The sequence below is a fragment of the Erpetoichthys calabaricus genome, chromosome 16, assembly GCF_900747795.2.
Source record: "Erpetoichthys calabaricus chromosome 16, fErpCal1.3, whole genome shotgun sequence".
Classification (NCBI taxonomy): domain Eukaryota; kingdom Metazoa; phylum Chordata; class Cladistia; order Polypteriformes; family Polypteridae; genus Erpetoichthys; species Erpetoichthys calabaricus.
Window position 1 is genome coordinate 41,923,296 of NC_041409.2, and position 72,089 is coordinate 41,995,384.

The 72,089-nt window shown below is 40.6% G+C and overlaps 1 protein-coding gene across 1 annotated transcript; it reads left to right on the plus strand.

Annotated features, from left to right (window-relative positions):
- The first annotated feature begins 261 nt into the window (after positions 1-261).
- On the plus strand, positions 262-37,349 carry LOC127526057 (tripartite motif-containing protein 16-like). Its single transcript, XM_051920053.1, has 6 exons — positions 262-333; positions 1,724-1,819; positions 5,311-5,544; positions 9,715-9,874; positions 14,171-14,236; positions 36,979-37,349. The coding sequence occupies exons 1-6, from the start codon at positions 262-264 to the stop codon at positions 37,347-37,349; spliced, it is 999 nt and encodes a 332-aa protein (XP_051776013.1).
- Positions 37,350-72,089: the final 34,740 nt, after the last annotated feature.

Below are 72,089 nucleotides of genomic sequence, written 5' to 3' on the forward strand. Positions count from 1 at the left end.
TTTGAACCTGCTCCTGCTGAAGCCAACAGGTATATTATGGGCCTAGATGAGTTCGGTCAGATCAGTTAAAGTTTCTGGAATGCTCTCCTGCTTGTTTTTGGAGGCCCCACACCATTTTTGTTATGGTGAAGACTCCATATCATGACACCATGTTTTATCAGTCCTTCTAGCGTTAGCACAACACAATCTTGGATGTGCGTTAGATGAAGCTCAAGCAAAGAAAGGTCCTTGCTATGGTCATCCTCAATAGAATCTGATCACATGGTCACCTATCAGCGACCAGAGCAGTCTGGTTTTACGCCTAAGGAGTCTACCACCGACTACACCCTGGCAGTGAGGTTTCTCATGGAGCGCAAACGCGAAATATTGACAAAGTTTCTTTGCAGCCATTGTCGATTTTCATAAAGCTTTTGACTCAGTTGATCGAACTGCCCTGTGGGACATCCTGAGACTTCAAGGGGATCTCCTCAAGGTTGCTGGATATCATGGCCGGTCTGTACAGTGGTACTGTGAGTGCTATGCAGAGTGGAGGCACAACCTCTGCATTTCCCAGTTGATTCTGGGGTTTGACAAGGCTGTGTTCTTGTTCCTATTCCTAACTTCAGTTTAGCATACCCTGACAAGAGCTGCTAATGAGCTGTTTTTACTGCAACTTGACTTATTAGTCATTTGTATCAAAATATAAGTTATACAATATTTATTAACCATTACTAACCCTCCTCTATTCTGTTCTTCTTCTCTGTATATTAATGTGGCTCTTGGTGCTGTATGGCCAAGCTGTTACCCTGCCCATGAAGTCATTTCAGATACTGGAAGCATTGGAATCATCAGATAGAAGGGTCCTTTCATCAAATTGTACAGCCCAACACAAACATTGCTATAGAATGACCAGAGTTGGTGGGTGGTTAGTTCTCCAAGGCCTTCAGGACTCTAACTCTGTTTGACTTTGTCTGTGAATTCTTTCTATTACAATTGACCCCAGAGGTTTATTTCCTCCATTGATGCTGCTGTTTGAGTTTATGTTTTCCTCTACTCCATTGTTAATGAACCATAGTTTTACAATTAATTCATGGACGGATATTGTTGGTTTCTATGTATGCTAATCACTTTCTACATTATTTTCTGGGTGTTTTGACAAATCTGTATTTTTATGTGTACTGATTCTGTTTTTAGTAATAAGTATAATCTCTACTTGCATTTAGTACAAAGTTATTGTCTGTTTTTTACCTGCATTATTATCAATCTTTAATTTAATATTGTTTATTGTATCAGTATGCTGCTGCTGGAGAAGGTGAATTTCCCTTTGGGATTAATAAAGTATCTATCTATCTATCTATCTATCTATCTATCTATCTATCTATCTATCTATCTATCTATCTATCTATCTATCTATCTATCTATCTATCTATCTATCTATCTATCTATCTATCTATCATTTTACCTGAAAACTTGTCACAGTGCTTTGTGCCTGCATTCACTGAATGGTGCTATATTGTGAATTTCCCATTGGGATTAATAAAGTATCTATCTATCTATCTATCTATCTATCTATCTATCTATCTATCTATCTATCTATCTATCTATCTATCTATCTATCTATCTATCTATCTATCTATCTATCTATCTATCTATCTATCTATCTATCTATCTATCTATCTATCTATCTATCTAGAGAAGGAAACAGAATTTGAATTGAATTAAATTAAACTGTATTTCTAACCAGAATGAGCTGGGGGCGACACTAAGTGACATCAATGAGAGACTTCAGGAGAATGAAACTACATTGAAGGAGAAGATGAGGGCAATACTGCAGATGAATGTGAGTAGAATTATGACAACATTGCATATAAAAGATAGAAGAAACAATCTGACAATAGAAAAGCCTTAAAAATTTGTACTGGCAATGACATGTGGGAACAAGAAAAGGGGAATGGATAGATGTTTTATTTTCTCCTTATGGCATTTCTCTGTTGGCAGTATTTAATGTTTTACTTATTAGAGACTCAGGCATTATGACCCTAATGTCTTCTGCATTTTCCAGCTTTCTCCTTAAAGGTGAATTTATTCCCTTAACATTAACTTGTACTGCAGGTGGGCTGACATGGCACATCATTCCTTGTTCAGTTTAGGTGTTACAGTCTTATTTAACTCTATAATTTATGGTATTCCTCTGGTTTACTGACAAAATTATTTCATATCAAATGGACATCTTCCTGATGAAGTTAAGCTTTAGTTTTAATATGTTAAGGTGATCCACTAGTTAGTTCTGCTGGCTCAAGGATCATCGTCCTGAATTTGTTATTTCTGAGGAGTTTGCATGTTCTTCCTCCACACCTCCATGGGATGGTAAGGCTTTGGTAACTGATAATGAGTATATGTTGGCCAATTGTTGTAAGTATAGTGTTGTAGGCTAGTGCCTCATCTGCTGTTATCTCCTGCCTTGCACCCCTGGCCCCCATGAGTCTGAATTGGATTTAGCAGATATGAAGATGTTACAGTACATTATCAGAATTTTTTCAGGCAACGCAGAAGCCTTTTGAAATATTTTTTGTGAAAATGGCATTATTATCATTTTGTAACCCACTTATTCATGGAATCTTGCAGGGGTGCAGGGCAGCTTGAGCCTATCCCAACAATCAATGAGCACAAGGCAGGAACAACCCCTGGACATGGCACCAGTCCATCACAGGGTGAACACACATACAACACACCAGAGCCAATTTAGCATCGCCAAATCCCTTAATTTGTATGTCTAAACTCACACAGACACAAGGAGAACATTCAAACACTAGGCAGGGGGCACTTGGGACATGAAGCCCAGTCTCCTTGATGTGAGGCAGCTGCCATGTCCATACTCTTTCAATATATTCAGGCCAGGTATTGTAAAGGTACCATGTACTTCAAAGTGTGTTTGTCTGCTTTCCGGGTCTCCTTAAGTGCTCACTTGATTCTCAGTTCTACCTCAATATTCTGTATAAACGGGGGTCTGCTTGAACTCAGACTCATCTATTAGGTTATGTGTGGTGCTTGTGGTAAAAGATGCACAATAGGAGCATGATATATTACTACTGGTGAATACAAAAGAGTCCTATTTGGGTTGAGCAAATACAAATTACAAAAGGCCTTCATTGAGATGAAGTTGCTAAGAAGACACAAAGTAACAGAATTTATCTTCTTGCATTTGCTCACTTTAGGTGCTCGAGATCACTCTTTATAGCTTCAGGTTTTTCTTTGGGCATTATCAAAGAAAATTTTATTTGTCACATTCAATTATTCACACAGTGCAATATGTAGTGAAATGCTTAGTTGCTAAACTCTAAGACATGTGCATTAAGGAAGCGTGATCCTCCTTAGTAGTGGGTGAAAATTAAGATGCAGCAACATGTCTTCTGAACGATGCAGTACTGATATTGATTTACTTTCTGTTCTTTTTTTTCCTTTCTTTTTTTATTTACTGTGGTGGGGAAAGTGCTTCTGGACTTCTTTTTTTTTACCTCCTTGATGGCATATGCTGCATAGCCTTGAATGGGAAAAGCCTGAACCGAAATACAGCTCTCATCTTCAGAAATCATTGCTGAACTGGGTAGGACAGGTTGTACACACACATATAATGCAAACACTAATTCTTTATTTATTTGTCACATACATAGTTATACAGGACAACACACAGTGGAAATGCATCTTTTCGCATACCCCTTGGGGTCAGAGCGCAGGGTCAGCCATTGTACAGCGTCCCTGGAGCAATTGAAGGATAAGTGCCTTGCTCAAGGGCCCAGCAGAGTAGCATCTCTTTTGGCAATGATGGGGATTCGAACTGGCAACCTTCGGGATGCCAGTGCAGATCCTTAGCCTCAGAGCCACCACTCCGCCCAGTAGAACTAAGAACCAGAAGCAGGCTGCAAATACAATCCCACATAATACAAGAATCAACATTTTCAAGATAAGTAGTTACCCTAAGTTCTTGTCTATAAGCCGGACTCATGTATTAGCCGGAGACCAAAAATCATACGAATTTTTAAAATAAAATCGTATCATAGATAAGCCGGACTCATGGATAAGCCGAACGTACTATAACCTATAACTAATAGAAGGGAGGGAGGTCAGTGGTCTCACTCGCGCCCATTTAATTTCTTTAAGGGGGGAGAGAGTGTGAGATATTGCCATCTCTCTCACTCCCCGCATGGCGCAGTTGGAGCGGCCGGAGCGCGTTCTTTCTGCTCTGGGCGTCGCCGAGTCAACACGAGCGCGTAGCGGTCATTTAAATTGTGATTTTATATGTAAGCATATTTAAATATATATCGCGGATTTCTGCGGACAATGGGTCTTTTAATTTCTGGTACATGCTTCCTCAGTTGGTTTGCCCAGTTGATTTCATACAAGGGACGCTATTGGCAGATGGCTGAGAAGCTACCCGGCTTACTTTTCTGTCTCTCTTGCGCTGACTATCTGTGATCCTGACGTATGGGGATTGAGCAGGGGGGCTGTTTGCACACCTAGACGATACGGACGCTCGTCTAAAAATGCTGAAAGATTATCTTCACGTTGCTATCTTTTGTAAAGCTGATTCCTGAAAAGACATGCTGCACAGTGCTTCGCATACTTAAAAGCTCGAAGGGCACGTATTGATTTTTGACTGAAAAACAAACTCTCCCTCTCTCTCTCTTTGTCTGCTCCTGACGGAGGGGGTGTGAGCTGCCGCCTTCAACAGCTTTGTGCCGCGGTGCTTCGCATACTTAAAAGCCAAACAGACATATTGATTTGTTTGCTTCACTCCTTTGAAGAGGAAGATATGTTTGCATTCTTTTAATTGTGAGACGGAACTGTCATCTCTGTCTTGTCATGGAGCACAGTTTAAACTTTTGAAAAAGAGACAAATGTTTGTTTGCAGTGTTTGAATAACGTTCCTGTCTCTCTACAACCTCCTGTGTTTCTGCGCAAATCTGTGACCCAAGCATGACAATATAAAAATAACCATATAAACATATGGTTTCTACTTCGCGGATATTCTTATTTCGCGGGTGGCTCTGGAACGCAACCCCCGCGATGGATGTATAAGCCGGACTTATGTATAAGCCGATATTCTATTTTTTCATTTTCACAACTTTTTTCCTTAGATAAGCCGCGGCTTATTGACAAGAACTTAGGGTACATTGAGCATTTAATAGAAATCTAAACACAAAATGCTTAAGAAGACAATGTTGTGTGTTATAGTGTGCCAAACTAGCCATTAATGCAAAAATACCACTAGTGCCTCGTGAAAACTGCTTCTCACTAGACAAGTGAATTCAATTTCTTTGTCCATCAATTCAGAGTTCCACAGAAAGGGAAATACAAAAAAATGAGAACAGCTTCACTGATCTGATTCACTGCATTGAGGAAATCAAAAGGAAAGTGACTGAGAGGATCAGAGAACAAGAGAAGAAGGAAATGGAGAAGGCAGAAAGAGTCAGGGAACAACTAGAGAAGGAGATTGAGGAGCAGAAGAAGAGACATGCTGAGCTGAAGGAGCTTTCAGAGATCAAAGACCACATTCACTTCCTGCAGGTGAGAGCAACGCTTCACAGGGAATCTGCTCAGACTAGGGTGTATGGGACCTGAGAAAATTGGGTAGGAAACTCCATAAATCTGCAGAGCTCTTAAAACTTAATGGAAACAGGCCATTCAGCACAAAATAGACAGTTTTTCATATTTATGTAATATTTCCATTATACCACCAAATAAAGATATTGGAGTCTCAGAAGTGCAGCTTTTATCTGCACCACAGGGTATAATGTTTCATGTTTCATTCTATCATTCTCAACGTAAAGAAATATCGTGTGTGCCTGTGGCATCGCCAGTCCCTTAATCTGTAATCTAATGACTTGCCTCTCATGGAATCCTATGTATGAAAGCACAATATATAAAATTAATTTCTAATAAATTGCCAAGAGAAAAATGACCTCCATAGCTAATTGTATCCTTCTTATTAAAACAATATGACTATGACACACACAAGAACCCTTTACCTTAGTAAGGGATGTATATAATAGTTTGGAAAAAGGATAGCCCTGAAGTGATCCCTTGTCGCAAAACTGGTGACTGTAAAAAAGAATCTGAAGGGCATCCAAACCCCAATTCAAAAATAAAGAAAAAAATAGTGCACATATTAGAAAAATACATTATATTTAAGACAACACAAGCATAAATAAAGCAAACAAAAACAAATAAACAATTCAAACAATATTAATTGCCAAGTATATTACAGGTAAAGTAAAAATCAAAAGGTGACAAAGATATTCTAGTGAAACCCACACATCATGTTCACCCACAAGAAAACCAAACCCTAAATCCCTTTATTAACCAAAATCCTTAAAAACGGTCTGTGTAAACCAGGGGTCGGCAACCCGCGGCTCTGGAGCCACATGCGGCTCTTCAGCCTCCTTGCAGTGGCTCCCTTTGGCCTTGACAAAAAAATAAAAACCATGAAAATGAATAATGGCAATTTCTTAATTTAACTTGTATTTATATATATATATATGTTTATTTACTACTACTACTACTGTTATACATTTTAACATCTAATTTAGAGAGTTTAATTCTGCGTGGACAGAAGCATTTGCCTTCACCGCCAACGACGCTGGCTTACCGGTGTGCTTAATATGTGGCTATAAATTATCGAACAACAAAAAATGTAACGTTGAAAGACATTTTCAAAACAAGCTCTCAGCATTCACTGAAAAATACCCAAGTGAAGCGAAAGAGAGCAATTTCGGAACTGCAACGGAAAGCTGAACAGAGCAAACATACTTTCAAAAAGTGTATCACTTCTACACAGTCAACTACAGCCGCTAGTTTTGTGGCAGCTCAACAGATCGTAAGGAGGGGTAAGCCGTTCACAGACGGAGAATACATGAAAGAATCGTTCATAAAAATATCAGAGCATCTATTCTCCGACTTTAAAAACAAACGGGAAATTGTTCAGAAAATGCAAGCTGCATTTAGAGAAAGATTCAGTGAGTTCAGAAAGGAAAAACACACACTCTCTCCTTCCCTGTCACACCCCTGGACATCGACCCATCCCTGCTGAACACATCCGCATTCACAGGAGTAAGCCCGATCTAGAAATTGAACTGGACGACATAGCAGATAAAGATTAATGGGTGTCCAAGTTCAAATGCCTGACAGCGGATCTTGAAGAAGTCACCCGTCAGAAGGCTACTCTCGCTAAAGAGCACAAATGGAGTGATATTTAAAACCTCCCCAAACCCGACAAATTTGTTTTCGACACATGGAGTGCCATTCCCAAAACGTATATGAACATGAAAAAATATGCATTTGGAGTCCTGTCCATCTTTGGCACAACATACTTAAGTGAGCAAGTTTTCTCAAGCATGAACTTCATAAAGTCCAAATATCGCTCCTGCCTCACACATGAGAGCCTGCAGTCCTGTGTGAAGGTCAAAGTCACGTTGTACAGCCCCGACATAGAGATGATCAGCAGCGAACTTCAGAAACAGAAGTCACTTTAAACAGGTGACAACAATAGCATTTAATAGGCTATTATTTTTCAGAAAAACAAAACACATTCATTTCGGACCCGGAGCTGATGTAGGTTTTTTTGTATATTCAGGTGCTTCAGTTGATTCAGCACACTGAAATGGAATTTAATGTTTACTTTTTTAAAGCTGCTAAGCTACAGCTAAATGTTTTATTTATATTAAAGTGGGCTAGTTTTTATTTTAATTTTACACAGGTATAGGAAGGACCCAAATAGGCCTGCATAGTTCAGTTTAATTTATTTCAAAGTAGCCCTACACATGCACACTGCACTTCTGTTTGTTGTATTCCGTGGTTGTAACATGTAAAATCTAAAAAAAGATTAAAACTTTTAAAAGTTTATAAGCTGTGTTATGTTTTGCGGCTCCAGAGTATTTTTCTTTGGAGGAAGAGGGGGCAAAATGGCTCTTTTGATAGTGAAGGTTGCAGACCCCTGGTGTAAACCTACATATATACAGTATAAATGACTAAGTCCATCCAGCATCCACTTTTAATCAGATAATAAAATCTAATGGTACACTTTTTCTGTATATGATATAATAGATGGATCTCACCGGTATGGCAGATGTTTGCTTCAGCTTGTTTCAGCAAGTGGCAGGAGTTTGCTTCAGTTAAAGAAAAGGATGATCTACAGTGTTTCACCAACAGTTGTGCATGCATTAGCAGTTTGATACCGTTAGTTACTCTGTTTTGTTTTCTTTATTCTTGATCCCCCTCTCTGGGTAACTTCTTCCTTCACCATAAGTGTGCCTTTATTTTGAAAAAATACATCCCTTTGTGTCACAGTTCAGCCACCTGATGCAAGGACTGAAAGGCTCAGACTGAACTCCACCACCGCCAGCACGTGAAAAATATTTTAAGGAGATAAGGGTGCAGGAATAGACACAATAACCAAAGTATGCATTCTCAGGAGAGGGATCAAAATAAGGCTTCATTTAAATTACATGCCCATTCCTGTGCCAAATTGAGTACAAGTCTGGGGCAAATTGATCAATGTTAGAGGAGTGAGGGTGAGACCTAAGTCACACCAGGTCAGCGACAGTGTAGTGGGCCGCTTGACTTTGTTCATCATAAGACCTGGCATGACTGGCCTTTGCCTTAACCACTCAACTCTCCACTTGCCTCATTAGATAACCTTGTAAGCTACTGAGCTGTAAGACATGACATTGATGAGATGTTCAAGTGGACCCTTAAGCTGTCTATCTAATGCAAAAAGAGCAGGGGTCCATCTAGTTACTTCATGCAGCACAGTTTTGAGACCAGTCCAAAATGGGCCTTCCCACATTATAGCCAATCATGGTTTTAAGAGTTTTGCTTACCTGCCCTGTCATGTTTGTTTTTGGGTGATAGGCTTTTGTTAGTATCTTCACCGCCCTCCCATCTGGAACACAGACTTTCTATCATCTCACAGGTAAATTGGGACCCTCTATAGGATATCACATACCTTGGTACCTTCCCAGTGGGTAATAATATCTTCGCCTAGACCAGAGCAAATCCTCAATGTCTTAGTATTGGGCAAGGTGAACAATTCCACCCACATAGAGTAGTAATCTATGACCATAAGGGTGGTCTTCTTGTTTTTTGACCTTGAAAAATGGTCCATTCAAATCCACATTTGCCTTGAGTTATTCACCACTGTCGAATGACAAAATCCAACCCATTTTCTAGGTGGGGTCTTGTACTACTGACATATTTTACTCAATAAGGCACCAGACATCCTTACAGATGGTGGGCCACTGCACCACTGCTAAGATTCTCATCATGATCTTGGTTTTCCCCAGGTGCCCTTTAAAAGGACCATTATGAAAGTAGTAGAGGAGCTCAGGAATGAGCTTTTGGGGGACCACTAGCTGGTATTTGTAGCCCCTATATGTAAATTGTACCAGGCAATATAGAGTTCCCTGTAACTTCTCATACCCAATGTGCCCAGCCCTTCCCCCAGGTCCCATCTTGCACCTTTGACAAACTAAAGACGTTCATTGAGCGCTAGTGATTTTATGCGCCACTAGGGTGCCCTCGGGGATCTGTCACAATGTGTCCACAAACCCTTCCAGTGGAGTACTTGGAATGTACATTTATGGAGTCTCAGCAGTCATCTGGTTAACCTTGAACTTCAGAAAGCCCAGGTTTCTACTGTTTCTTTTTATTTTCCTCAATCTCTTTTCTCCCCTGATGCAGACTTTCTCATCTTGCTGTGTCCTTCCTGCTGATGGAGACTCACTCAGCTTCACTGTTACAGCTGATTTCTCTTCTAAGGAACTAAGAAAGGAACTGTCGTGTCTGAAAAAGAGTCTGGAGAAGATCATCCAGTGGGACATTGTGACCTTCACGCCATCAGGTACAGGGTATGGTCATGTTGTGTCTGTTGTTAGAGTGACAATAATACAAAACCATAACGTGAAACACATTATGAAGGCCTGCTCTTTAAAATGTATTTACTACTAATCATTGTTCATTATATATAGTACCTTTTTAAAGAACAAAACCTCTATAAAGTCAAATGATATCACTTATTTTATACAGTTGCTTTTCTTGATATTTTAAGGAAAATAATATGCTTCCTTAAAATTTTCTGCTTCATCTATTAAAGCTACTTTTAAATTGATATTGTGATTAATTTAATTTGTTTTGTATCAGGATCAGTTGAGAAAAACAATGAAGAAATGTTTGGTTTAAAACTGGGCCAAGTGTGCTCAGCCCAGTATTTACAGCTAGCATAAGAAATCTGTGTAAAAGGTCTGATTACTGGTACAGATGAAGAGATGAAAATATAAATATCTCTGGAGTTTTACTTAGAAAAATAGCTGACTAAAAATTAGAAATTGATACTGCCTAACACAGTTTCATTTAAAATAAGTAGCAAGACTTTATTAATAAACTCTATAATATAAAGGAATCAATTTCCAGATCAGATTTCAATGATCAGGTCACTTCTTGACCTTAATAAGTTAATGAATTAAATTATGGAGTTTTTCCATTTAGTTTCTACTATTAAACCCACTGAACGTCTTTCAGGCTCATTTCTATGCATTTTGTTTAAAACACATTTTATTTTCTAATTTGCTTAAGCCAGACCAGGGTCCCAATTGGGGGCTGCAGCCTATCCCATCTACCATAGGCACAGGGCAGGAACAAACCCTGGACAGAGGGCCAGGTGAATACACCAAACATACACTATGCCAGTTTAGCATTGTCAATTCGCCCATCTTGCATGTCTTGGTGATTGGGAGGAAGCCAGAGCACCTGGAGGAAACCCATGCAGACATGGGGGACAGCATGCAAACTCCATGAAGGTAGAATCCAGGAGACAAACCCTGGTCTACTTACTGTGAGGCAGTAATGCCTCCACTGTGCCACTCATCTCAATTTATCGCCCAACTAATATTAGTCATAATTAATAAATATTTATTTAATATTTACTAAAGGTCATTGTGTCTGACTTCTTCAAAGTAGCCATAGTCATACCTCTAGTAAAGAAATCAGTTTGATTTGCAAGGGACTATAAAGGAAAAAAATTCAGATGAATGGGAAATGCATAATTAACAAATGGGTCATTGTCAAAAACAGGAGTCAATTAAACTTTTCATCAAAGTCAAATATGCCATCAAAAATTTGGTGTCAAACAACATGAGCAAATGATTTGTCAACCATAAAGACATACCATCTGTGCTTCAGAACAGCTAATTCATCTGAAGCTAAGCATGTTCAGGCACAGCCAGTACTTGGATGAGATATCAAGTAATCAAGTAGGAAAAAGCTTGGGTTGGTGTTGGACAGGCCAGCAGGAGACACTTAACCTGTGGTCTATGTGCTGATCCCAATGTCCCAGTGCAGTGATGGGGACATTGTGTTGTAAAATGGTGCCATCCTTCGGATATGAGTTTAAACCAAGTTCCTGACTCTTTTTGGTCATAAAAGATCCTTAAGCATCTTCTGAAAAGAGTATGGTGTTTCCCAATGTCCTGGCTAATTTGCCCTTCATGGTCTGGACATTCTGGCTTCCTAATCATCTCCTGTCTTTAATTATCTCTGTCACCCCTTTATCACCTAACAGCTGATATGTGGTGAGCATACTGGCACAAGAATGGCTGCTGTTGCAACATCCAGGTGCATGTTACACATTGGTGGTAATTGAAGTGGTTCCCCAAGTCTACAGTTAGGTCCATAAATATTTGGACGGAGACAACTTTTTTCTAATTTTGGTTCTGCACAATGACTTTTAAATGAAACAACTCAGATGCAGTTGAAGTGCAGACTTTCAGCTTTAATTCAGTGCGGTGAACAAAACGATTGCATAAAAATGTGAGGCAACTAAAGCATTTTTTTAACACAATCCCTTCAGTTTCAGGGGCTCAAAAGTAATTGGACAAATTAAATAACTGGAAATAAAATGTCTGTGGTGGGTTGGCACCCTGCCCAGGATTGTTTCCTGCCTTGTGCCCTGTGTTGGCTGGGATTGGCTCCGGCAGACCCCCGTGACCCTGTGTTCGGATTCAGCGGGTTGGAAAATGGATGGATGGATGGATGAAATAAAATGTTCATTTCTAAAACTTGGTTGAAAACCCTTTGCTGGCAATGACATCCTGAAGTCTTGACCTCATGGACATCAGCAGATGCTGGTTTTCCTCCTTTTTAATGCTCTGCCAGGCCTTTACTGCAGCGGCTTTCAGTTGCTGTTTGTTTGTGGGCCTTTCTGTCTGAAGTTTAGTCTTCAACAAGTGAAATGCATGCTCAATTGGGTTAAGATCAGGTGATTGACTTGGCCATTCAAGAATTTTCCACTTCTTTGCTTTAATAAACTCCTGGGTTGCTTTGGCTGTATGTTTAAAGTCATTGTCCATCTCTATCATGAAACGCCGCCCAATCAGTTTGACTGCATTTAGCAGGATTTGAGCAGACAGTGTTTGTCTCTGAACACCTCAGAATTCATTTGGCTGCTTCTGTCCTGTGTCACATCATCAATAAACACTAGTGTCCCAATTCCACTGGCAGCCAAGCACGCCCACGCCATCACACTGCCTCCACCGTGTTTTACAGATGATGTGGTATGCTTTGGATAATGAGCTGTTCCACGCCTTCTCCATACTTATTTCTTGCCATCATTCTGGTAGAGGTTAATCTTGGTTTCATCTGTCCAAAGAATGTTTTTCCAGAACTGTCCTGGCTTTTTTAGATGTTCTTTAGCAAAGTCCAATCTAGCCTTTCTATTGTTGAGGCTTATGAGTGGTTCGCACCTTGCAGTGTACCCTCTGTATTTACTTTCATGCAGTCTTCTCTTTATGGTAGACATGGATATCGATGCGCCTACCCCCTGGAGAGTGTTGTTCACTTGGTTGGCTGTTGTGAAGGGGTTTCTCTTCACCATGGAAAAATTCTGCGATAATCCACCACTGTTGTCTTCCTTTGATGTCCAGGTCTTTATGCGTTGCTGAGTTCACCAGTGCTTGCTTTCTTTCTCAGGATGTACCAAACTGTACATTTTGCCACTCGTAATATTGTAGCAATTTCTCAGATGGGTTTTTTCTGTTTTCGCAGCTTAAGGATGGCTTCTTTCACCTGCATGGGGAGTTCCTTTGACCGCATGTTGTCTGTTCACAGCAAAATCTTCCACATGCAAGCACCACACCTCAAATCAACTCCAGGCCTTTTATCTGCTTAATTGATAATGACATAATGATGGACTTGCCCACACCTGCCCATGAAATAGCCTTTGAGTCAATTGTCCAATTACTTTTGAGCCCTTGAAATGAAGGGACTATGCTAAAAAAATGCTTTAGTTGCCTCACATTTTTATGCAATCGTTTTGTTCACAGAACTTTTGAAGGTATGTCAGAGTGACCAATGGTTTCTTGGTTACTTCCCTGACCAAGGCTTCTCTTGCCTGGTTGCTCAGTTTGATCTGATGAGCAACTCTAAAAAGTGTCCTGGTGGTTCCAAACTTGTTCCAGTTCACAATTATTCATTCCACCGTGCTCCTTGGAGCACTGAAAGCTTTACAAATGGTTTGATCTCCTTGCTTTGATCTGTGCATTATCAGAATTTGATCATGGAAGTCTACAAAAAGCATTTTGAACTGCATGGCTTGGTTTTTGTTCTGACATGCAGTGTGAATTGTGGGATCTTCTATACACAGGTTCACATGTGCCTTTTTGAATGATGTCCAATCAATTTAGTTTTCCAAAGGAGGGCTCCAATCAACTTCTGGAAACATCTCAAGTAGCAAAGGGAATATTTCTATGAAGGAGAGATTTTAGTTTTTGTTTTTTATTAAATCTGAAAACTTTTCTGAAAACACATTTTGACTTTATGGGTTATTGATTGGAAATTGATGGACAGAAATGACAAATGTATCCATTCAACATTAAATTTACAATACAAATAAAGTGTGCAGAAAGTGAAGGGGTCTGAATACTTTCTGAATCCACTGTATGCTTATTTTTCTTCTTTTTTTTAATACTGTAGATCGGATGGTGTTTTGTACTGATGTTCCAACATTATATTTTCTGTTTTTTGCTTGACATTTGTGTTACATTTTAATTGTAGTGCATTATTATGGATATTTAAAAGATTCAACCAATATCACAGAATGCTGTCTTTACAGTTTCCATTATTTTTCTTTTCTGTTTACACTTAGGTAGTGAAACTCCAATGTTCATCCTTCAGCCTCCAGAACCTCACAGCAGAGACGAGTTTTTACGATGTGAGTTTGTGCTTTTATTGAATTTACTAGCAAAATACCCGCGCTTCGCAGTGGAGAAGTAGTGTGTTAAAGAGGTTATGTAAACATATATATACATATACATATATACATATATATACATATCTACATATACACATATCTACATATACATATATATATACATATACACATCCACATATATATACATATGTATATACACATATCAACATATATATACACATACATATACACACATACATAAACACACACATATACATATATACATACATACATCGTGCGTTGTAACACAGGCTGTGATTGTTACATGGGAGGGAGACGACAAATCACAGCTTCCCGCTTTCTAATCGGGCCTGTGATTGGTGGTTTGACGGATGCCCAGATCCCACAGTACCTCCCCTTAGGAGAGGCGTTAGGCAAGTGTAATTGAATAGCGGTGCTGCAAGTTTAGCTTTACACCTGTTTTTAAGGCTTATTGACTGAAAGGGGCTTTCATGAAAAAACTTGGGGCTTTGCTACAGGATACACCCTCCACACGTTAAGGAAGTAACAATAAAGGTATATATTTCTGTTTTATTTAAAGCTTTTAAGTTTGTATGCGGGCAGTATGGTGGTGCAGTGAAAGGTGCCAGTTAGGAGACCCGGGTTCGCTTCCCTGCGTGGAGTTTGAATGTTCTCCCCGTGTCTGTCTGGGTTTCCTCCGGGTACTCCGGTTTCCTCCCACAGTCCAAAGACATGCAGGTTAGGTGCATTGGCGATTCTAAATTGTCCCTGGTGTGTGGGTGTGTGCGCCCTGCAGTGGGCTGGCACCTTGCCCGAGGTTTGTTTCCTGCCTTGTGCCCTGTATTTAGGATATAGCGGGTTGGATAATGGATGGATGGATGGACATTTGTATGCATAGCCCCATTTGCCCGTTTTCGTTTTTTTTCATTCTTCAGTAATATTTCAGCAAACCCGGAGCTTGTCAGTTCAAATCCTGGTACTGACACCACTGTGTGACCCTGAGGAAGTCACTTCACCTGCCTGTGCTGCAAAAAACCAAAGTAATGTAACAAATTGTACCTTAGATGTTGCAAGTTGCTGGAGTAAAGGCATAAGTCAAATAGATAAATATGTATTATACACTTAGGAACTATTCATTTATTTTCAGTTAAGTCATCTGCAGCAAACCTTTATAAATGAGGGTTTCTCCTTTTTAGATAATGCAAACTGTTTCTTCTTCATCAAGGTTTTCTCTTGGAGAGCTTTTTTCATTTCATTGAAAATTAAAGCAGCAGCTGCCAAAATATGTAGCTTTCTTATTAATTTTTCAACATTGTGTAAAATAACTATAAAGTAACATAAAAGGTTTAAATACTCGTTATCCTTTTAAACTAAAATATTACTAAAGAGGTACAAAAAAAGTAAAATGCATATGTTGTTTTTCTTTAAGGAGATTAAATATTACTGAAGAAAAAAAAAAACCTAAAACAGCCAAATGGGGCTTTGCATACGAACTTAAAAGGTTTAAATAAACAGAAATATATACCTTTTATTTTTACTTCCTTAACTTGTGGAGGGTGTATCTTGTAGCAAAGCCCTGTTTTTCATGAAAGCCCGTTTCAGTCAATAAGTCTTAAAAAGAGGTGTAAAGATATTGACAATAAGCTATGCAAACCCACCAAGACATGCAATCGTTTAAATCAAGGCGCGAGTCGAAAAACACCATCTGATACTATTAGTTAACGATTAACACATTTCTATATGTATTGTAAGCATACAATACAACTGATAATATGTTGCGCTTATTTATCTGGTGTACCGACATTTTTGCGCGTTTAACGGCTGAAATCTAACGTGGTTTGTGCCCTTCAGAATGAAAACAGTTTGCATTTACCTTTTTAATAAAAAGCGAGCTTTTAAGCCTGAGAAATCACTCCGTAAATGCACACGTTTAATTCTTTATCACTTCAAACAACTGAACTATCCAGAACATTTCAGGCATACATCCAGCATTCAAACTATGTATAAAAAGCACAACTGTTAAAGGAATTCAGCATTTCTTAATTGAAAATGTTCCTTTAATCCTCAACATGTCTCAATGAGTCGTTCTGGTGGTTTTACTTGACATTTTGATATTCTCGTTAATTGTGTTTGTAGTTGAGATGTTCTTTCCTGATTTATACTTGTTTTCTCGTTAATATTTGTTTCGCTGGTGTTAGTGTTCTGATTAGAGGTTATTGGTCCTTTGATGTCTTGACGGTTTCTTCTTAGAACAGCTCCTATTACGCAATTCCGTCACATACTGGTCTATTGTTTCTCCGCTTTTCTGGAAACATGTAAAAAAACTTGTGCCGCTCAAACGTCACATTGCGCTTTGGGTTGCAATACGTTTCGAATTTTTCAACTATTTTGTTCAATTTCATATTGTCTCCATCTTCTTCAAAATGAAAATTGTTATACACCTCTAGCGCCTTTTCGCCAATTACATGTAGAAGCATAGACGCTTTCATTTTTTCACTTTTCCTATCTGCTTCAATCGCAGCAACATACAACTTGAATCTCTGTTTAAATCTTTTCCAATTTTCAGCTACATTTCCCTTTAACTGGAGATTTGGTGGGGGCTGTAATCCTAACATATTTTTTTTTCTCTTTTGCTAGAACGTCTTAGCGCTTTCTGATCACGTTTTCGGGTTACTCACAGACACATGACTCGTTCAAAAGCTGAACCTCTTCTTCAGATTCCTCTTCCAATCCGCCACTTCTGACACCATGTAGTGATCTTGTTAGGTTCGTAGTTTAATCAATACACAGGATTGAAAGATATAATAACTTTTTAATAGACAGACTTTAGAGACATTTACTGTACAAGTTACTAATCGTTCTTTAGTTCACGCCCATTCTCCTACTTGCATCGGCATTCACAGGCATTACTAATCATTCTGTAAGTATCCCTTAATAGACCTTACTAATCAACTATCATTACAAAATCCAACGTGGTTTGTGCCCTTCAGAATGAAAACAGTTAGCATTTACCTTTTTAATAAAAGGCGAGCTTTTAAGCCTGAGAAATCACCCCGTAAATGCACATGTTTAATTGCACATGTGTTAATATGTATGCTTACACAGTATTAAAAGACACTCAAAAATTAACGTCATTTACCTTCATTCCCGCGTTTGACTCGTGCTGTAAATCTCTTCCTTGTTTTTAGTTCAAGTGATTACATAGGAGGCGTGATGACGCGATACGTGACTCCGCCTCCTCCATTAGAGTATATGGACAAAGAACAGGTTGCAGTTATGACCATTACACGTAGAATTTCGAAATGAAACCTGCCTAACTTTTCTAAGTAAGCTGTAAGGAATGAGCCTGCCAAATTTCAGCCTTCCACCTACACGGGAAGTTGGAGAATTAGTGATGAGTCAGTCAGTCAGTCAGTCAGTCAGTCAGTCAGTCAGTCAGTGAGTCAGTGAGGGTTTTGCCTTTTATTAATTAGTATAGATAATCAGAACAGAAATTGTTTCTCTTTAGAAAGTGCTGTGTGAGTAGTGGGTGACTGATGAGCTTAAAGAGAGACTGGTCGTGTGACTGGTGCACCCTGGGAAAAAGAGAAGTAGCCATGGGAGTGTGGGAGATCTTTTAAAGTGTCAAGTGAACACAAGCACAAAAATAAAAGCAAAAAAAGGTTAATATGTCACATGAAGTCCCAAGATCCACTTTCATACTTCCATTGTTCTTTCTTTTGTCCCATTTTTCTGTAGTCTTATTCTTTTTTCCCTTTCTGTTACCAAGTCTTTCCTTTCCTTTGTACTTTCCTATTTCATTCACTCTCTTTTTCATCTAGTTCTCATTCACTTTTATCTGTTACTGCAGTGGCATGAAAAAGTTTGGGCCTGCTTGCTTAAAATGTCTGTTACTGTGAATAGTGAAGTGAATACAAGATGAACTGATAACTCAAAAGGCATCAAGTTGAAGGTGACACATTTCATTTCAGCATTTTAAACAATATTAGTATATTGTTTTTATTTTGTACAATAGTACAGTGAAAAAATGAAAGGAGCATCATGCAGACGTTTGGGCACCCCAATATATCTGAGGTCTCAGATAATATTTCCCAAGGTCTCTATTCCTAATTTTACCATTAGGACAATGGCTTGTTCACAGTCATCACTAGGAAGCTCCAGGTGATGTAAATGTTAAAGCTGTATAAATTCTCTGACTCCTCAATCCTGTCCCAACAATAAGCAGCTATGGGCTCCTTCAAGCAGCTGCCTAGCACTCTGAACAATAAAAGAATTGACGCTCACAAAGTGCAAAGCATTAGATGGTTACAAGAAGGTTGCACAGCGTTTTCAGGTTGCTGCTTCCTCAGTTCGTAATTTTATTAAGAAATGACAGTTAACAGCAGTGGTGGAGGTCAACTTGAGGTCTGGAATACCAAGAAAAGTTTCTGACAGAACTGCTCATTCAATTGCTAGAAAGGCAAATAAACCCACCCCTATCTCCCCCCATTCCCCCCCCCCCCCAACTTCAAATGACAAACAGGAAGATTGAGCAGACTCTGGAGTGGCGGTCCACAGTTCTACTGTGCAGCGACACCTGAATAAATATCACCTCCATGGTACAGTGAGCACAAGAAAACCTTTCCTGCATCCTAGCCCCAAAATTCATCACCTGAAGTTTGCAAATGAACATCTAAACAAGCCAGATGCATTTTGGAAACAAGTTATGTGGACTGATGAAGTCAAAATAGAACTTTTGGCCACAATGTAGAAAGTAATGTCTGGAGAAAAAAGGGTGCAGAATTTCAGGAAAAGAACATGTCTCCAACTATTAAACATGAAAGTGGATCGATCAGGCCTTGGGCTTGTGTTGCAGCCAGTGGCACATGGAACATGTCATTGGTTGAAGGAAGAGTGAATTCAAATAAATAGCAGCAAATTCTGGAAGCAAACATCTGTAAAAAAGTTTAAGTTAAAAAGAGGACAAGATAATGATCTGAAACACACCTCCAAATCTACAATGGAATACATCAACAGGCACAAGCAGATGGTTTTGCCATGGCTCTCACAGTCAGTCAGTCAGTCAGTCAGTCAGTCATTACCCAACCCGCTATATCCTAACACAGGGTCACGGGGGTCTGCTGGAGCCAATCCCAGCAAGCACAGGGTGCAAGGCAGGAACAAATCCCGGGCAGGATGCCAGCCCACCGCAGGGCAGCTCTCACAGTCCTCTGACCTAAATATCATTGAAAATCTGTGGAAAGACCTCAAAAGAGCAGAGCATGCAAGACAATCCAAGTATTTTGCAGAATTAGAAGCCTTTTGCAAGGAACAATGGGGCAAAAATACCCCAAGTAAGAACTGAAATACTCTTAGCTGGCTACAAAAAGCGGCTACACGTTGTACAGTTACAGTTACACGTTACAGTTACAACCAGGGGGCTGGGCGGTCTCATGGTCTGAAACCCCTATAGATTTTATTTTTTTTCTCTCCAGCCATATGGAGTTTTTTTTGTTTTTTCTGTACCCCCTGGCCATCGGACCGTACTCTTACTCTATGTTAATTAGTGTTGTCTTATTTTAATTCTTACTTTGTCTTTTATTTTTCTTTTCTTCATCATGTAAAGCACTTTGAGCTACATTATTTGTATGAAAATGTGCTATATAAATAAATGTTGTTCTTGTTGTTGTGATACTTGCCAAAGGGGGTCTTACTAAGTACTGACCTTGTCGGGGGCCAGAATTTTGCTTCAGGCCCTTTTAATTTTTTTGGTATTTTGTACCTACTTTAATAAAAATGTAATCTTGCTTAAAATATTAGAGAAATGTGTCATCTTTAACTGTATGCCTTTTGGTGATCAGTTAATGTTCTGCTCACTTAACTGTTCACAGTAACAGACACTTTGAGCAAGTGAGCCCAAATGTTTGCATGTCACTGTACGGATACAATTTTCCCAAGATATAGGCAGTAACAAGAAAGAAAAAAAGTGTGAGCTCTGGAGAGATCAGAGAAGGACAAACATTTTAGGAAAGTTTGTTAGTATCTTATGTCCCTATTTCTGTAATGTGCAGAGAAACCAGAAGGCACAAAGCTGTGAAAGACTATAGATGAGCTGTGACAAAATCTCAGTGTAACTCTCTAGTCTTCACCTATCAAGGGAGGAAGATTGTAGAGTTTCTCTTCCAAGACCCCAAGACCTCAGTGACTCATGTTCATGCCAAGGCCAAGAGCAATAATGAATACAACTAGAGTGAGTTTCTAGTTGGGAAGAGAAAAAGCACAGACTTGTGCAAGAAGAGTGGAACGCACAGGCATGTCAGTTCATGAAATGAGCAAAGAAGCTTGTACTTAATATCTAGGAGCTTAAAGGCTGGAAAATGGAGTTACCGAGGGGCAATGCACAAAAAAAAAGCAATCTGAGTCGAATGCCAGTCAAAACCACAAAGTCAAAAATGAATTTTGTGTAAGAAGAATTTATAGATCAAAGTAACAAAAGTCCTAACTGTCTTAAATTCCTTCCCATAAATACTATATCTAGATAGGACTTTACCATGTGGTGAACAATGGGTTGTCAGTTCCAGTAACGACGGGCTACAAAAAGTGGTGTGATGATGTCATGAAATTTTCTAAACATTATTAACATAATTAAAATAAATATACACAATAATGACAGAAATTGATTCAGGAGGTTCAAAAACTAAAATTCACAAAAATTTAAAGACTCTTAAAGAGCCACTGTATCACCATACTACAGAAGGAAAGGAAAAAAAACAAACTTCACCAGCCGGCTAGCTGACTGAGACAAGCCTTCTCCTTTAAAATATACCGCCTAAGGTGCCACAAGCAAATGATCACAAAGTTAAAAAAGATCAAAAAAGCGCTCTGGTTTTAAGATCTGAAGCTTCAGACCTCCTGACCTAATGGTCCTGTTTTGTAGGAAATCAACTGAACAGAATGAGTCTCCTGAGAGTTAACCAACTGGTCACATTCTGACAGACTGGGGCTAAAACTCGACTTTTTTTACACACCCTGAAACCAAGAAAACATGAAATAATTTATTATAAAAAAGGGTACCTTGAGAAGATCACAAACATAGTTTCTACAAATATTAACATGAAAAGCTGTTCATTCCCAACTGTAGTAATTAGACACTGGGTGACTAACCCTCAAAATCCTTGATAGACAAAGAGCACTCACTGGGAAAAACACATTTTTGAGTCACTCCAGCATTATGGAGCTTGTGCCCCTCTCAGTCTCTCTCTGTCTTCATCTGACTTCTGGGTATCAAGACGCCCTTTTTGTATTCTTTTAAATAATTCACAGGGAGGTTTCAACTAAGATGCCAGTTGCAAATAGGGTTGACTTTTTACTTTTTTTAGACCTAAAATGGCATGGTAATAAAATGTACATGAAAAGTAACCACACCTGCAGTTTCTTTGACACAACAAACAAACATCTACATGGCACATGAAATAAGTGTAACTTTTTACAAATGTCTGATATTTTCAAAACTAATTTGTATTTAGGGAGTTCTACAAATTTACGGATTTGCTTTAATTGATAAAATTCAATCTGTGACTCAGTGATCAGTGAGCAGCAACTGATCATCTTCATTTACTGATTAACTCTGGACAGCAAATAATCATGGTTGTGGTGAGTATTTACATGAAAATTATTTTTAATCAAACAAAATTGGTTAAATCAGTTTTATCCAGCATAGGATTGAGAGGTAGCAGAGCCTGTGCTGGCTGTATTGGGTGTAAGGTCAGCAAGAACTCATCTTGGACAAAATGTCATTCCAGCACATGGCCCACATAAGCACACCCAGACCCAGCTTTTACTTGACAGTTCACACACATCTTTGGAGTGTGGGAAGAAAACAAACCAGAGTAACACACTCTTACACATTATTATTACTTATTATAGCACTGATGACTTCATCCAATGTGACTTACAACATTTGAAATACAAGTGGTTATACTTCTTTTGTTTTTTCTGGCTGGAGTAATTTGCTCAAGCTCAGACATTGTCATAGTAGGATCTGAACTCAAAACCTCGGAGTTTGAAGTTTAAAATCCTTAACCAGTATGCAAAACTGCATGCTGCTTGAGGAAAACATGAAGACTTTACACAGACAGTGAAGAGGTAAAGAATTCAAACTCAGCAAGCTAGATCTATAAGGGAGCCACTCTAGTCACTTTGCCATTGCACAGCCCTGAAATGATTATTGACAAGTTTGATTGTACTTAAGTGATTTTTTTTATCATTTTCAAGATATTAACCAAATTTCTTTCTATGACATTTCCATTGAATTAATCATATATTGTATTATTCAATTGACTACACAGCTCCATCTGTGGCTGGGTGTTTGACTTTCTGACAAACAGACCTCAGTCAGTAAGGACTGTCAATAATAATTCCACTGCACTGCTCACCAATATTGGCGTTCCATAAGGAACACAAGCCTCAGCCCACTGCTATCCTGTCTATTCACATATGGCTGCGTAGCAAAGCATGAAGGCAACAGTGTCATCAATTTTGCCAATGACACTACTGTGACTGTCCTTGTCAGTGACAACAATGAAGCTATGTGTATGGTGCCATAATGACAACCTCTCCCTGAACATTGTCAAAACAAAGAAGATCATTGGTGACTTCAGAAAGAACAAAGGCAGCCACGCTCCACTCCTCATCAATGCCACCCTCAACCAGACAGTTAGCAGCTTTAATTTCATGCTTGTCCAGATAACCAACTGCCTTTCATTTGTCTGCCAACCACAACCTACAGCCTCAAAAAGGTTCAGCAAAGGCTTTGTTTCCTGAGGATGCTAAAGAGCTTTGGGGTGGGAACCAAAACACAAGTGAACTTTTACCACTGCACCATTGAAAGCATCCTGACCAAATGCATCACGGTGTTGGTTCGTAACCTGACTCACCAAGATCACAAAGCACTGTCAGTATAGCTTCTAAAATTTTTGGGGCTGATCTTCCACAACTTCTTAGCATCTATTCAACCAAATGTTGAGAGCTGAATCCATCATCTCTGATGACAGCCATCCAGCTCATCCCCTGTTTTCACTTCTGCCTTCTTGAAAGCCTTGCCACTCACTCCACCTGCTTCAGGGACAGCTTCTTCCCCCAAGCCATAAGGTCATTAAAATCCCAGTAACCTCATCCTACCTACCCTGTACTTTGTACTGTAGCCACCTGCTGGTTTAGGTTTAATTATACTGTACATTTCTTTTTTATTTGTATTTGCTTTATTTATTTAATCTTCTGCTACTCTTATGTATTTACTGTAATTTTGTATATATCATCTCAATTGTGGCATAAGAATTTCACTATGTTCTCGCAGTGTATGTGACAGTAAAGATCTTTAATGCCTAATCTCTAAATGATTAGTGATTATTTAATTGAACAAAGAGTACATCACATTCAGTTCTTAGTTGAATTTTAACTGCTGTCACTTTCATGTCTAAACAGTTATGACCACCCAATTCAGACAGTAATTTCAACACACATCTTTTTAGTATTATCAAAAAGGCAAGTTTACAGGGAGATATTATAGTCACGGGGGACTTTAATTATCCAAATATTAACTGGGATAACCTTACAGATGGCGGAGTACAAGAGCAGGAGTTTTTAGAAGTAATCAATGACTGTTTTTTAACACAGCATGTTAAAGCACCAACACGGGGTGAAGCCTGTCTGGATTTAGTATTTTGTAATAATCAGGATAGAATTGAGGGTGTAGAGGTGATTGAACCACTAGGGTCAAGTGACCATAATGTAATACAATTCTCAGTATTTTGTAAGAGTGCAGATGCAAAGACTAAAATTGTTAAGTTGAACTTTGGTAGGGCTAATTTTGAGCAGATGCGACAAAGTCTAAGTAGGATACACTGGGATAAGCTTTTAAGTGTGGAGACAGTTGAGGAGCAGTGGAACAGGTTTAAAATGTTTTACATGTAATGCAGGACAGATACATCCCTAAATTTGGAAGTAATAGGAAATGAAAAAAAACTCCACGGTGGATTAATAAAGATTTAAAAAAGCAGTTGCAAAGGAAAAAACTGCTTTATAAGGCATATAAGACTAATGACAGCAAAGTGAATTGTAGAGCGTATGAGAACATGAGGGCAACCATTAAGAAGGATATCAGGAAGGCTAAAAGACAGTTGGAGAGGAATATAGCAGATAAGGTGAAAGAAAACCCTAAGAGATTCTTTCAGTATTTTAGTAGTAAAAGAACAGTCAAGGAGGAGGTCAAGTGCATCAGGAATAGTAAAGGGGAATTAAAAGATACAGACAGTGAAATAGCGGATGCATTAAACTTACATTTTTCTGAGGTGTTTACAAGTGAGCAAGTGGATAACCTCCCAGAGGTAACAGGGACTACTAAGGAGGTACTGAGGGATTTGGAAATTGTAGAGGGAGAAGTACTGCTCAGATTAAATAAGCTGAAATCGAACAAATCACCAGGATCAGATAATATTTATCCTCATGTTCTTAAGGAGGCTAGTGAGTACATATATAAACCCTTGACGCATATTTTTAGGAAGTCACTGCACACTGGAGAGATTCCGAAGGACTGGAAAATGGCAAATATCATCCCATTATATAAAAAGGGTGACAGGGCAGATCCAAGCAACTATAGGCCAGTAAGTTTAACATGCATCACAGGAAAATTAATGGAAGGAATTATTAAGGATAAGATCGAGCAACACCTGGCAAGGACAGGAGTTATTCTAAGCAGTCAGCATGGGTTCAGAAAAGGGAGGTCGTGTTTTACTAACATGCTGGAATTCTATGTGGAGGCAACAAAAGGATACAATCAATGTGGAGCATATGATATTATTTATCTGGACTTTCAGAAAGCATTTGATAAGGTGCCACATGAGAGGTTGGGCATCAAATTAAAAGAGGTGGGAGTTCAGGGTGATGTTTGTAGATGGGTGCAGAATTGGCTCAGACACAGGAAGCAGAAGGTGATGGTGCGAGGAACCTCATCAGAACTGGCTGATGTTAAGAGTGGTGTTCCACAGGGGTCAGTGCTAGGGCCGCTGCTATTTTTAATATATATAAATGATTTAGATAGTAATATAAGTAACAAGCTGGTTAAGTTTGTAGATGATACCAAGATAGGTGGATTAGCAGATAATTTGGAATCCGTTATATCATTACAGAAGGACCTGGATAGCATACAGGCTTGGGCAGATTTGTGGCAGATGAAATTTAATGTCAGTAAATGTAAAGTATTGCACATTGGAAGTAAAAATGTTAGGTTTGAATACACAATGGGCGGTTGGAAAATCGAGAGTACACCTTATGAGAAGGATTTAGGAGTCATAGTGGACTCTAAGCTATCCACTTCCCGACAGTGTTCAGAAGCCATTAAGAAGGCTAACAGAATGTTAGGATATATAGCACGATGTGTGGAGTACAAGTCCAAGGAGGTTCTGCTCAACCTTTATAATGCACTGGTGAGGCCTCATCTTGAGTACTGTGTGCAGTTTTGGTCTCCAGGCTACAAAAAGGACACAGCAGCGCTAGAAAAGGTCCAGAGAAGAGCGACTAGGCTGATTACAGGGCTACAGGGGTTGAATTATGAGGAAAGATTAAAAGAGCTGAGCCTTTACAGTTTAAGCAAAAGAAGATTAAGAGGTGACATGATTGAAGTGTTTAAAATTATGAAGGGAATTAGTGCAGTGGATTGAGACTGTTATTTTAAAATGAGTTCATTAAGAACACGGGGACACAGCTAGAAACTTGTTAAGGGTAAATTTCGCACAAACATTAGGAAGTTTTTCTTTACACAAAGAACGATAGAAACTTGGAATAAGCTACCAAGTAGTGTGGTAGACAGTAAGACGTTAGGGTCTTTCAAAACTCGACTTGATGTTTTCTTGGAAGAAATAAGTGGATAGTACTGGTGAGCTTTGTTGGGCTGAATGGCCTGTTCTCGTCTAGAGTGTTCTAATGTTCTAATGTTCTAATGATAAAAAGTCTAATTAGGAGAGAATTTGAATAAAGGACAGGATTTCCAAATGTGATAACTGCAAACAACTGCAAGCACCGTCAATGAACAGGAAACACCAACATTCCATAAACTCTAAGATCATCTGCAATTTCATTTGCTGTTTTAGAAGATTTGGTTGTTTATGTGGCATGGTATCTTACCATATAAGCTAACTGATGGAATTTGTTAATCAAAGTGACAATGTGCTTATTCATGTGCATACAAATTTAAGATAATTTGTGGTTTATAAACAAACCACGCATGGTAAGGATTTAGGATTTTTTTTTTTTTGATGCATACAGACAGTTTATAAATTGTTTGCAGAAATTTTAATTAAATAATTGCATGTTCATCTTTAGGTACATGATATGTGTGTTTTTATAAACAAGGCTGCACTAGATAAAGAGCCAAAGTCAAAGTCAGGGTTGTTCTGTTTTATCTGAAAGTAGCTGTTTATTAATATTTTTGCAAAACGTATGTATTTTGCACATTTTGAACATAACAACCAGATAACAAATGTGGATTATGTAATACAAGTAATTTGAAATTTTTTTTTTTTTTTCTCATATTGCTTGATATTGTCCAGCATTAGCCACCTTAGCGTCCCATATTATGAGAAAGGTTATGATGTGCTTTCTCCATGAAAATATGAGATTAAAAATGTTTTTTTTGCATGGAATAAGTAACATACAGTGATCCCTCGCTATATCACGCTTTGACTTTCACGGCTTCACTCTATCGCGATTTTTTCTCATACACGCTTACGTCACTATGCATGCGCTTTCTGAGAACTTTTATCTAAGCCCCACAATGGCTCCTAAACGTGCTGCTTTTTCTAAGCCTTCTGACAATGAAACTAAGCGCCAGAGGAAGATGCTTACCATCCAGGAGAAGGTGAAACTCTTGGATATGATCAAAGATGGCAATACCCTATAAAAGCCTCCTCACGCATATGAAAAGACAGCGCCAGCAACTGCCTATCAAGATGTTCTTCAGCTGCGCACCCAGACACCCACTGCCTACTCCTAGTACTCCTTCAGCGGAAGAAGACAACAACGCACCTGCTGAAGATGGTTCTATTCAATAAGGGCGCGCACAAAAAGGCGAGCTTCAAAAGGGCAACCTCAATTGGGCGCGGCGAATAAAGGCACGCGTAAATAAAGGCGAGCTTCAAAAGGGCGACCTCAAGAATTCGCTCAATTGAGGTCGCCCTTTTGAAGCTTGCCTTTTTTTACACGCGCCTTTATTCGCCACGCCCAATTGTGGTCGCTGTTTTGAAGCTCGCCTTTTTGGGTTCTTGAGGTCGCCCTTTTGAAGCTCGTCTTTATTTACGTGCACCTTTATTCGCCACGCCCAATTGAGGTCGCCATTTTGAAGCGCGCCTTTTTGTGCGCGCCCTTATTGAAGGATACCCTGAAGATACTGCACCACCTGAAGGCTCTTCTACTGAGGTCGTGCCTTCTTAGGTTAGTGGTTGTGTGTAAGAACTGTGTGTGTGTAATTAAATGTACAGTACAATAATAATAATATATTTGTAATGTCTAATATGTATTATTTTCTCTTATTTTGTCTAATATATTGGGTAATATGAGTGTAATGGTGACTAAAGGGTGTTATTTCATGTCTAGAGGGCTCTAATAATGTTAAAAAAACGTATTTAGAAGGTCGTAAACAGGTTTTCTATACTGTAACTGTGAAAATATTCGATTTATAAATAAAGAATCCTACTTCGCGAAAATTCATTTATCGCGGTAGAGTCTGTAACGGATTAACCGTGATAAACAAGGGTTCACTGTATAGAAGATATAATAACTTTTTGGTGGGGTATGCTTTTAAGGAAAACAAGATTTAATGGTTTGATATAACAACAATGAACTTGCTTAGGTTTTATTTTTTGCAGTATTTCTTTTGCTCTGGAGTAAATAATTGTTTTCAAATTAATGGAGTTATTTATTTTAGTACTGGTACTTGTAGTTTTTCCTGAAATGTGTTTGGTTAAAATTCTTCATACTACCAAGCCCTAAGTGTGGAGCACATATTGCTACCTATAGCACTGGACACTCATCTACAAAATGTTATGAGCCATCAGAATATAAAGATCTTCAACAATCCATCTTTTGCATTCTTGCAGACTTATTTTATTTTACTTAACTCCATAATTCAATTGAAGTGTTAGTTGACCATACATGTTCTGCATTTCCTCTCAACCTCAAATTACAAATTACTACCCTGTAATAACTGGCTGGAAGTGAGAAGAAAAATGGCACATGAGGGTACAAATGACTTCTAATAAAGTATTGCCTAGATGAGAGTGCTCTGTCGTCCTCAGTAGTGGTTCAAGAATGAATGCCGGCTTGCTGTTGTTTCAGTGTTTATATGTTGGTGGTCTTGAAAGGGACAGAGATACTTGGCTGAAGCAGAACTGGGTCACATGACCTTCAATGTTCTGAGGCTTGAACTGTAGGCAAAAAGGGAGCTGTGATTAGAGGCAGTGTCTCTTCTCTGTTTGGGCAGTATAGTTAGCTTTCTGGGAGCCCTGAAGATGTCCACTAAGCACACCTACATGACACCCCCAACATAGCCACAGACTTCTGTTCTACTTTGTCTTCAGTTACTGTAGCACACACACCAGATTTAGTCTACAAAGAACATTGCATATTAACAGCTTTACACCCATGATTCAGAGTCCCCACTTTCAGAACTTGGGCTCTCACAGAATTTCTCACAAAAATAAATGTTACTTCCTTGGCCTCATGTTTATGCTAATTCTTGTACTAATCTTTCACTGACATTTGGTCAGGATTCATTATATCTTAAAAACCTACAAGACCAGGAATCATAAACAATGAGTTTGTTTAATGTATTGTGAGCAAATCTGGGAGGCCAAAATTAATCACTGTATACTTCACATTGCAATATAATCGAGGAAGACAATCATTTTAAGACCTGCCTGAACTCGGGACACCATTTGCAATCTGTGAAAGAGTTGAATCTAGTCTAAGATTGGGGCAATTACCCTATTATCTTATTATATACTGCTCAAACAAAATTAAAAGTACACTTTGAAAACACATCAGATCTCAACAGGAAAAAAATCATGCTTGATATCTATACTGATATGGACTGGGTAATGTTTTAGCAATGAAAGGATGCCACATCATTTGATGGAAATGAAAATGATCAACCTACTGAGGGCTGAATTCAAAGAAACCCGAAAATCAAAGTGAAAAAATGATGTGGCTGACTAGTCCATTTTGCCGAAATTTCATTGCAGCAACTCAGAATCATACTCAGTAGTTTGTATGGCACCCACGTGCTTGTATGCATGCCTGACAATGTCGGTTTGGGAGGGAACATGCTCCTAATGAGAAGACAGATGGTGTCCTGGGGGATCTCCCCCCAGATCTGGACCAGGGCATCACTGAGCTCCTGGACAGTCTGAGGTGCAACTTGGTGGCATCAGATGGACCAAAACATAATGTCCCAGAGGTGTTCTATTGGATTTAGGTCAGGCAAGTGTGGGGGCCAGTCAATGGTATCAATGCCTTCTTCCTCTAGGAACTGCCTGCATACTCTTGCCACATGACGCCGGGCATTATCATCCACCAGGAGGAACCCAGGACCCACTACACCAGCGTAGGGTCTGACAGTGGGTCCAAGGATTTCATCTCGATACCTAATGGCAGTCAAATTGCCGTTGTCTAGCCTGTAAAGGTCTGTGCGTCCCTCCATGGATATGCCTCCCCAGACCATCACTGACCCACCACCAAACTGGTCATGCTGAATGATATTACAGGCAGCATAACGTTCTCCACAGCTTCTCCAGACCCTTTCATGTCTGTCACATGTACTCAGGGTTAACCCGCTGTCATCTGTGAAAAGCACAGGGCGCCAGTGGTGGAAATGGCTATTTCTGGTATTCTATGGCAAATGCCAATCGAGCTCTACGGTGCTGGGCAGTGAGCACAGGGCCAACTAGAGGATGTCGGGCCCTCAGGCCACCCTCATGAAGTCAGTTTCTGATTGTTTGATCAGAGGCATTCACACCAGTGGCCTGCTGGATGTCATTTTGTAGGGCTCTGGCAGTGCTCATCCTGTTCCTCCTTGCTCAAAGGAGCAGATACCGGTCCTGCTGATGGGTTAAGGACCTTCTACGGCCCTGTCCAGCTCTCCTAGAGTAACTGCCTGTCTCCTGGAATCTCCTCCATGCACGAGATTGTGCTGGGAGACACAGCAAACCTTCTGGCAGTGGTATGTATTGATGTGCCATCCTGGAGAAGTTGGAGTACCTGTGCAACCTCTGTAGGGTCCAGGTACAGTATTACCTCATGCTACCAGTAGTGACACTGACTATAGCCAAATGCAAAATTAGTGAAAAAACAGATAAGGAGGGAAAAATGTCAGTGGCCTCCACCTGCTAAATGATTCTTGTTTTGGGGGTCGTCTCATTGTTACCCCTCTAGTACACCTGTTGTTAATTTTATTAACACCAAAGCAGCTGAAACTGATTAACAACCCCCTCTGTTGCTTAACTGACCAGATCTATATCCCAGACATTTCATTGACTTGATGCTATACTCTGATTAAAAAGTGTTCTTTTAATTTTTTTGAGCAGTTTATTATATATTATATAGCATAATTCTTGGCTAGTCATCTTATCTTTTAATTTTTTAGATATGGCACTTCTAAATACACTTCTACATACAGAGATTACGTCTTGAAAGGAATTATGTATTCATCGAATTGTTTTACTTTGGTCGGAGTGGTGGCTCTGAGGCTAGGGATCTGCACTGACAATTGGAAGGTTGCCGGTTCGAATGCCAAAAAGGGACTCGGCTCTGTTGGGCCCATGAGCAAGGCCCTTAAACTGCAATTGCTCCGTCCTGGGTATGACATTAATCTGCATCCATCCCTGCATGTAGGCCCTCCAACCTGCAGGGAAAACTTGGGGGTTGGTGGCAGAATTGGCACTCCAGCCACCATACAAAACCTCACACTGTTCCACTCCATCTGAACTAGTGTGGTGCTGAGGTACCACCCGTTGCATGGCTGCACTCGGGTCTTAATCTGGACCCTAAATTGGTTTGTCGTGTGGTAGGTGCGGCAATGCACTGTATCAGTGCAAGCTCCTAACCTCTGAATTGTTTTACTTCCCTAAACAGAATTGCAAAAATTGATTTTTACCCACCCCTTTTCACTGGGTCTATAAATTCTCAAAGAAAGACAACTAAGTTAGAGCAGAAGAAATAATTAGAATCATGCAAGACTGATGCTATTCAAGAGATTTTCCTACTCGCACAGCATTGTGAATTCTATTTTTCACCAGCCCTAGTCTAGGTGTTTGGATACTACTCAAAAATTATTTTGTTATTAGAGTCCTTAGTAAACCTCTCTGGACGTGATGTTTGGGACTGAAAGGATCTGCTTGTGGTAAAGGATATACTAATGCCTCAGAATGTTGTGGAAACAAACTTAATTCTAGCAGTACTTGATGAACAGTTAGATCATTCAGCTGGGTTTGCAGTACACTTTGGTCTTTTTAGAGCTGCTTGCTCTATGAAAATCCTCTGTTCATTTGTATACTGGTCAAAGCTTTTATTGTAGCCATGGTAATACAATGGCATGTTTAAAAGGACATTACTTTTATTTGCCAAAAGATGAAAAATATTGACAATGCAATCAAATAATCACAGGATAAAGCCAGTAGATCTAACAACACACCAGCAACAATAACGTAACCAATTAAAGTTTAATAATGATCAGGATTTTGCAGGGAGAGTGATTGAAAAGAGTGGATAAGTTTAAATATCTAGGAACAGTGGCAGCCCAAGATCGAGAATTAGATGCAGAGATAACCCACAAAGTGCAGCGTGAACGGGACAATTGGAAGAAGGTATCAGGAGTATTTAAATGATGTATGGAGCTGAGACATGGGCAGTAAAAGGAGCACAGGAGAAGGTGGATATGGCAAAAATGAGAATGTTGAGATGGGTTTGTGGAGTTACTAAAAATGATCAGAATAAGAAATGTGACAATCAGAGGTACAACAAAAATGGCAGAGAAATCTAAGAAAGGACAGGAAAGGAGGTTGAACTGGCATGGGTATGTGATGAGGAGAGACAATAAATATGTGGGCAAAAGTGTGATGGGAATGGTGAAGAGTACAGGGAAAGAGAAAGCGAGGGAGGCCAAAGCAGAGGTGGATGGATAAAGTAAAAGAAGATCTGAAGGAAAAGAGCTTGATTGGAGTGACGCATGAGCTGTATGGAGAAGGTTGACTAAACACATAGACCCTCATATAGAAGTGGGAAAGATGAAGAAGAAGAAGAAGAAGAGTGATCTGAGTCTTGAAGAAGAAGTGAAAGGTTCTAAAAACGAATTCCCCCTAAAAACTGGCCACTGGGAATTTTCATGTTTGGCAGGAGAATGCCAAAAGTAAGCTGAAAGTTAACTTTAAAAAAAAAAAAAAAGATTAAACAAATATTTAAATGTTCTGCTTTCTGGAAACACTTATCCTTTCCCCTTTTTGAGATGATCAGTGCAGCTGCCTCCTCTGGCCATTTAAACCCTAATAATAATATTGCAATTATTACATGAGTTTTGAAGCACGTTAAAGACCCTACTCTGTGACAGAGTTACAGACCCAACCCCCCCCCCCATTAATATGGATACAAAACTGTTAGCAAAAGTTCTGGCCTGCCGCTTACAGAAAGTCATTAGCAAATTAATGCACCCTGACCAGTCTGGTTTCATACATTCAAGGTTAGCCTCAGTTAACACAAGAAGACTTCTGCATGTCATTAATTCAGCTCCCTCCCTTCCTAGCCCTGCTGCACTCCATTCCCTGGATGCTGAAAATGGCTTTGATAGCATGAATTGACAATTGTTATGGCAAGATGTGGACAGAATGGGCTTTGGTCAAAGTTTTATAAATATGGTGAAAACTCTTTTCTTATAAATATGGTGAAAACCCCTTCCCCTCTGTAGTTCTCCTGTCTAATTCAAATATCTCACATCCCTTCCCCATTAGTTGGGGAGCTAGGCAAGGCTGTCTTTTGTCTCCTTACTCTTCAAATTATCTCTCAAACCACTTGCAATTGCCATCCATAATTCTCAGCTCCTAACTCCTATTACAATTTCAAATTCCAGTCATATGATATCCTTATATGCAGACAACATCCTCCTCTACCTAGGTAATGCCCCGACTGACATCCTGTGTGTGCTAGAACTGTTTAGGTGTTTCAAAGCCCTGTCCAGTTACAAAATTAATTGGTTTAAATCATCTCTCTTGTCTCTTAACGATATGTGCTGTCAATTCTCCCCACTGTCTGTCATCCCTGTATCTAATAGTAGAAGATATTTAAGAGTTGATATTACTGCCTCAATCTCAGACATATTCTTTAATGCCACATTTTTGCTGATGCGAAAGCCTCCATAAACACCTGGTCCAAACTCACCCTGTCTTTTCAATCTTGTTTGGCCATTATCAAAATGAATATTGTACCCTGCTTCAACTTCATTAACTCCATGCTGCCACTTCTACTACATTTTGGACAAAATTAGATAGATAGATAGATAGATAGATAGATAGATAGATAGATAGATAGATAGATAGATAGATAGATAGATAGATAGATAGATAGATAGATACTTTATTAATCCCAAGGGGAAATTTACAATTAGATCACTGATCTCAATGTTCCTCTGGAATGGCAAGAGACCAAACCTTAAACATTCAACCCTGGTTAGAGATAGATTGAGTGCAGGTGTAGCGCTGCCTGACCTAGAACTATACCATTGGGCTTTTGCCATCTATCCTATTTTGTCATGGCTGTGTCCTCCCCCTGTATCCAGCAGACAGTGCTCTTTTTTCCTGGAATGTGTTTCTTGATGCAGAATTGACTAGAACCCAAATACTATACCTTTTGTACCCAGGCAGAAAAAATTTAAAAAAGAGATACAGTATATGTATTTAGCTTGCTTTAACATGTAACATTCATTCCCAGAAATATAATGCATAACCCTGTATATATACATAGAGAGAAGCATTGGGACATCTCAACTAAGTCTGAGAATGCTGACAAAATCAGATGTCCCATCCAGCAGCTAAGAATGTCGGTGGTATAGTGACTCCTCTGATGTCATACTGGATCTTTGTCATTATAAACACTCACATAATTACATATTCATAGAATTCATGTCAGAACTGGCTGATTATTAATACCTTCATACACACTGGATTCTGTAACCATCTTGGTTAAACAGACATCAGCACTTCCCAAAACAACCTGCTTGTGTCCTTCACATTTTCTCTGCCTATGTCCCTAAGCTGACTTATAGCTGTCCTTTGTCAATCTCCCTGGCTGTATCTCTTTCTCCCCGCTGAATTGCATGGATTTGTGAGTTACAGTGGCACAAATAATCCTCTTGCTACACCCCTTCGTACCCTTACATGGCTCCCTATAGAATCCTCCCTTGCTTTCCACTTTCACTTCAAGGTGCCTTATTTCCCTCCTTGAAGATTAAAGCCACCAAATTTGCCTTGGGACCTATTTTTCCATATGCCATCAACATCTGGCATCCATGTGGAAGAGTTACTTGCACCCTCTGGAAAATGGCACTCCCTCATGCCTATATTTCATAACCCTGCTCTTCAATAGGTGACAGGCACTGTTATATCTTACCTTGGCAGTGTGCTGGAATTAGTGTTCTGGGAGATGTGTTTAATTGTTTGGGGCTTATGATGTTCCAGTCTTAAATTTCCAAGCACATTTTCATCTCACTGGTTCCAGTTTCTTTTTCTAACTTCAACTCTGATCAGTGCTTAGGACATGTGGAATTTCTCTGACTACATCCCCTACCAAATCACTTACTCTTTGTTTTGTTCTTTCTCTCCCAAGAAAAAATCTGTCTCTACCCTCTACTCTTTACTTTGCAAAGCATCTTATAAACCTATGCCCTTGACTTCTCTTTGGTCCAGAGACCTTTCTCCTCTCCCTTCATCCTTTTCATGGGACACAGTTCTCTCCAATGTAAGGCGTTGTTCTAAAAATCCAAACTACCAGCACAGCCAGTTCAGAATTCTAAACAGACACTATCCTACTCCCCGCAAGTGGTGATGGGGCTCACTGCTGATCCTCTCTGTCATTTATGTGCCCTTGGTTTTCCCGGCACTTTTCTCGACATGTTCTGGCACCATCCCCCTGTCTTTTCTTTTTGAACATGTGTACTGTATTGTCACCTAATGTCTTCCTTTCTTTCCTGCAGTATCCCTCTGTTACCTCAAATCTTTCTTCTTTTAGACCTTTCTAGGCTTCTGCTCAGATTCTCTGAATGCAAGTTATTCTGTCTGGGTACCCTGGGAGCCAAACTAATTATTGCCTTCTGCTGGAAGACACCGGAATGCATCTCTGTTGACAACTGGCAGTCATCCTTCTACAATTTAATACATTTGGAGTTGTCTGAAGTGTGGATTAATGGTGCTTCCAGTAATGCAATTGTATCCTGGTCTGCTGCAGCTCATTTTTTAAAATCTCACCTTATTTTTTTTTTTTTTAAAATAATCCCTTGGCTCAGGCTGGGTGGGAGTTACTTTGAGTGTTTTGTCCATTTATTCCTGTAAATTTGTTTTTTCTCAATAAAAACTTGATCACAAAAAAAAATAATGTTTAAATGAACAAGCTGATTTATACAGAAATCATGCGACAAGGTGAAACTAAACCTGGCCAAAAGAGAGATCACAATTAAAATTTCTTTTACCTGACCAAAATGTGATCTGACTACCTGCAACAAAAACTCTGGTTATTTATACTAAATATAAGAAGGAGAAGATCATTTTACAACTGCATATCTTGTTTAGCCAGTTGCAAGAGTCCTCATTCTCTAATTTTCTTATTTCTAACAATTGTTAATGTAAGACATACAGTCACAAAAGCCCAAAAGACTGAGACCATCCTAAACTAATGAAATGTGTTTTGTTTATTATTTTAACCAATAACGTGAACATAAAGGAATGCATGCTGCTGTCTTCAAAAGCATTACTGCTATGATGTAATAGTTAATGCCACCCTGAACTCAAGTAAATGGCAATTAACATCAACGCCACCAACAACTTGGCATGGTCATGAATTAATGTCTGTGATCCTATTAAAACCTCAAGCAAAATGGTGCACAATGAAGTAAATAAAGCAACAATAAAAATTAATGACAATAAAAAGACAATTCTTGCAGAATGTTTTCAGCACTCACATTGTGTATGCAGGACCTGTGTGGCAGCCCCTGAATATTTAGTACACTAATGGATATGGAATGAAAGACTGGGAATTGAACTGCTAGAACAAGGATCACAGGTTTATAAGAAAAATAGAAAGATTAGTGACAAAATGCGAAAGTGCATTGATTTTAAATAAAATGTTGGATTTTGATAAAAATAGTGTCATTTTAATAAAACCAACTGTTAGCATGGACAGTCCATTAAAACTCTGACCTCGACAGTGGGTGTTTATCGTCATTCCAGATGAATGAGACTCCTTCTAAATGTCTGTTTTGCCTGCCTTTCACTTTGTTGTCTGTTGTTGCCTTTTTCTAATTTCAGTTTCAATTCCCACAAATTCTGTCCAATCAACAGCACATATCTGAGTGTCGTCAGAGCAGCTCCTGATTGGCTCTTGTTAATTATCTGCGTTGTGCCCCGCCTTTACACACTCACAGATTTACTCACTTGTTTTCTTTTTTCTCCTTTCAGACTTTTGTCCACTCACACTGGACATCAACACCGCTCACAGAGAGCTCCGTCTGTCTGAAAGGAACAAGAAGGTGACACGGGGGAAGAAAAAGGTTTGCTATTCTGATCATCCCCTCAGGTTTGACTGGTGGGAACAAGTTCTGTGCAGAGAGGCTCTGGCTGGGACTCGCAGTTACTGGGAAGTGGAGTGCAGTGGAGATGAGATGGCGATAGGAGTCTCATATGAAGGACTGTGCAGGAAAGGAGAAGACAAGGAGTGCGGCCTTGGATTGAATGACAAGTCCTGGAGTTTGTGCTGTTCTAATTCACAATACTCTGTGTGTCATAATAAAGAGGAGATGGTAATCAGTGCCCCCTACAGCCCAGAATAGGTGTGTATCTGGATTGTCCTGCTGGCTCTCTGTCATTTTACAGCATCTCACACACATTGACCCTCCTGCACAGGTTCAACACCTTCATCACCGAGCCACTTTATGCAGGGTTTTTGCTTTGTCGTGACAGCAGTGTTACCATCTGCCACCTGTCCAGTCAACATTGAGCATATCCTGCACTGCTCACTTTATGTTTCCACAAATGTTTTTTATATTAGTATTTTAGTTCAATACACATTTGAATTTAGAGATTAAAAAGCAGAGAGAGTGCTGACATTATATTTTTGATTTTTGGTTTGAACATTCAGTCATGTGAGGTGTTTGTGTCATGGAGAGAGACATCAGCATAGCTCATGATTGCCATTGAATGTACAGTAATCTGTTGAGTAGAATATGCTATCCTTCTGGAATGTTATCACGGAAAGGAACAAGGTAGATTATGCATCATAACCGATTCACAAGCATATATAACTATGTGAAAGCACATGGAGTAAGTGACAGAGATGATGTCTCCAGAGATCACTTAAGGTGTCTGCAACTTCTGAATTAATTCATTCTGACTGTTTGAAAATGAAGACTCACTGGTCATTTAAATTTCTGCAGAGTACTGATGGAATTTGGTGTTTTACTGGGAGGCAATTCATGTCACATTGGAAATTAAAACTTCACCTCTTCTTCCTGATCTCATATTTGTCTCCTTCATCCTGTTGAAGAAAACCTGAGGAGCAGATGGACTTCACTGTCATCATTTAAAAGAGAAGTCACTTTTTCTGCTTGTGAAAATATTACCTTTACATTGACATACACATTCCTTGTACTGATTTCCTAGACCAACAGGACCTTTGAAGGAGTGGTTTATCACCCGGACATCAGAGTGTGTATATGGAGGCAAATGAACGGCCAGGTTGACAGCCTCTCTATCCTGCATTACATTCTTTACCAGCAGGTGGGGACTGTGGGTTCTACATCTCATGTCATGTGTATGGATTTAACACCAGGAGAAATTCCTAGCAACTATGTTGCCTGGAAATAGAGTTTAAATTTAATTCAATTTAATGGTGGACCCTGAGTGGTTAAAAGCTCTCAGCCTCAGGGAGTGAAGAAAGATGAAAAGGAGCAGAGTTGGAATCAAAGAAGAAAATCCATTACAAATGGCTTAAATTTTCTGTCAAATTTAAACAGGATTACTTTACTTGTTACTTCCTGGAAAAAGCAATCCTACTACTCACTACCTTTCATTTACAATACTCTCTAAACCATTGAAATATGTAAACCCAAGAATGACATCCCACATGTTCTTTAATTTTTAATGAAAGCGGTAGTGGAAAACAGGATTGCGGCAAAATTGGATGTCATCATAAAAAATCCCCTCCAGGAGGTGCTATCTTGGAGTACTTTTAGCCACAGGTGTGTTAAAAATCACCTCTGGGAGTCTTTTCTGCCCACTGCCCTCAGGCAATTCAGTGTTTCCAGCTGACATCCAAACTAATTTTAATTATCTTTGAGTTAACTTGTACTCATTTTCCAGTTTCAATACAGTATACAATTATTTATTTTTTGTTGATTGATTGGCTGAATTATCTGTCCTGTGATAGATAGATAGATAGATAGATTTCTGTATTCAATCAGTGTGAATAAAGCAGTTGAAGAAGTCAATGCACTGTTTGCCTTAGTGCTGTGTCATTTCAAATAAAGGAGCCTGCTGTTATGGAACAGCCATTGTTGGTGCCCTGGATCAAGCAATTTTTTTGTTTATTTAAACTTTTTATTGAAATATAATTTTTCATATGATGTTATTATTTCTGTTTTTGACTTTGTTTGGCCTTTATATTTTTGGAATATAATTTTCCTTGACATTAGTTTTTTTAATTATTTTGCTGTTCCGTATATTCTTAGGTTTTCTTTGCAGTGTTTTAATTGTCTGCCCTGTCTCCTTCATGTGAAGCCCAAGTTAGCAGGTCTACCTAATGATGCAGCATTTAAGGGGAAGCTTCAGCATTGCATCTAACTTTTGACTCCCCTTTCTTATGATTTTTGATTTGTTGTGAACCTTACAGATTTTGACCTCTATTCATGTTTGAAGCTACTGCTTTTCATTTCATGATTTATTTCAATTTGTTTGTTTTGTGTTTTTAAGGCAAAAGCTATTGTTGCTCATTTGTTCCTATCTTTTTTTTAATTGTAATAAACATTTAAATATTACAACACCTTTGTATTGTTTTCTTTGATCCCTTGGGTCTTGGGTTCATTTTCTCCATTTGGACATTTGAGACTGTAAAGCTTTTTGCCCATTTTTGGTCCTTTGAATTTGGGGGAAGACTTTCTTTGGTAAGGAGGCCTACTCTGTGGATCCAGACCTAGGTGAAGTACTGGGGTCTCATGTATAATGCCTTTCGTAGAATTCACACTAAAACATGGTGTATGGACAAATCTAGGAATGTGCATACACACAAAAAATCCAGATGCATAAAACTGTGTGTATGCCAAGATCCATGCACTTCCCCTTTTAAAATCCCAATGAAAATTAAATTTAACCCACATGCATGTGCCTGTAGCCCCACCCTGACTCCTCCCAGAATTTCACATGTTTAAATATGTAAATCAATATAAATAGCCCCTTCCATTCAGTGTTATGTTAAAAGACAATGGTAAAAGTACGTGGAAAAAAAGAAGAATTTCAGTGAATGTGAAGTGGAGGCAAGGAAAAATGTACTGTTTGTTGGCTTAAGCAGTGGAATACGCAACAAAGGAAGTTGATGGAGTGATACAGCGTGCCAGAGACACTTGAATGTTTAACTTCAGATGCACAATGCCTGAAATAAAAAAGAAATGGTCAGATATCAAACTCGACGTGAAAAGGCGAGTAGCAGCCCACCGTGTGTTTATTCTGTTTCAGACAATATTACAAAAACTGACCCCCATACCGAGGACACAAATCCACGCAGTGATGGTGCTGCTGTGCCGAGCATATTTTCAGGCTCTGGCTGCACACACACTTCTGGGCATGTTCTGACAGATGCTGTTCTGGAGTCAACAAACTGCAATAGTGGATGTTGTAAGAGATGACAATGAATCTAAGGAATATAGGGGCTGTACTATATAATACTGACCAGAACATTAATGAATTGATTAAAAAGTAAATGTTGCATCTGATTACCTGTTTTTACATTCTGCTAATTACATTCAAATGAAGATGTAACACTGTCCAATTTGGCTGATCATTTGGTGTGTCAGGAGCAGGTTCATTATATTGCATCTGTTCAGGTATGGGCAAGGCATGATTGTGTGCCAAATTATGCAGCAGGTTACATGCTTGCATAATGTGACATGCTTTCTATGGACTATATAGTAGCACATTGCTAGAGTGGAAATGCTTTCTATTTACATAAACAAATTCATTCTCTGAAGACACCTTTATAGTGTTGCATCAATGCCGAGCACCAATTTCATCAAAGTCTGCCTTTGTAAAGCCAGTGCCAGTTCAACATACAGCGCCAAGAGAATAGCTCTTGGAAATCTAAATTAACTTAGAAGCCAGTTGTCATCATCTGCAAACACTTGCTCTTTTCTAATTCTTCCATTTATGATGTCTTCTAACAATGCTAAAGCAGCTATGGTAGTTGGAATAGTTTGGCCATTCTATGCACCATTATATTGTTACAGAATGATTACAATCAAGTGAATTAAGTTTGCAAACAATATGCAATTAATTTTGATGTATTTGATAAATCCCGCTTCATTGATGCAAATCTGAAAAAATGTCAGACCACACAGAAACAGTAGCACTGCTTTGACGCTGGGTGCCGCCAGTTTGAAAAACTGAGAAGAAATGTGCGTATGCACAGTCTGAGGCTGCTGTGAAAATATGTGTGGCTTTACACCAAGCTTAGTTTTTATACATCTTGAAGTGAGCGTGAAAACAGTCTTACGCAACATTTTTGTGCATACGCATTGTTAATACATGAGACCTCTGGTGCAGCTTGTATTTTTTATGATAAGATTTCTTTTCTAAGGTGAATGGAATCATTTTAGGAATAAAAAGAACTGGATGGAGGCAGATTTCTATTTCAAAAAAGAAGCCTGTATTCTCTTCAACTGCTAGCATATGACAGGGCCAAATCAAAAAAATAACCTTGCTTCCTCTCATACAGTTAGGTCCATAAATATTTGGACAGAGACAACTTTTTTCTAATTTTGGTTCTGTACATTACCACAATAAATTTTAAATGAAACAACTCAGATGATGTTGAAGTGCAGACTTTTAGCTTTAATTCAGCGGGGTCAACAAAACAATTGCATAAAAATGTGAGGCAACTAAAGCATTTTTTTAACACAATCCCTTCATTTCAGGGGCTCAAAAGTAATTGGACAAATTAAATAACTGGAAATAAAATGTTCATTTCTAATGCTTGGTTGAAAACCCTTTGCTGGCAATGACAGCCTGAAGTCTTGAACTCATGGACATCACCAGATGCTGGGTTTCCTCCTTTTTAATGCTCTGCCAGGCCTTTACTGCAGCAGCTTTCAGTTGCTGTTTGTTTGTGGGCCTTTCTGTTCGAAGTTTAGTCTTCAACAAGTGAAATGCATGCTCAATTGGGTTAAGATCAGGGGCCTCATGTATAAACAGTGCGTACGCACAGAAATGTTGTGTACGAACGTTTCCACGCTCAAATCGCGATGTATAAAACCTAAACTTGGCGTAAAGCCACGCACATTTCCACGGTAACTCATACCTTGGCGTACGCAATTTATCCGCCCAGTTTTGCAGACTGGCGGCACCCAGCGTTAAAGCAGTGCTACTGTTCCTGTGTGATCACCTTTTCTTTCTTAGACCCACATTCCTGGTGCGGCTTTATAAATACACTGAAATTAACTGCATATTGTTTATTAGTGTAATGCATCTGATTGTAATTAACCTGTAGCAATATAATGGTCCAGGGAATAGCCATAGTATTCCAAATACCATAACTGCTTTAGCGTTGTTACGCTCACTGCATCTTCTTCTTTCAGATGCTCCCGTTAAGGGTTGTAACAGTAGATCATCTTCTTCCATATTACTCTCACTGCACCACTCGGAGTATATATATCACTGTATCTGAGTGGGAAATCACAGCAGCAGCTGATCGGAAAGAGAATTATCGGTACACAGCATGAAGCAGACGCTGCCTGAGCCACAGCAAAATGCTTTAGAGACTTCCCTGTACGGACTTCGCGGTTTAGAATCAGTTTCATCCCAAGAACTATAAACGCACTAAATCAGTCCATCAAGTGCTCCTTGTAGAACTGTTTGTACTTATAAGTACAATCACCTCACTGTAAACTTGGGATACAGTTATAATATTGCACAACCTGTGCCACTTTATAAAGCGCTTATTTACATATGATGACGGTATTCATTTTTAAGATGAAATGCAGCAAAATATGTTGATTATATTATACAGATAAAACTTTAACTTCATTTAAATAATCTGTATTGTTAATAATTAAACATGTGAGGACACGGTGCCACAGCGCTACCTAGTTCAGTAATTGTTCCTGCATTGCATTGTATTCTTGCTGGTGCTGACGCGACACTGGAAAGATAGACGGATATAATAATTAAACACGTACCACGAAGATATTTCAATGTTCCTTAAAAGTTTTGAAGAATCAGCATTCTAAGCTTACAGATGGCTTCACGTCTATTACATAACTGATTGTGTGGCGATTGGGTTTTTGTAGAAAGAAAAGTAAGGACAGGAATTGGAGGTTAGTACGTTTGAAAGAGACAGTACTGCTGTGATAAATTATTTCATTGAAGGTCGTGCATGGCGCAGCAAACCTCTTGCGTGAGATATGAACAAGCACTGCGCCACCGTGTTCCCATGTTTAATAACATGCTTTCATTCCTATCATCATGAAAAAGATATCACATATACATCTCAGTATTTTAATTATTCAGAGAGCTGTAATATCACGAATGTAATGGATTATGTGTCCTGTCGGAGAAAGAGAAAGCCCGTTTAAAAAGCAGGTAGTGATTCACACACATAGAGCACATAGAAGATCAAATACAGAACAAAGTATTTAACATACCACTTTAGTTACAATGGGATTTGAGAAACTAGTAAATTAAAAGATTTTAAGACGAAGTTTATGATGTTCTACTTTAATGGCAAAATAAACTACGTGATTAAAGTGGAAATTTCGAGATTAAAGTTGACATTTCATGCTTTTTTCCCACTGTGTGCCTTTTTTTTTTTTTTGTCTGTACCCTAATAAGCTTTCATATGACACTCAGACGGTGGGCTACGACTCGCCTTTTCACGGCGACTTTGATATGTGATTTCTTTTTTATTTCGGGCACTGTGTGACTTTATGAATTTGAGCCTTTGAGTTTCTCCGACACTCTGTCACTCGATCAACTTCCTTTTGTTGATTATACCACTGTTTAAACCAACAAATACTACGTTTTTCCTTTGCCTCCACTTGGTATTCGCTGAAATTCTTATATTTTCTCCCGTGCTTTTCCCATTGTCTTTTCACAGAAGGCTATTTATATCGATTTGCATATTCAAAGAGGCGTAATTCTGGGAGGAGTTGGGGCGGGACAGAAAGCGCGTGCACGTGCGTTACTTTTCACGCTGATCGGGATTTATGTAGTGGAAGAACGTGAAAGTTTGCGTACGTACAGATTCCTGCATCTGGATTTTTCTGTGCGTACGTACATTCCCGCTTTGTGCTTACGCCATGTTATAGTGTGAGTTCTACGCACGCCGTTATACATGAGGCCCCAGGTGACTGACTTGGCCATTCAAGAATTTTCCACTTCTTTGCTTTAATAAACTCCTGGGTTGCTTTGGCTGTATGTTTTGGGTCATTGTCCATCTGTATCATGAAACGCCGCCCAATCAATTTGACTGCATTTAGCTGGATTTGAGCAGACAGTATGTCTCTGAACACTTCAGAATTCATTCAGCTGCTTCTGTCCTGTGTCACATCATCAATAAACACTAGTGACCAAGTGCTACTGGCAGCCATGCACGTCCAAGCCATCACACTGACTCCACCGTGTTTTACAGATGATGTGGTATGCTTTGGATAATGAGCTGTTCCACGCCTTCTCCATACTTTTTTCTTGCCATCATTCTGGTAGAGGTTGATCTTGGTTTCATCTGTCCACAGAATGTTTTTCCAGAACTGGGCTGGCTTTTCTAGATGATCTTTAGCAAAGTCTAATCTAGTCTTTCTATTCTTGAGGCTTATGAGTGGCTTGCAGCTTGCAGTGCACCCTCTGTATTTACTTTCATGCAGTCTTCTCTTTATGGTAGACTTGGATATCGATACGCCTACCCCCTGGAGAGTGTTGTTCACTTGGTTGGCTGTTGTGAAGGGGTTTCTCTTCACCATGGAAATGATTCTGCGATCATCCACCACTGTTGTCTTCTGTGGACGTCCAGGTCTTTTTGCGTTGCTGAGTTCACCAGTGCTTGCTTTCTTTCTCAGGATGTACCAAACTGTAGATTTTGCCACTCGTAATATTGTAGCAATTTTTTGGATGGGTTTTTTCTGTTTTCGCAGCTTAAGGATGGCTTCTTTCACCTGCATGGAGAGCTCCTTTGACCGCATGTTGTCTGTTCACAGCAAAATCTTCCACACGCAAGCACCACACCTCAAATCAACTCCAGGCCTTTTATCTGCTTAATTGATAATGACATAACAACGGACTTGCCCATAACTGCCCATGAAATAGCCTTTGAGTCAACTGTCCAATTACTTTTGAGCCCCTGACATGAAGGGATTGTATTACAAAAATGCTTTAGTTGCCTCACATTTTTATGCAATCGTTTTGTTCACCCCACTGAATTAAAGCTGAAAGTCTGCACTTCAACTGCATCTGAGTTGTTTCATTTAAAATTCATTGTGGTAATGTACAGAACCAAAGTTAGAAAAAAGTTGTCTCTGTCCAAATATTTATGGATCTAACTGTATATCTTCCCAGATCTTGAATGCTTAACTTTATAAACACTACTTTCTAACACATTAGAGCTTAACAGAGAAATGAACATTGCATGTTTAAATGTAGCTTTTTTCCTATCCCTATTCTAGTATACTGAACATTTACTCGTCTAATTTAATCCTTAAATGACAGCATAACTTTACACAATCATACTAGAACTTCTCTATAACAGACTTATAAGTATGAATGTAGGCTATGCCACATGTCTTTGGATCACTTGCTTTCTAAGGAACAGAAGTCAGACAGTGAAGGTGGGTGAATATCAGTCAGGCCCCCTGACCCTGAGCTCAGCACCCCCTCAGGGTGTGTCCTGCCTCCTTTCCTTTTCTCTCTGTACACCAATGACACCTCTACCTACACTCCACCTGTACACTGCACCTATAGTGACCCATCTACTGAAGTTTGCTGATGACTCTTCCCTGATTGATTTGATCACAGACAGGGATGATGTGCCATATGGGTGACAGATGTAGATTGGCTGGCAAGCCAGTGCACTCTGAACAGTCTTAACTTGAATTCCTTGAAAACAATAGTTTCAATTGTGGTCACTGTCAACAGGGTGGAAAGCAAATCTGGTCTGATCAAAAAAACTCATCAGTGGATGTTTTTCTCTGTCAACCTAAACAGTTTAACCTGACCTGATCAGTGCTGGTCCAGTTTTATCGAGCCATCGTTGAAAGCATACTCACTTTCTCCATGACAATCTGGTATGGCAGGCAATGTGCTCACTTCAAACATAAACTGCAGTGGGTCTTCCAGACAGCAGAAAAGACTGTAGGACCAAAACTTGACTCCATTGATGCGCTTTATTCATAATGGGTCAAATATAAATATAATCAAAGATACCTAGTGGTCTTGTATCATTGGGTGGAAAGGAGGAAAGAGAAAAATGGCTCAGATTACACTCAGCTTTTGTGGGACTGTTTAAAAGTACACAACAAATAAACCAAACACCTGTGAGACCAACAAATTCAGATCTACTTTACTGAGTAAGCATCAACATTCAAATGGAAACCACATAGGCGACAACATTTAGAGGTTCACAGACAGATTTTTGTCTCACCACCCAAAGACATTTCCTTTAACATTATCTGGTGAATCCAAATTCATATTGAATGAGTGTCAGTGCCCTGCATTGGGCTGGTTTCCATCTTGATGCCAGGATAACTACGTATGCCCCATGACTTTGGACTGGGTAAGCGTATTAAAATATGGAAGGATAAGCTGATAAAGTCACTTGAATAATATTATAAATAGCCATGTAGGTCAGATTCAGTTCAACACCTGAAAGACTCATTTTTATGTTACTGCTTATGGGTCACTTGGAAAAGACCAAATTGACAACTCCTAATTATCCATAAATGGCAATAAAGTGGCGGCACGGTGGCGCAGTGGTTGCGCTGCTGCCTTGCAGTTAGGGGACCCGGGTTCACTTGGAGTTTGAATGTTCTCCCCGTGTCTGCGTGGATTTCCTCCGGGTGCTCCGGTTTCCTCCCACAGTCCAAAGACATGCAGGTTAGGTGGATTGGCGATCCTAAATTATCCCGTGGGTGTGTATGTGTGTGCCCTGCGGTGGGCTGGTGCCCTGCCCGGGGTTTGTTTCCTGCCTTGTGCCCTGTGTTGGCTGGGATTGGCTCCAGCATACCCCTGTGACCCTGTAGTTAGGATATAGCGGGTTGGATAATGGATGGATGGATGGTAATACAGTTGTAGCCATGCTACCGATTAATGGACTCCATTTCCCAGCCTGCGGCAAGTGTATTGCCCTGATTGGAAGTCTGCAATGGGCGCAGGGACTGCTGGGGACAAGAAGGGCCAGCGGGAACTTTAAAAGGGAGCCACCAAAGCAGCAAAGACACCCCTTTGTTTTGTGTTCATATTCACCCATCTGTCTTGTCTCTGTGGAATATCACTTCTATCCTGGATCGTTGAACCTGTAACGATGTATGGACTGTCTCATGCCTGCTTGTCATGTGAGTAGTGTTGGATTGGTCATTGTACTTTATTGGAGGGAGGCATCCCCAGATCTAATCACCCCTCACTGCATCAGGACTACCAGTAGGACTGTTTATTACATTACTTACGGAAAGCTTTTCCCTGGATTGTCATTTTTTCCTCCATACCACTCCATTTGTTACTCATTGGGACTGTGTTATGGACTTTGTTGTGAGTGTTTAATGTTAGGTGTTTATTGTTGTGTGTTAGTATTTGTTATCTTTGTTACCTGCTTATTAGTTGTTTATATTTCCTTTTCACTTAATATATCACTAACTTATTTATTTCTTTGATTGCTGTTAATTTGTGTCTCTGTGGTGAGTGGTGCGAGTCGGGCCAAGGCTGGGTGCATTCTTGGGATCCCCACCAAAAAAATCACAAAAACAAATCACCATCTTGTCGACGGTGTAAATCTGAGCAGCACTGCTATTTAATGCCAATTCCAAAGCCTTGCTTTTGTGTATTATTATTATATGCAGTTATTCAGTCATTTATTTATTTATTTTCTTTCCTTGTGCGACTTGCCACACACACACCTTAAATATTGTGCAAATTGATTATATAAGTAGTGGGGTGATGGGATAGCAGGCTGCTTGCTGCCTGTGCTGATCAAAATATTTGAAAAACGAAAGACGCTGGTGGAGAGGTGCAAAGGAATTTAAGGTGGTCCGGGATTATGAGTTTTTTTGTAGGCTTCAGGGATTTTAGCCTTAAAATGTGTTATTGAGTCTAGTTGACAGATATGAGTGGGACGAGAATTCCAGAGTTGAAGAGAACTATGAGAGAATGCTCTAGCTCCTCTAGAACAGAGTTTAATGTCTGGTACAGAAAGTAGAGATGCAGATGAGGATCAGAGGGAGCGAGAGGGAATGTAGGAAGGAGCGAGCTTGCAGAGAGCACTAAATGTTAAGAGCAGTATTTTATATTGTATTTGGTAGTAAATAGGGAGCCAGTGAAGTTGAGAGAGAATAGGTGTAATATGTTCAGTGGATTTAGAACAGGCTATTATCCTAGCAGCAGAATTTTGAATAAGTTGTAAGAGATGGATAAGTTTTTGTTGGATGCCAGATAAAATAGTTTTACAGTAATCTACTGTATATGTGAAGTGACTATGGCATTAACCAATAGGAAGATTTAAATGACAAAAAGAAGCAGCCCCAAAACAGAACCCTGCTGAACTCCCTGAGTAACAACTGCATTCTCAGATTTAAAGGCCTTTACTTGAACAAACTGCATCCTATCAGTGAGGTAGGAAGAAAACCATTGGAGGACAAGGCCACAGCCTCCAAAATTAGCTAGTCATTTCAAAAGTATTTGATGAGATATGGTGTCAAATGTGGAGCTGAGGTCAAGAAGTATAATAATTGATTAAAGTCCCATGTCAGCTGCCCGGAGAAGATCATTTGTGATTTTGACCTGGGCAGTTTCTGTGCTGTGTTTAGGATGAAAACCAGATTGAAACTGTTCAAAAAGGTTATTTTTTTGAAAGATGGGACTGAAGTTGGGAAGCAACTATCTTTTCAAGAACTTTAGATATGAATGGATTTTGTTCAATTTTTGAGTTGTAGAAACCCAAAAAAGTACAGCAGTATTTAACAGAGAGGTTATGGTGAGCAACATTTTCTTTTGGTGTAATTAGACTATTCATTGTGGAAAAAAGAGCTCTAGTATTTTTCCCTCCTGTATTAATAATGCTAGAGTAGTATACAATTTTGGTAACAGAGAGAGCATTTTTGTATTTTAACATATGATCTAAATACATTTCCTTATGTACAACAAGACCCATCTTCTTAGCTAGACTCTCCAGCTGTTGGCCCATGGCCTTAAGCTGACAGAGTTCAGGTGTAAACCAGGGAGTAGTGTGAATAATTGAAACAGTCCCTGTTTTAAGGGAGCTAGTGTATTAATGGCAGAAGACAGAGCAACATTGTAATGATCTACTAATTCTGATGGTGTGGTAGTAGAAGGAAAAACAAGCTGTAATTGAAATAAATTAATAAGGCTCTCTGCGTTTACATGCTTGACATTACGTAATGAAATCACACGCCGATCCTTTATTTTACTGAGGGGTAAGCTAACATCAAATGTAATCATTTAGTGATCCAAGATGGGTAATTCAGTAGGAATAAGATTGTGAGGTATGACACCAGAGCAGCAAGTTAAGTCTAAAATATGACCTTTGTTATGAGTTGAAAAGTTATTGAATTAAATTTAAACAGTCAAGGATTTCATTAAAATCATTTGTGAGTGCATCAGTTGAGGTGTCAAAGTGTATGTTAAAATCACCCATAAGGATGACATTAGGAGACAGAAGGATTGCACACAAAGTAGTTAAAACAGTAAAAAGTTCTGGAATAAAAACACTTGATAGTTTAGAAGGTCTATAGTAGGTGAAGATCTGCAGAGTTTGAAAGCTAACAGTTCAATTTAAGTCTTTGCAGTGAATTATTGTGAAACCACCTACCCTCCCTGAAGAACGGGATTTAGAGATGCAGACAAACTACGGAGGGAGTGCTTGATTTAGATGAAAATAATCACCCATTTGCTGCCAAGTCTTTGTAAGACATAAACAGTTCATCTTAGTTTCTAAAATAAAATCACCAATCAGTAGAGCTTTGTTAGAGATAGACCGAGTGTTAAGTAATCCAGACTTCAAAGTGTCTATGGACGCATATTCAGGTGATTTTACCAGAGGAATCAGCATGTTATGATCAACACGTTGCTCAAAATATGTCAACAAGAGTGTCCTTCAGACCAAAGTGAAGGAATATACCTGCTGTTACTCCTGCTGAGACAAAAACAATGACAAGACCCCTGATAAATGTACTTTGGACTTCGGAAAGTGGGGCCATGCAGCAGAAGATCAGCAGGCAATTAATAGTTTGTTAGAAGTCGATACAATTCATCTCATTTATCATAGTAGATTTCCAAAAATCACCCAAGCATATTCCAGAATGGCAGCAAAGCAATGTTCCCCCTGTGTACCTACTCAGCCCAATTAAAATAACATGTTAGCCAGTAGACTATCACCACTGGGATTAACACAAGTATTCAGAAATTGAAAGGAGCAGTTTCCACACCTTTTCAAAGCTAGATACTTGAGTAGAGAATCAGCAGAAAGTTTCCACTTACCCACACAAATTGCATCCAGCAGAGAACAGTTCTATAAGGGCTTGTGTTAAGGCCGAAAGAAGCAAGGGACAGTGATGAGTGATATCAAAGGTGAAGGCAGATCCGATGCAAAAAGCAAAAAACGAGTAAAAGACAAATAGAAAAAATACACAAACAGATCACCAGCAAGCAGTGGCAGACAGAAATGCCAATGTTCACTTTCGGTTTTACTTACTTCCTAAGATTTATAAATCTCCAGAGACCTGGACTGTTCATTTTGAAGTACATTCTGGGACACCCATTGTGTCTAATTATTCATCTGAGTCAAACAGAATATCCAAATATATTGATCATTTTTTAAACCCATTATCACAGTGTCACAATAGTTATGTTAAGGATACATTTAATTTTTTAGAGATTATTAAAAAACACAAATTCCCGTCTAATTGCGTTCATGTTATCCGTGGATTTTGAATCCTTATATACTAACACAGACATTCAATTGGGATTACAATCATTTAGGAATATTTTTCAAAAGTATCCAGATGTAAACAAACATGATGATTGCCTTTTAGAACTTTTGCAATTGAGCCTAACTTGTAATGACTGAATTTAATGGAAAATTGTTTCTCCAAATTCATGAAACTGTAATGGGGAAAAGGTTTGCATCCTCGTATGTGACTATTTATATATCAGAGTGGAAGCAGACTGCAGTTTTGGCTCCCTATGATTTATTTAAGGTATCTCGATGACATATTTGGTATTTGGACGCATTTGGTATTTGAATGCCAATGCTTTTTGGATGTTTTAAACTCTCATCACCTAGCAATCAAATTACAAGGTACAATTAGTTATGAATCTATATTTTTTTGGATACAGAGATTAATTTTCAATCAATTTCAGATACTGAAATAATCTGTTTTTCTAACATCTACTTTAAACCTACTGATAGCATGATGTCATTGCCTGTCTGTCAGGTCTTTTTTGCTAAACTCCTGATTAAATATACATAATTAAAAGTAATGCTAGTTTTCCCTTGTGAGCTCTATAAATATTGTAGTTAAAATATTGGCCACACAGTTTATTCACTTAAAAGCTACATGTTATTTAAATCATCCTAAAATAAGAACACTCAAATTAAACATTATGGGTCTTACAGATGTGGACAGATTTGTGAATGTCCTTACAGATCATTTAAAAAGTGCTGTATGACTCCTGAAAAGTGAAGAAATGAAAATCAATTGTCTCAGGTATACTTGCATATCTTTGACATGTCATCAAGTAAAACATAACAAGTTTAAACAGTGATGAAGTATTGCTTATTCTAAAAAAGATCTTCTAAAATGGCCTGGATAAATTTTTGGGACCCCTAGAAAAGATCACAAATTGTTGGATGCCAGATAAAATAGTATTACAGTAATCTACTGTATATGTGAAGTGACTATGGCATTAACCAATACTTCAGCAGTGTGTTGCGTAAGAACAGGACAAAGTCTACAAATCTTTCGGAGATGGAAAAAGGCAGTCCGAGAAATATTACTTATATTTGAAGAAAAAGAGAGGGTACTGTCTAGAATGATGCCCAGGCTCTTAACCTGGGAGAGATGTTTGTGTTAATGTTGTTAATTAAAATGGAAGAATGGTTAATCTTAGCGAGGGTATATTTAGAACTAATGAGAAGCACCTCAGTTTTATTACTATTTAATTGGAGAAAATTGGAGACATGCCATAAGAGTATTTGGAGGGAAAATAGAAGTGTATTTAGTGGATAGATAAAGCTGTGTGTCATCAGTGTAACAACGAAATTTAATACCATTGTGTCAAAAGATATTACTTATTAGGAAGATTTAAATGACAAAAAGAAGCAGCCCCAAAACAGAACCCTGCTGAACTCCCTGAGTAACAACTGCATTCTCAGATTTAAAGGCCTTTACTTGAACAAACTGCATCCTATCAGTGAGGTAGGAAGAAAACCATTGGAGGACAAGGCCACAGCCTCCAAAACTAGCTAGTCGTTTCAAAAGTATCTGATGAGATATGGTGTCAAATGCGGAGATGAGGTCAAGAAGTACAATAAATTTTTGGGACCCCTAGAAAAGATCACAAATAATCAGATTCAAGTAATTTTTCAAGCTGGCTGTTTTCTTGAATTTGTAACACACACCACTCCAATTGTGCAATAAGTCATTAAGCTGATTTAAATGGAGAAAAGTCATCACTCTGTTGTTTGGCGTCATTGCATGTTCCACACTGAACATGGACCAGAAAAAGCAAAGGAGAGAGTTGTCTGAGGAGATCAGAGACAAAATGATAGACAATCATGTTGAAGGCCAAGGCCAGAAGACCATCTCCAAGCAGCTTGATGTTCCTGTGACAACAGTTGCAAATATTATTAAGAATGTTTAAGACTCAAAGGACTGAAGCCCACCTGGACATGACCACAAGAGGAAAAATTTACCCCAGAAAGAACAGAAGGATAGTGAGAATGAGAGACAAAATGCTAAGGCAAAGCTTGTAAAGAGATATAAGATGAATTGCAAACTCGAGGTCCAACAGTGTTTGATCATACACTCTGTGACAGTGGGCTCGATGAAAGAAGACCCAGTAGGATTCTACTGTTGAAAGAAAAACATAAAAAAGCCAGGCTGGAATTTGCTGAAAAAGATATTGACAAGCCACAATGTTTCTGGGAGAATGTCCTTTAAACAGAGTAGACAAAATTGGAAGTTTTTGCCAAGACACATCAGCTCCATATTCACAGACCAAAAAAAATGAAGCTTACAAAGAAAGTAACACCTTAGCTGCTATGAAACATGGAGGAGGTTCACTTATGTTTCAGGGCTTCTTTGCTGTGTCTGGCATGGGCTGCCTTGAGAATATTCAGGGAACAATTACATTTTAAGACTATCGAGACATTCTGGATTGAAATGGACTGCCCAGTGTCAAAAAGCTCTGTGTCAGTCGCAGGTCATGGATCCTCCAACAGGATGATGAGCCAAAACACACAGCTCAAAGCACCCAAGATTGGCAAAGAACAAAACATGAGACTATTCTGAAGTGCAAGATGTCTTTCAAATCAGTGAGTCAGTAATTTTCTAACCTACTTAGTCTTGAACAGGGTCATGGGGGTGCCGGAGCCCATCGCAGTCAGCACAGGGTGCAACACAGGAACAAACCCTAGTCAGGGTGCCAGTCCATCACAGGGCATCATAAAATTCCTGTTTAGCAATTTCATCCTTCATCTCGTCAGATAAACCACTTTGAAAAATTGTGGCTAATGTTGGATCATCTCATCCTGAATCAGCGGGCACAGTTTTAAAGGTGATAATAAACTCCCCTCCTGGCTCATTCCCTAGTTTCATTTTATGCTGAGTATTGCTAACAGTACAAGTTCAATCGGGGTTGTCAAAAATCCTGGCAAACTCCTTAAGAAAGGCATCTTCACAAGCAAGTAATAAATTTACACATTTTGTAAGATGATATGGGTGTGTATTTAATAAGACTTGGTGTATGTTAAACACCTTCCAAGAGGTCAGCGGATGAGTCAGCAGTGCTGCCTGGTCTTCCTGCTTTTTCATGCCATAGAATGGAATAAAAAATGTAAAAATGACAGGAAATGTCACATTAAAACAGAAAGATTTAGTGACAATGTAATTTTTATCGTGTTATTTCTTTTCTTATTTTAAAATAAAAACAACTTCATATTTTATAAGAAATGAACAATGCAAATATAGGAACATTTGAACAAAGGGAATAAAATAAACATAGGCATTTAAAGATTGTAGATTTACTTGCTTACAAAACTTTGCCTGATTGTCACACAAGTCTTGTACTTTATGAGTTACTCATTCATTTGGATTACATATTTTTGGACTGAAATTTTCTTGGCTGAAGTCTTCTTCTTTTTTTAACTTTTGATAGACAATGGTGTCACCATGTTGCAGTATCTGAAATTACATCAAAATGCACTTTTTTCCTGTTATCATTCACATAATCCCCTATCTGCTATGATGAACATACCTCATAGACACCATCACTTTTTTACCTTACTCTTGTCTCCCTAAAAGGATAACAGACCAATTCTAAATCAGTGAATGTGACAGCCATAATTAGAGAAGAAAAGACTAGACATGGCTTACCTGTGACACATATGCACCATTCTCCATATTTTGAGGGTTTCTGTTTTTAGCATTCTGGCACACTGAAACTAAATGACATGTAAAGCAGACAGTAAGTCAAATTCAAGTTCAGGTTTACTGCCATTAGAAGATTTGAACAACTTTGATGAGAAAAGGCCATTTACACTTTCAGAATTCAAACCTTCTCCATAATATTGTCACGTTTAAAAGGTCCCAAAAGTTTTCATCTCTACATGCTACCTGTTGATTTAGACTACAGATCCAATCTTGTCTGCACCACGGTTTTGTCCTATACAACAAAGATAAAAGGGGGGTGGGGAGGCACTGCACCAATGCCCTCTCCAGGCGTCTATGGAGATCCTATCCAGACAAGTGCCTACTCGCACCCGTGCCCTCCAGGCATGAAAACACTGCGGGAAGCCCTGCTTCACCCTATACTCAACTGAGGTTAGGGCATCCCTCTACCCCTGCAGAAAGAGGCCCTTCACTACACATGAGGCTGTATGCTCATGTTAGGCACCGTTTGGTGACCCAGACTTCCTTTTCCGGGTCCCCCGTTTGTTCTGGGGTGAAGTGGCAGTCTGGGTCTATCTATGACATCAAGAAAGTCCCCATGCTGTCTGCATCCCTTTTGACTTGAAGGTGACCGTCGATGGGGTTTGAGGCGAGGCGGTCTGGGTGCCGGCACAGACAAGTTGGCCCCTTATACACACCTAAGCCATTATCGTGTGATCGATCATTCCACCCATGTCTCCTGTCAGAGGTCCGGTTACTCATTTCCCTTCCGTCACATTTGGGAACAATTCACTCGGAATTCCAGTATTATATACGGTACAAAAACCACTCACCTGCCCTCCTGCATCACCTTCAGTGGGGCCTCAGCTGACCTCTCCAACCTCTCCACTGCTTGCTTCAGCAGCCCAACTGCCTGCAAACGAGACAGTACGGGCTGGAAAACTTTTTCCAGGTCCCGTACAGCCGACACCAAGTTAATCAATTCAGCCGGCGGTGGACTTGGATGCTGTCCGTCCTTACCTGCTGGGTGAGAGCTATTGTGCCTGCACAACTCATGCGGAGGCTTTGTCGGGTCCTCTTCAGGCTCAGGATGGACATTCGTCTGCCCCGCCTGCAACAAATCATTCGGGATCTCAGCACACACCGTCCAATCCCTTGCCTGCTTTGGGGAGGACAGTCTGGCCTTCCACTGCCCCCTCCTCTGTCAGATTGGTCCCAATGGGGAGATGAAACTACAGGTGACCCTCTTCCTGCCCTCATTTTCCATCTGGCTGCGTTTCCTGGTCTTCACGCGGCGATTCCCATCCCGATGCTCTACCATCGGTCCACGGCTTGGCGTGTTTTGGCCAGAGACACGGATCCAGGCAGTCCCCTTCTGAGAAGTATAAATAAGGGACAGAAAAGTAACCTTCCCAGGGCACACTGCATCTGGGTACAACAGTTACCTCCCGGATCCTGGATTGTGAAGAGCAGCAAACCTATGCAAAATGACCAACCTTTTGGTAGCATTTACATTTAGCAGAGGCAGCAAGAGGAGTTCCATCATTTTGACATGCTTCTCAGATCCACAGCAGTAACAAGCACACATAAGAGTCTGCAGAAGCTTTAGGTTGTGAAGACTCAGAAACTGATGGTGGCTTTGATGGAAGTCTGTGGTGGTGGTGGTGACCAGCAGTAGAGACAGGTTTAGTATGTAACACTTGTACTGGCATTGGTCTATTACCAGACATAAATTTGCCTACTCACCGACAGCTTCAATTGTCTAAGTCAAGATGACTTCTAAGAAAAATCATTCACATATTGGATGACCATCAACATTTTCTTATAACATTTCATTGAATATAGTTTAAAACTCACCTTTAACTTGTAATTCTCATATGGTGGCAACATACTGGGAAATAGTTTCATTAGCCGTAATTAGCTGTTGGCCGTAAGTCTGCGTCCCTATTACTTGCCCACAATGACTTTGGACACGTCATTGTTGTTATTGTTTATATCCCTCCTTGGGCGGACGTGGAGATATTGGGTGACATCATTCATTCCGCTGTTGCTAAATTACAAATGCAGCACCCAGAGGCGCTTGTGCTAATCTCTGGAGATTTTAACCATGTGATGCTGGACAAAAGATTACCTTCCTTCTCCCAGTATGTGGATTGTAACACCCGGGGAAATAGGACAACTGACCTACTCTATGCAAATGTTAAAGATGCATATAGTGCCACCCCGCTGCCTGTGCTTGGGAAAGCAGATCATAACCTGGTTCTGCTTCAGCCTCACTACAAACCCAGAGTGAGGGAGCTACCTACAACCACACGCTCATTCAGGAAGTGGTCCCCTGAGGTAGAGCAGGCTCTGAGAGACTGCTTTGGAACTATGGACTGGGATATTCTGCAGGGATCATATAGTGAGAACATTGAGGAGGTTGTTAACTGCACTACTGACTACATCAACTTCTGTATGGACATTGAAGTTCCAGTAAGAACAGTACGCTGCTATGCTAACAACAAGCCATGCATTACAAGTGATATCAAGGGTCTTTTGAACCAGAAGAAAATGGCTTTTAAAGGCGGTGATCAGCATGAGCTCAGGCGCATGCAGAAGGAACTCCGAGTCCAGCTCAGGGTGGCGAAAGAGCAATACAGGAGAAAGCTGGAGCAGAAGTTGCAGAACAACAGCATGAAAGTGTGGGACAGGATGAAGATCATCACTGGCTGCAGCTCGAAGCGGGGTGCCACCATCGAGAGAATCGTGGAGGGAGCAAACCAGATGAACAACTTCTTTAACTCCAGTACCAAAGGTATCACGACCTAGTGAGCTGAATGACTTCAGGCCTGTTGCTCTGACGTCGCATGTGATGAAGACCATGGAGCGGCTGCTGCTTCACCACCTGAGGCCACAGGTCCGCCACACCCTCGACCCTCTGCAGTTCACATACCAGGAGAAGGTGGGAGTGGAAGATGCCATCATCTACATGCTACACCGATCCCTCTCCCACTCCAGTTAATCCAAAATGCGGCTGCAAGAATTATTACAAGAACAAGAAAATACGAACACATAACTCCAGTTCTTAAATCCTTACACTGGCTCCCGGTTAAGTTTAGGGCAGATTTCAAAATCCTTCTTTTAACATATAAAGCATTAAATGGTCGAGGTCCGGCTTACTTGTCTGAACTTATCATGACTTACAAACCTGAGCGCACATTAAGATCTCAAGATGCCGGTCTGCTTATGATTCCAAGGATTAATAAAATAACAGTGGGAGGTCGAGCTTTTACTTACAGGGCACCTAAACTGTGGAATGGTCTGCCTGCTACTATAAGAGATGCCCCTTCGGTCTCAGCTTTTAAATCCCGGCTGAAGACTCACTACTTCAGTTTAGCATATCCTGACTAGAGCTGCTGATTAACCGTACAGACTGCATCTCTGTTGTTAGTCATTAGCACTTAAACATAAGTAACATGACAGTTATAATTGTATACTAACCCTCACTTATTCTGTTTTTCTTCTCGGTACTCAAATGTGGCACTTGGTGCCATGACCCACCTGCCAAGTTGTTTTGCCTGCCTAAGGAAAAGTCATCCCAGATGGAGGATCGCAGGAATCATGGGAAAGAGGGGTCCTTTCATCGGATTGGCTGGCCCAGCACTGTTTCAGCCGTGGAATGGCCAAATGGGGGAGGCAGCTTGAAGGATGAGGTCTCCAGGACTCTACGCAAATCCAAATCATATTATGGGATATATCATCTACTGTTAAATTCTGCTCTGTACTTCTAAAATTTATATTTTTTATTTCTTACTATATTGAGAAATTGTTCTGTTCTGTGTACTGCATTGTATTGTATTGACCCCCTTCTTTTGACACCCACTGCACGCCCAACCTACCTGGAAAGGGGTCTCTCTTTGAACTGCCTTTCCCAAGGTTTCTTCCATTTTTCCCTACAAGGTTTTTTTGGGAGTTTTTGCTTGTCTTCTTAGAGAGTCAAGACTGGGGGGCTGTCAAGAGGCAGGGCCTGTTAAAGCCCATTGCGGCACTCCCTGTGTGATTTTGGGCTATACAAAAATAAACTGTACTTGGACAGAGGCAGTGGTGCTGTAAGAATTATGTTTCTGGACTTCTCTAGCGCCTTCAACACCATCCAACCTCTGCTCCTTAGGGACAAGTTGACAGAGATGGCAGTAGATTCATACCTGGTTGAATGGATTGTGAACTATCTTACAGATAGACCTTAGTATGTGCGTCTCAGGAACTGCAGGTCTGACATTGTGGGCAACAACACAGGAGCACCGCAGGGGACTGTACTTTCTCCGGTCCTGTTTAGCCTATATACATCGGACTTCCAATACAACTCGGAGTCCTGCCACATGCAAAAGTTCGCTGACGACACTGCTATCGGGGGCTGCATCAGGAGTGCGCAGGAGGAGGAGTATAATGTAGGAACCTAATCAAGGACTTTGTTAAATGGTGCGACTCAAACCACTTACACCTGAACACCAGCAAAACCAAGGAGCTGGTGGTGGATTTTAGGAGGCCCAGGCCCATCCTGGACCCTGTGATTATCAGAGGCAACTGTGTGCATGGGATACAGACCTATAAAAACCTGGGAGTGCAGCTGGATGATAAATTGGACTTGACTGCCAATACTGATGCTCTGTGCAAGAGAGGACAGAGCCGACTATACTTCCTTAGAAGGCTGGTGTCCTTCAACATCTGCAATAAGATGCTGCAGATGTTCTATCAGACGGTTGTGGCGAGTGCCCTCTTCTACGCAGTGGTGTGCTGGGGAGGCAGCATAAAGAAGAAGGACGCCTCACGCCTGGACAAACTGGTGAGGAAGGCAGGCTCTATTGTAGGCATGGAGCTGGACAGTTTTACATCCGTGGCAGAGCAATGGGCACTGAGCAGGCTCCTGTCAATCATGGATAAATCCACTGCATCCACTGAACAGTATCATCTCCAGACAGAGGAGCAGCTTCAGCGAGAGACTGCTGTCACTGTCCTGCTCCACTGACAGACTGAGGAGATCGTTCCTCCCCCACTCTATGCGACTCTTCAGTTCCACCGGTGGGGGGGGAGTAAACGTTAACATTATACAATGTTATTGTCTGATCTACCTGCATTTTTTATCAGTCTTTAATTTATTGTTTTTTATCAGTATGCTGCTGCTGGAGTATGTGAATTTCCCCTTGGGATTAAAAAAGTATCCATCCATCCATCCATCCATCCATCCATCCATCCATCCATCCATCCATCCATCCATCTATCTACTGTATCTATCTATCTGAGTACATTTTTGAAAATTATGTCATTCAGAAACAACATTCCTCTGAGGAGCAAAGCCATAATAGCATCCTCTACTGACACACCTTGATTTGACAATTCACAGACAATTAAGGAGAAGCACCCTTTTGCATGTTTCTGGCTATTCATCTCCAGTGCACCAACAATCAGCATGTAATTGTAATTGAACACCTTCAGCTACATGGCCGTCTTAACTGGACATATAGTCTAGCAAATCAGGTAGGCAACTTGTCACCAATTTTTAGGTATTCAGGTGGTGAAATGGAAAGACTCTGTGTCCAAACAGTTCAGGATTTTAATCCAATGACATCAAGCAAGAGTAGAGAACACAAACACTTTCTTAGCACCACATTTCTCTCTACTACTTCTTGCCTCTTATATGGCTTGGTTTTTTGGGTGGTGAGTACGGTACTTTTTCTTTTTTTAGTATTATCCAGCAGGTTGGCCAGGCAGATGGTTGCTTGCCCAACCTGCCCTGCAACCAAATGACTGATCATTGCTGACACAGGGACACTGAGAGAGATGAGTAGAAGTTGGTGATTCATCTGTTTCTACAGATTTGCATTTACACAATAGCTGGAATGCACTGAGACAGTGGCTATTTGCCTGGCACCCTAACTTTTACCTTGTTTTGTACATATTACCTTCATTACTCTGGCATGCAACAATAGAATTTCTAGCCATGTTGTCGGTATGGAAATGTAAGTGACTTTTTGCTTTTGTGTGCATTTTAATTTGCTCAAATAACCTTAAGTTAAGTTACTGTTGTCACACACGTGCGCATGGGAAACAGCTGAAGGGCCTAGACACTTGTAATTCTACGCCAGGCCAGGGGGCGGCGGAGTGTACTGACTATCTCTCTCAGTCCCTTGCAGACCTGTCCCAGGAAATCCCGCATCTGGACGGCCCCAAGGATGACGTCACTTCCGAACACCAGGATACCACTCTCACTTCCTGCGATGAAGACGTCATTTCCCTTCTGGGCCTTTAAAGCTGCCATCTTGTCTCCTAAGAGTCAGTTCTGTTTTGGACTCCGAACGATTCACTTCGTGTATTTAAAAAGAGCAATTGCAGCCAAGCATAATATACGGGTGGCTGCCCCAAACCTTTGTGATGTCTTCGACTCTTTCTTCTTACAGTGGCGTAGTCGGCAGGAGGCAGCGTTCCCAGAAGAAACAGGGAAGGAACCCTAAAAGTACTCAGGTAGGAGAGTACCGGGGCCGTGTTTCCGGGTGGGTGGCGTGCTCAGCGGTCCGGAGTGGCTCGGTGCAGGCTTCGCTCCCACCAAGGGAAAATGAGCCCCTAATCCTACACAGGGAGAATGTGGAGGAGACCCACCGACGTGGGCTGGTCCCTGGGGGGAAAATGAAAAGGGCTTACTATGTTCTCTCAGAGGAGAGGACTGGGCCGCCCGTCGGGACCAAGGTCCTAAAGACACATGGGCTGTCCCCAGACCAGCAGGTAAAAATATTACAGACATGGGAATATGATCCAGAAAGATCAGCCCGGGAGCAAGCTTATGCTCTCTGGGAAACAGTGGCTCAATGGCTGAGGCCCTTTGAATTAAACACCCGGCAAATTGTGCAGCAGATATCCTGCTTTATTTTGCTACAAGGTCTTCCCAAGAACTTTGCCCAGCCGGTCTGGGGAGACTTCCATTCAATGGACGAACTCATAGCTCAAATAAGCATTAAACCAGCCTCACAATCTGTGAGAGCAGAACGGTCCTCTAGTGGACTCCGTAGGGATTATGTCCCACTATATAAGTCCCTTCCATATAACCTGTTCCGATGTCCCCGGGGCGTGGGGTGGGCCACTCGCGTGGGAGCACGGGGGAATGCGAGTGGAAGGGGGGAGGATGGTTGTGTGCACTTACGAACCCCCTGGCTATTGGGCATACGAGGGTGGTAATATTAAATGGCTTTAAGGTTACAGCACTGTTGGATACCGTCAGCAACATGACCATTGTTGATTGTCGTTATGTACTACCGCGACAGAGAACGAGAAAAAAGACCAGTATTCGCTGTATACACGGCGAAACACAGTCATATAAAATCGCCCTGTGTGTCATCAGCTTTGAACAAACAGTGAGAAAGATCCCCGTGGCGGTTCACCCTTACCCACCTTTTCCGGTGATACTAGGGCGAGACTGGTGTGATAATAAATGCGGTGTACTAATATCCACTCCTCGTAACTCTGTAGGCCTAATAATAGAAGGAACGAATCCCTCTCAGGCTGTTTCCACGCCGTGTACCTTGCCGGGGGAAAGAGGTACGGAAGGCTCCGAGGAGGACGGGGAGCTTTCTGGGCCGTCGCACATAGATACGTCATCAACCAGGGCCTCGACGAGCCGGGACGACTCCCCGCCCCTTGAGGTCAGACCGGACCCTCTCTCCGACTTACACTTCCAATTTAATAAAACGCCGGCATCTTTCAGGAGAGAGCAATGGAATGACGACTCCCTGAAGTTTGCTAAAAATGCAGTCGTGCTAGCCAATGGCCAACGCACTCATCTGTCCATACCTCGCGGCCCTCACTTTGTACTTGACAACGATCTGTTATATCGAATAGCTGAACATGAGGGCGTGGTGCGGAAGCTGTTGCTAATCCCGCGAACCTACCGGCGGCAGGTTTGTGAGCTGGCACACGCCCACCTCTTGGGTCGCCATCTAGGCACCGAAAAAACTCTGGAGCGGATTAAGCTCAGATTCTATTGGCCGGGAATAAATGAGGAGGTTCGCCGTTTTTGTATTTCTTGCCCAGAATGTCAATTGCGGCAAATTCCTAGGAGGGACCGCGCTCCTCTCGTTCCCCTTCCCCTGATTGATGTCCCATTTGAGCGTATTGGGGTCGATATAGTAGGACCTCTGGAGCCCTCAGCCCGAGGATTTAAATATATATTAGTCATCGTGGATTACGCTACACGATATCCAGAGGCAGTTCCGTTGCGCTCTGCCACTACAAAAGCTATCGCTCAGGAACTAGTGGGTGTATTTGCGCGTGTCGGGATCCCTAGAGAAATCCTCACGGATCAAGGGACGCCCTTTACCTCGGAGACGTTCAAGGAGACGGCCAAGTTACTTAAAATAAAGCACTTAAGGACCGCGGTGTATCATCCTCAAACCGACGGTCTTGTGGAGAGGTTCAATCAAACTCTCAAACAAATGCTGCGCAAGGTGGTCAGCGTGGACGGTAAGAACTGGGATCAGCTCCTCCCCCTCGTGCTCTTTGCTTATCGGGAAGACCCACAAGCCTCTACGGGGTTCTCACCCTTTGAACTGTTGTATGGACGACAACCCCAAGGGTTATTGGATTTATTAAAAGAATGATGGGAAGGAGAGGCGCTTCCTTCTGTCAATGTATTAGAATACATCGCGCAGTTACGCGATCGATTCGGAAAAATACGGCCTATTTTAAAGAGTCACATGGAGGAAGCGCAAGCAGCACAGGCCCACTATTATGATCGTGGCACGGTCCTACGGGAGTTCCAACCAGGGGACCGCGTCATGGTGTTGGTCCCTACCTCGCATTCGAAGTTGCTTGCCCATTGGCAAGGGCCGTACGAAGTTAAGGAGAGGAAAGGGCCCGTCGACTATTTGGTGAAACAGCCCAATCGTCGACCGAGCGAGCGGGTGTATCATGTCAACTTGCTGAAGCCGTGGAAGGAAAGGGACTCGGACCCCTCCTCCGCTCAGCCCCGCTCTTTCTTTGCTCAAGGTACCAGTCTCAACTTCGGTCCTGACTTGAATGCTAAACAGAGACAGGAGCTTGAGACAGCGATCTTGTCCGTTCCAGAGGTAGTTAGTGAGCAACCCGGTAGGACCTCTCTGATTGCGCACGACATCGTGACAGAGCCCGGGGATTTCGTACGAGAACGCCAATATCGTCTTCCCGAAGCAAAGAGGGCAGAAGTGGAGCTTGAGATCAAGCGCATGCTGGAACTAGGTGTGATTGAGGAAAGTTATAGTCCCTGGTCCAGTCCGATTGTCTTGGTCAGTAAGCCAGACGGAAGTTGGAGGTTTTGCAATGACTTCCGTCGACTGAATCAAGTCTCCCAATTTGACGCCTACCCAATGCCTCGCGTGGATGACCTCCTCGAGAGACTTGGACAAGCAAAGTTTTTGACCACACTTGACATGACAAAGGGGTACTGGCAGGTTCCTTTAACGGACTCCGCAAAGGCTAAGACCGCGTTTAGCACCCCTAGTGGGCACTGGCAGTACAAGGTCCTCCCATTCGGGTTACATGGGGCACCGGCAACGTTTCAACGTCTGGTGGACAGAGTGCTCCGGCCCCATAACGCGTTTAGTGCTGCCTATTTGGATGACGTAGTCATTCATTCCAGCACATGGAAGGATCATGTGCAGCAGGTGAAAACGGTGCTGCGGACACTGGCGGAAGCCGGGCTTCGAATTAACCCAAGGAAATGTTTCTTTGGATTAAGAGAAGCTAAATATTTGGACTACCTGGTGGGTCGTGGTACCGTCAAACCGCAGTGTTCCAAAGTTGATGCCATATTAAACTGGCCCCGTCCGAATACCAAGAGACAGGTGCAAGCTTTTCTCGGATTAGCTGGGTACTACCGCCGGTTTGTACCCCGGTTCTCCGAAAGAGCAGCACCCTTGACAGACCTTACGAAGAAGAAGGCCCCAATCCATGTGGTATGGACAGATAAGGCTGCCGCTGCATTTTGTGACCTGAAACAGGCCCTTACGTCAGCACCCATATTGAAAGCACCAAACTTTGCACTATCTTTTATACTCCAGACGGACGCTTCGGACACAGGCCTGGGGGCCGTGCTGAGCCAAAACGTCAATGGTGTTGAACACCCCATCATGTACCTGAGCCGGAAACTGCTGGATCGGGAGACCAGGTATGCCGCAGTGGAACGGGAGGCTCTTGCAATAAAATGGGCGATTACGCAGTTGAGGTACTACCTATTGGGCCGTGAATTTACTCTGGTGACGGACCATGCACCCCTCCAGTGGATGGCCCTTCACAAGGAGTCGAATCCCCGGGTCACTAGGTGGTTTCTTGACCTCCAACCATATAAGTTCTCGCTTATTCATCGTAAGGGTACTCTTCATGCCAATGCGGATGCCCTCTCTCGAGTCCATGACCTCTCGGACAGGTCTGCCCGACCCGATGGGTCTGGGCTAAGGGGGGGGCCTTGTCACACACGTGCGCATGGGAAACAGCTGAAGGGCCTAGACACTTGTAATTCTATGCCAGGCCATGGGGCGGCGGAGTGTACTGACTATCTCTCTCAGTCCCTTGCAGACCTGTCCCGGGAAATCCCGCCTCTGGACGGCCCCAAGGATGACGTCACTTCCGAACACCAGGATACCACTCCCACTTCCTGCGATGAAGACGTCATTTCCCTTCTGGGCCTTTAAAGCTGCCATCTTGTCTCCTAAGAGTCAGTTCTGTTTTGGACTCCGAACGATTCACTTCGTGTATTTAAAAAGAGCAATTGCAGCCAAGCATAATATACGGGTGGCTGCCCCAAACCTTTGTGATGTCTTCGACTCATTCTTCTTACACTGTACATGTGAGATTCTAGACTTCTGAGATGGAGGGAGGGTGCACATCAGTGTACTTGTCAGAGGGGGACACTTTTACATTTTTTTGTGCACTGGGTGGTTCCATTAGGCACCCACTGTTGGGACTGGGGGGTGAGAAGTTAAAAGGCTATCTGTACTTATTAATGGTATTTGCTGTCCTGCAAGGGAATCACTGCTTTGAAGTTTGGCCTTAGAGAATGTCTGTATTTACCTGGCTTGGAAATATTGGTTTCTAATCAGCATATCTGTACTTATTAGTGGTATTTGCTGTCCTGCAAGGGAGTCACTGCTTTGAAGTTTGGCCTTAGAGAATGTTTGTATTTATCTGGCTTGGAAATATTGGTTTCTAATCAGCATATCTGTACTTATTAGTGGTATTTGCTGTCCTGCAAGGCAGTCACTGCTTTGAAGTTTGGCCTTGGTAGAATGTCTGTATTTACCTGGCTTGGAAATATTGGTTCCTAATCAGCATATCTGTACTTATTAATGTTTGGTAACCATGCATTTTGTTAACTTGTGTTTTTATTAATTGTTAAACCCAGGCAATTTAGATGTGCCATTGATTAAACTGTTTGTCCAGGACTGACAACAGAGGGGTGAAGTAAATATAAACTGCTGGCCAGCAGAAGGCAGGAGGGGAGAGTCCACAGGAAACGCTGCCAAGACACTCGGACAGGGCACAGGGGCTCGCAGGCAGACAAGGGTACCTGGCTGGCACAACGTGAGGCACAAGGACGGCAACACTTCCAGGGAGGAAGAGACAGCTCCACAAAGAGACGCCGGATGTGGGTTCAGCGAGAGAGGGAATCTGCATGAAAGGACCCAGTAAAGCTGACAGACGAGAAATGAGGCGTGCCTAGGTCCCAGCAACACAAGGAACCCAGAGTGGAAGAAAAAGGAACAACGAGGAGACGCTGACAGGGAGTCAACAATTTGACACAACTTCTGCCGGGGAACAGAGTGCATCCATGAACAATTAAGTGTTGGGGTAACACAGTGCCCAAACTGAACTCTGCACCACTAAAGGTTGTATCCTCCAATTCTTGTTTTTACGGACTTTTAGAGTGTGGACTGTGTATTTTCCTTTTACAAAAAAGGAAATTAATTCCTGATATGTTTAGGTTCTGTTATGTTCGTTTATCTTTTTAATGTACCTTATATTGTCTTGTACAATAGAACTTACTGTTGCCTTTTTCTGAAATTACTGTTGTGTCTTTCATTGTGTGTTTACTCACCGCCCAATTTAAAGAAACCTGTGTGCTATTATTGGTAAATTTCAGGAGTTCCCAGTCTCTTAATAAAACTAGGTGGCGTAGTCGGATATTTTAATGGTGTCTAAGTTAGATTACCTATAAGTGTGACCAGACACGTGTGACATACTCATGTATGGCATGATGCAGGAAACAGCTAATGACATGACCCACTTGTGCACACTACCACAAGGAACAATAATGTTCAATGGAAAAGTTGACTTTTAAAGTATCATCATTTTTGGCAAAGAAAAATAAATGCTTTACAAACACAATACAACACAAAAATTGACACAAAAAAAGCCTAACACTCAACATACCATCATTTTAATAGATGAGTCATTTAGTGCATATGTGTGTCACCATGCAAGTGGGAAGAGAAGCCACCTAGACATGTGGAGAACATCACAAACTCCGCACAGACAAATGAGGTTTATGCATCTTTATTATTACAGGCACTGTGGATTTAAGAATGGATAGCAGTCACTGAAAAATCATTTCAATTCTTTTTTGAAACAGTGACTATAGAATTAATTATTTGGAAATTCTAATATTAAGAGCCTCAGGCAAGACCAGCATTGATGCAGGGTCTGAATCCTGTGGCACTTTTAACAATATAAAAGAAGCTGTGCTGTGACAGAAAATCACTTTAATCAGAAACTCCATGTTCTGCTTAATCCCAATGATGCACCCATTGCAGCGCTCAAGTTTGGTTATTGTCAAGTGTGGTGAGTTTAGTGTCACAAGCCACCTGTGGGAGGAGATGACCAGCTAGTAGTTTAGGACCAGCTGGGGCCATGGGTGGTAAAAGAGAGGCTGGTGTATAAACAATGGGTAGATTTTATTCCATAAAATAGGTAAAAAGAACCCACAGTTCCTTGTGCAAAAATATTTACATTGAAATTTATAGTTTAAGTCAAAATTCTTGACAAAAACAAAACAATTGTTGGGTAGACCAGAAAAGAAAAAAGAAAACAAATTTCAAGTAGAAATAAAAAAACAAATTCCCTGGGAGTCTCAGTCTGCCCCTGTTTAAGTAGTCGACTGCTCCGCTATCATGCTCTCTCACAAAGAATGGAACACCTCACTCACTCACTCTTTCTCTCTCTCTGTCTCCATTATCGACTGATCGAGTGTCTGTCTACAGTTGTGTGGATCTTCTGCACTGAATTTAAATTCTGAAGTCGACATCATAGATTAACACGATGCCCACGTCTGAAGAAGATGGTGGAGAGTTGGATACTTAAGAAGAAACCTGACGCTATGTCCTAAACATCTTCTACCCTTATTCACCGTAAAATATTTAACACTGATTTGTATCATCTACTTGCTAGTCTTGCTAGCGCTGTCAGAGCATCGTTTCCTCTACTGCACTGACTTATACCGCTCTGGTGACCAGGGGCCTCATTTATAACTCAGTGCATAGAATTCATACTAAAATATGGTGTACGGACAAAAACAGAAATGTACATGCACAGAAAAAAATCCAGATGCATAAATCTGTGTGTATGCCAGCTTCCATGTTTTTCTGCTACGTAAATCCTGCTCAGTGTGAAATGTAATGCTCGTGCACACGCCTGTTGCTACACCCCGACTTCTCCAAGAATTATGTCTCTTTGAATATGCAAATCAATAAAAATAGCCCCTTAAGTTCAGCGTTCTGTGAAGAGACAATGGCAAAAGCACAGGGAAAATAGAAGAATTTGAAATTAGTTCGGGTCATGACCAAATCGGGTTGCAACCAGAGTTTTGGAATGAATTACAGTCTTGACCCGAGGTTCCACTGTACTTGATATCATTTTCATGATGATAGAAATTAAAGCATGTATAAAACATGAGGGCACATTGGGGCAGTGGTAGCAACAAGCTGGTGCCCCGTCTAGAGATTGTTCTTCCCTCCCACAAGATGCTTGCTGCTCTGTGTGCGACCCTCGATAAAATAATTTAATTCCGTAGTACTGTCTCTTTCAAACATACAAACCCCCAATTCCTGTCATTCCTTTTTTTTCTCCAAGTAACCAATGGCCATACAATCAGCTCTTTAATAAATGTCAAGCCATCTGTAAGCTTAGAACACAGATTCTTCAAAACATTTAAGGAACATTTAAATATCTTTGTAGTACATGTTTAACACTACAATTACCAGAGTCTACGAAAAAACTTGTAGATCCGGCCCACCTTAAAACTGTTCTCACCTCTCTTTTGTCTTCTAAATGTGCCAATTAAGAGGAGCAGCAAGTAGCCGGCTATTCCATCCCCCACTGTCGCAGAACGTTCACTAAGTTTTCCCAGCTCATGCCTTGTTTGATTATCTGGGAGTGACTGAACTGCTTGAGTTTTAGAATGGAAATAATAGATCGTTATTTTAAATACATGCATTTCATGTGTGTTCCGTTTCTACAGTAATCTGTGTAAACACATTGCAAAAACAGAAACTTTTTCATATTTTAGTAATAAATGTTACAAAATGTAGGCATAAACTATAGAATGTGTGAAGACTGAAGTCCAAACATCAAATATACACTTTCACAAAAGGTTCAAGGATGTTACAATACTTTCTGTGGCTTAACGCTAAAATTTGCTGACTTGAAGCACAGCAACCCTGCCGTACTACAGAGACGCAAGTTTAATTCCCAGCTTTGGAGAAAGTGTTTTTTTTTTTCCTCAAACGGACATAAAATTTATAAATTGGTATGCACTGTAAATCGTTAAGTTTAAAATGTCGATCGCGGTTATTTCTGTTGGTTAATTCATGCTTTTTACTTAGAGTCAGAACAGGAGCTTGTTCAGCTCATTCAGCTTCTGATCTGACTCAAACAGCGCCAGTATAACTTCACACCCAACCTGACGCTGTTTGTTTTCAAATAATATTGCATTACTTCGACAATGTTTTCTGACTGGTACTATTCGCGTCATAAAATGATTTCTTCAAAACGTCACATATATTTGTCTCTTTCTTTTTTTAAAATGTGCATTGTAGCATGCAGCAACTGGCCACCTGCATGTTCTTTTGCACACTGAATAAGACAACGGTATATGCAATCATCAGATTCAAATGTTAACAGTTATATAGCACGGAATGGAAATCAGCAGTTCTTAGCATTGCACCACGCAAGCTGTCTTATCAACCACCTACTGCAACTTGCTTTCTTTTTTCTAGGTTATAGTCTTGAATAAAAGTGCACTTGTTTTGTTATACTTTTACATCAACATATGTTCCTGTGTTTGAGCTACATGAGCATGCTCAAAAAATACACATGTAATGAAACGAAAAGTGCATGCAGACACTTCAGTTCGCAAGCATTGGTACGACAATGCAGTCACAAGTACACTGCAGTACTATAGCGCGTCTTTATGTGAAAACAGCAGTGTCAGATGGGGAGTGTCTGATGATTGCATATAGCGCTGAAGTTACTACTCTTTACTATGCTTTCCTCTACAAGTCCTGGAGTACAAAAGAAACAGCATACAGCAACATATGGGGACTGGCAAGATTGGGAAAAAAAAACACGCGGTAGTATGTATCGTGATACACTGCAGAGCTATAGCGCGTCTTTATGTGAAAACAGCAGTGTAATTTGGGGGGAGGGGGGTGGTAGGGAAGGATCCTGAATGCGACAGAGAATGAAAAGTGAATTAAAAAAAAAGACAAAGCTAACCTTTGCAAATATCATAAGTTACCCCGGCTGTTACAGACTGAAATCAAATGTATCTTTTTATTCTAAAACAGTAAAAATAAGAACACTTCACTTCTCAAAAGGGAGGCATGCAGGATCGAACTCGTGACCTCCTGATTGCCAGTGAGCAACTGATACTGTTGCGCCACAGCGGCAGTTGCAGTACTTGTGTGTCAATGTCGCATACTAAGGCGGCTTTTTTTGGCAGCGGCTTCTTTTTTTGTACCTTTTGTGAAAGTGTTTCTTTGATATTTGGACTTCAGGCTTCATACATTATATAGTTTATGCCTACATTTTGTCATTTGTTACTAGAATATAAAAAAGTTTCTGTTTTAAAAATGTGTTTACACAGATTACTGTAGAAACGCAACACACATGAAATGCGTGTGTTCCAAATAACAATTTATTATTTCCACTCTAAAACTCCACTTCACTCCCAGATAATCAATCAAGACATCAGGGGGAGAAGTTCCTGTACGTTCTAAGTCGGTGGGGGGATGGAATAGCCGGCTGCTTGCAGCATTTCTTTATCAGTACATTTAGATGACAAAAGACGCTGGCGGAGAGGTGAGAACGGTTTTAAGAAGCGATTTAAGGTGGGCCGGATCTACGAGTTTTTTCGTAGGCTCTGGTAATTCTAGTGTTAATTATTCCATCCATCTGTCCATCTAGTGTTACGCCATTCCCAGCAAGCATACAGCGTGTGGCAGGAACAATCCCTGAACAGGGTGGCAGTTCATCACTACCGCTGTCCACCGCTGTTTAATTATTAACAGTATACATTATTTAAATACAATACAATACAATACAGTTTATTTTTGTATAGCCCAAAATCACACAGGAAGTGTCGCAATGGGCTTTAACAGGCCCTGCTTCTTGACAGCCCCCCAGCCTTGACTCTCTAAGAAGACAAGGAAAAACTCCCAAAAAAAAACCTAGTAGGGAAAAATGGAAGAAACCTTAGGAAAGGCAGTTCAAAGAGAGACCCCTTTCCAGGTAGATTGGGCGTGCAGTGGGTGTCAAAAGAAGGGGGTCAATACAATACAATACAGTACAGTACACAGAACAATTTCTCAATATAGTAAGAAAAAAAAAAAAAAAAAAAAAAAAAAAAAATTTTAGAAGTACAGAGTAGAATTTAACAGTAGATGATATATCCCATAATAAGATGTGTATTTGTATAGAGTCCTGGAGACCTCATCCTTCAAGCTGCCTCCCCCATTTGGCCATTCCACAGCTGAAACAGTGCTGGGCCAGCCAATCCGATGAAAGGACCCCTCTCTCCCACGATTCCTGCGATCCTCCATCTGGGATGACTTTTCCTTAGGCAGGCAAAACAACTTGGCAGGTGGGCCATGGCACCAAGTGCCACATTTGAGTACCGAGAAGAAAAACAGAATAAGTGAGGGTTAGTATCCAATTATAACTGTCATGTTACTTATGTTTAAGTGCTAATGGCTAACAACAGAGATGCAGTCTGTACAGTTAATCAGCAGCTCTAGTCAGGATATGCTAAACTGAAGTAGTGAGTCTTCAGCCGGGATTTAAAAGCTGAGACCGAAGGGGCATCTCTTATAGTAGCAGGCAGACCATTCCACAGTTTAGGGGCCCTGTAACTAAAAGCTCGACCCCCCACTGTTATTTTATTAATCCTTGGAATCATAAGCAGACCGGCATCTTGAGATCTTAATG

What these genes read in the sequence shown, in the direction of transcription:
- LOC127526057 (XM_051920053.1), top strand. Translation starts at nt 262, where the DNA reads ATGGTCACCTATCAGCGACCAGAGCAGTCTGGTTTTACGCCTAAGGAG. An exon ending in CCACCGACTACACCCTGGCA is followed by an intron (nt 334 to 1,723) that starts GTGAGGTTTCTC and finishes ATTTCTAACCAG; the next exon opens with AATGAGCTGGGGGCGACACT. An exon ending in ACCACATTCACTTCCTGCAG is followed by an intron (nt 5,545 to 9,714) that starts GTGAGAGCAACG and finishes CCCCTGATGCAG; the next exon opens with ACTTTCTCATCTTGCTGTGT.